The sequence below is a fragment of the Benincasa hispida genome, chromosome 3, assembly GCF_009727055.1.
Source record: "Benincasa hispida cultivar B227 chromosome 3, ASM972705v1, whole genome shotgun sequence".
NCBI classification, from domain to species: domain Eukaryota; kingdom Viridiplantae; phylum Streptophyta; class Magnoliopsida; order Cucurbitales; family Cucurbitaceae; genus Benincasa; species Benincasa hispida.
The window spans coordinates 39,618,934-39,691,022 of NC_052351.1; the positions used below are offsets into that span (position 1 = coordinate 39,618,934).

At 33.7% G+C, this 72,089-nt stretch overlaps 2 protein-coding genes across 2 annotated transcripts; one reads left to right on the forward strand and one right to left on the reverse strand.

Annotated features, from left to right (window-relative positions):
* The first annotated feature begins 19,185 nt into the window (after positions 1 to 19,185).
* LOC120073564 lies at positions 19,186 to 19,524 on the forward strand. Its single transcript, XM_039026392.1, has one exon. It carries the CDS (start codon positions 19,186 to 19,188, stop codon positions 19,522 to 19,524), a length of 339 nt encoding a protein of 112 aa, XP_038882320.1.
* A 26,236-nt stretch (positions 19,525 to 45,760) lies between these two features.
* LOC120074387 (CDPK-related kinase 5-like) lies at positions 45,761 to 51,214 on the reverse strand. The gene is made up of 11 exons (XM_039027491.1): positions 50,301 to 51,214; positions 49,498 to 49,628; positions 49,305 to 49,346; positions 49,053 to 49,161; positions 48,489 to 48,567; positions 48,093 to 48,389; positions 47,902 to 48,014; positions 47,057 to 47,164; positions 46,912 to 46,974; positions 46,660 to 46,827; positions 45,761 to 46,499 (listed from the first exon to the last, which is right to left on the reverse strand). The coding sequence occupies exons 1-11, from the start codon at positions 50,865 to 50,867 to the stop codon at positions 46,365 to 46,367; spliced, it is 1,812 nt and encodes a 603-aa protein (XP_038883419.1). The 5' UTR covers positions 50,868 to 51,214; the 3' UTR covers positions 45,761 to 46,364.
* Positions 51,215 to 72,089: the final 20,875 nt, after the last annotated feature.

Below are 72,089 nucleotides of genomic sequence, written 5' to 3' on the forward strand. Positions count from 1 at the left end.
GAAATTAAAAAAAGTAGCACATTGATGAAGCTTCATCCTTCATTGGAAATGACATTGGCATATGAAACTATATATTGGCATGTGAAATTATATAATTATGTGTAATCATGACCGGTGTTTTTTAAAGCTCAAGGCACAAAAAACACATAGCTTTTTTTTTTTTTTTTTTTTTTTTTTGAGGCACACTATACATAAAGTAATACATAAAGAAGAGAAAGTATAGCTGAGGTGAAAATATGAGGGGAAAAAAACCCCAAAATACAAGTTTTATATTTAGGCTTAATAAATTTGATTTTTTTATTTAATAAAGAATGAAAACTTTAATTATTACTATATTTTAAGAATATTGAAAAAGCCTCAAGGCCCAGGTCTTTAAGCCTTGGGGCTTCACAAAAGGAAAAAGCGTGCCTGAGGCATGCCTTATTTTGTGAACCTCGCCTTTTCATGCGAGGCGCCAGACAACCTGTATCTTGGGCCTAGGCACGTGCCTTGGTAGGCTTTTTAAAACACTGATCATGACCATAAGACTGAAAAAAAACTCAAACGGTGCTAATGTAGCTAATTCTCAAAAAAATCAAAACTTTCTCGAAATATTCTCGAAATATTTTCAAATTTGGAGGAAAAATGAAAATTTTCCCTACTAAAATTTCGAGATTTCGATGAAAAATTTTTGCCTTGATTGTTACGCTTCTATCTTAAATTTCTTTTGTCTCTAACTTATTTGGTATGAAATTATGGTACAATTTTTTTAATACCATAGATTGGGAGAATTCAAACTAGTCATATTAATGTGCTCACAAATTTTAAAGCTATGTCTTTATAGCAATATTTTTAAAGTTTAAAAACTAAAATAGATAGTTTAATGGTTTAAAAACTAAAATAGAATAAATCAAGGGGCATTTGCAAAAAGGGAAAAACGAAGTATATTAACTAGGTCAATAGCCCAAATATTTGTTATTTGCAAAAATAGCAAAAACGAAGTCTGACCCACATATAAAAGATGAAAAATGTCATAAATGCCCTCACTATTGATATACATTTCATACACTACTGATATACGCTTGATATAGTTAATTGATATACTTTATATACTTAATAATGATGCACTTAACTTATAAACTATTGATAAACCTGTCAATCATTCCCTTGTTTATATTACTAATATATTTAATACACTTGATTGGTATACTTGATTATGATACACTTCACTAATATATGGTAAATAAACTTGGTAATGATATACTCTTTTATAATGTCGATACATTTGGCTTACATATTGCTAATATACTTAATTGAGATATTGTTGGTAAACTTGATAATGGGGTGCTTATTTATGTTGATGACGTATTTGACTGAGTTGATATATTTAGTAATGATACACTTAGATTATTAAGAAAAAAAACACTTGGAGCTTCTTCTTCTTCATACACAAAAGACCTCCTCCCACCAACATATCTCTTTCACCAATTAGCACTGTTCCACACCATGTGCTGCTGCCCATTATTCTACATCCCCTACCACTTACCTCTGTCGACCATCACATGTTTGGGAGTCGGTCATTGCTTTTCTTTCTTTCTTTCTCTTTATCAATTGATTGCCTAGGGAAAATATGTAATAGAAAATAATTAGAAATCCATATTTGAAGTTTTTGCCATACTTACAAAATATCAAATATGAGTGATGTAGGGATAAAAGCCCTAAAGCAGCGAAAAAACAAAGACCCAACTCGTAATTATTTTAGATTTCAAAATACTAGTACATTGGGAAAAATACAGTATAATATAAAGACCTAAAAACCTCAACCTATTATAAAATTTAGGTTAAACATGCTGAACTATTAGGGAATTTAGTATTATAGAGAAGAAAGAAAAAAATTACCTACTTTCGTTGAGACTCAAACGAAAAGATCAATTCTCCTTGGGATTGAATGCACGAACACCATCAATTGGGAACCTCATTATTTTCTGAAAATTTGGGGTTATTGGTTTGTGAGAACCAGTCTCAAAATTGGGGGAAAAAGAGAATGTTAGAGAGCTTTTTCTTTTTACTAGAACGATTCTGTGAAAGGATCTTCTTCTAAAAAAAAATAATTCTTTATCTCTCAAGTATATGATATGAGAGCTTATTGGAGAGAGAGAAAACATTAACTGTGGATAGTAATCCACATTGCTTTTGATAACTCCAACGTATGGGAGTTATTATTATTTTATTTTTTTAGTAAATTAAAATAAAGAAATAATAAATAAATAAATAATGAAATCCAATTTAATTAATAAAATTCATTTAAATCATATTTAATGAACATCTCTCATATAATCTATAGTATTAATTCAGCTAATTAAATTAAATTAAATTAAATTAAATTAAATTAAATAATTAATTAATTCTCTAATTAATTAATTATTAAATTAAATATCAAATATTTAATTTAACCTACATTTGAATCATATTCAATTGTATTTCTCTCATAACCTATAGTTTTAATGTGCATCTAATACACATTAAATTTAACCTATAATGTTAATATGAATCCAATTCATATTAAATTAATATTTGAACTCCAAATATTTAATTCTCTCGTAAATTAATTTTGGATCATATCCAAAATGAAATTTATATTATAAAGTTTAATTAAAATATAAACTTTATATTATAATATATCATTATACATTATACTATTTCCTTAAATGATTTGAACATTTAAAACTCCATTCAACATATTTATCTCAATACCCTTTAAAAGCTAGGAACGAGACCTCATGTACCTGCAGATTAGAAACTCCAACAATATGAGATTAATTGGATAAACTTATTAACCACATTAATCAATATTCATTAATTGTGGGTACACTCTACTAAAGACCTACAACTGCACTATTCTCATTGCAGATATATTTTTGTGTCCATGGATATAGAGCAATAATAACAAGTTAGTCTTTCACGAGTGTTCGTAACATCAGTTGGGTTAAAATTGCTGTTTTACTCTTGGTTTACTTCTTTTTCCTTAAGTACTAGTGCTCCTTTAATGAACAACCTGTTTATGGTCCAACCATTAAATAGAAACTTCTCTCGGACTAGTGAAAGGGTAGAGCCCTTTGTTCAACTGCCGGAGATACCACTTAGGGGAACACTAATTTGCTTACCCTAAAGACGAGAAGAGTGAAATCCATCTTGTATTATTATGTTCCCAACTCTCTTCTCAGTCTCGACACCAAAATGGTAGGCATATTGAGTCGGCGAACTGACCACTCTTACCCATACAAATCAAAGAACAATCCCTTTGAATAGAAGTTCATAATACACTTAGGATTAAGACTAAGTTGCCTAGGTCATCCTATTGAAATAGAAACCTAACTAGTCAATGGAGTTACATCTAGTGATTACTATTTCGTAGTTCGATCTTATTCAAACTCATTGCATAGGATACCTCCACTCGCATGTCACCTACATAACGTGTTGGATTATTGCGTATCAAATACAAAATGGGTTGTCTCCATAGTATCACCAGGATAAGCTACCTAGCCTTATCCTTATACTGTAGACCCTTTAAGCTGTATCTTGAACATTGATCCTCATATGTCTCTGCATATAGTTCAATATTCATAAGATAGCCTAGGATGTTAGTTTAAGATAAAATAAATACAATACAATCAATAACACTTATTGAAATAATATCGATAACTCTTTATTGATGGCAGTCAATTATTTACATTTTCTATCTACAAGTTTTAGACCATAAAACGCAACAGGTGATGTATCTACAAAATACCATATTCAATTTTCCATCTATTGCAATTTCCCATAAAAAAGGTAATGACAGAAAATGCATCTTCAAAATTATTGGGATTGGTGTTCTAATTCTCCCGGAGTCTCGTTGTTTGTAATGATACACGTTGTTTTATGAGTACAATAATCGTTAATTCATTCTGGCATTTACTTATATCCAATAAACAAAGCTCCGTGGTTATCTTATGGAAACTTAAGCATGTATATGTGATATACAAATGGATCATGCCTTAAGTGATAACCTAAATAGGTATGTAGTATAAGGATTAAGGTGGGATACCAGATCCTGGTGACACTACGGATACGACCTGCTTTATAGAGGTTTGCAAGTGTTGTAAACTACTATAGATGGTAGATCTTGATCATTCATGTGGAGACATGTGAGCGGGGGTGTCCTATACAAAGAGTTTGTATAAGATCAAACCATGAGATGACTAGAATCTGTATACAACGTCGTTGATACTAAAGACTTACATCTCACCTAAACGACCATAGGTGACACGACCTTAATCCTGAGTGTTTTGAGAACTCCAAACATTGAGAGCGGTCCTTTAATTAGTATGGGTGAGAGTGACCAGATTGCCAACTCAATATGCCTACCTTTTTGGGGACTTGTCTGATTTAGGAGTTGGGAACTCAATACATAAGATAGAATTCACTCTTTTCCCAAAGCAGGGATAAGTAGAGAGATTGCAACCTTAAGGGCTGATTCCGGTGCTTGAACATAGTGGCCATAGCTTCTCTTTGGAAGAGCGGACTCAATCATAGTAGGAATATGACTTATGTTCACTAGAGGATTCAGTGATACTTAAGAGTTAGATGTAACTATAGGGGCATAACGATTATTGGCCGAGCTGTACTTATGAACGATCTATGAAAGGTTGTCACATTGTTGATTGGTTAAGATAGACACATAATATATCTGTGGTGAGGAAAGTTCAGCTGTCGATCTTTAATGAAGTGCCTGACAGTTAACGGATGGTGGATCCCGTGATTAAAGAGTTTAGTCAATCATTCATGCACCGTTGGAGCTTTGAGCTACAGGTCCATAAGGTCCCCTTGGTAGCTCAATGGATTCAAGTTGAGGATTAGTTCGTGGTGTTTATTTGAAATGTTCAAATTGACAAGAGGTAATTCGATTATATATGATATGATCGGTATGGTGTATGAAATATATCCAGTGGAGGATTAATGTAAATGAGATTTACATTAAGTGCCATGGAATAGAAAAAGAACTATAGTTTGTATGTTTCATGAGATGAAATATTAAAACTATAGGTTATGAATATAGTATGATAAGTTTGTTATCATTTATATTTATAATAATATTGATTATTGGATAATTATCTCTTTTTTTCTCTAACAACCAATTGAGTGTGAGATTATTGGTGGTTTCATAGTAACCGTGAAATAAAAGGAAAAATGTTTTCCTAATTTTAGTAAGTGAAAAATATTTTTGAGATTTCCAATCTCGGAAAATTTTTTACGGGAAGTTGTCAAGTAAATTGGATTTACTAAGCAACAGCTTAGAGTAAGGTAAACGATCATGGAGTGTTAGTAGACGATAGACACTCAGCTAAGCGATGAGCTAAACAATCGCATAGTTTTTACTAGACGATCACTTAGTTTTTGCTAGACGATTGAGCATCAACCTATACGATAGATTCTTCCTTCTCCCACTAGCTCAATCGTTTACATGATTGTGTTTCCTCCGGTCTTCTGCTTCAAACCAAGTGCACACAGAACCTACCCTCGAGATTCTCACACTGAGAATACTAAGGTAGCCTTCTTGGTGGTATCATACTCAACTCGACACTGTCGACATTCTGTGGGGGCTGTTCGTGATGTTCGGGGAATTGGTGACCTTGGCGATCGCTAAGTTAAAGTGCATCATGTTTGTGCAGTGTAGCGGTTGTAGCTGTGATCGAGTGTTCATGATCAAGGAGCTTTGTGATGAGTCGACAAAAGTGTGTTACTGTTTTCCTTGATCTTTTTACTGCATAACTATATGTTTTTATTTGAGATTGTAATTGTAAAGTTCATATATGATTGTAATTTGGAATGATCTTTCTACTGCTTATAAAAATCGTCATAATCGATTTTGTTCAATTGGTATTAAAGCCAGGTTGTTCTGATATTCCAAATTTCAATTATGTTTTGAACTTCTTTTATAGTCTTTGTGGGTTTTCTGCATTTGTGTTTAATTGTTAAATGCTTATATGGATGGAGTTGATAAATGTTTACGGGTTTAAGTGCCTTTTTTTAAAGCTTTCTTCAATTACAAAGTGTTAATTTGTAAGAGCCCTGTGTTTTTGGGCGTAATTAGCTTGTAATCGAGTCTGGAATTCAAAGAATTTGAGTTAGTCGAGTCGTTTTTTGATGAAGTTTCGAAGCATGGAGATGCAGTTCTCAACGAGGAAGAAGACCAACGATGAAGTTTCGAACCAAGGTAAACGATCGTTGGCATTTATCTATGCGACCGTGTAAAGTTTTCTATACGATCGTGTAGTATTTACTAAACGATCATTTAGCTATGCTAAACGATGGGGTAAGTCGTTTGCTCTATCGGATAGCGTTGATTGCCCGATCACGTAGGCGCTGGAGGTAGACAATCGTAGTGGGAGCATTTGATGCTCATTGTTTGGTAAAAGGCGTGCGCTTGACGATCATGTAGTTAGCAAGCCTCATCGCTTAGTTACTACCTACACGATTGCACCGTATACGATATGAAGGTGCTAGCTAAGCGATCATGTAGACGATGGTGTTTTGCTGCATCGTAGTCATTTAGATGTTCGCGTAAGGCGAACGTTGTACGGAGTGTGCTAAGCGATCGCGTATCGTGCTTCATCGCTTAATAAAAGGTACACGATCGTCGCTAAACGATCGTTTAGCTCTGGGAGCATTGGTAAATGACAAAGCGAAGTGTTTATTCTTTTGTGTAGACGATCGCAGGGAGTTTAGTACACGATGGTTGGAGATGCATTGCTTCGCCCGAGCGGTTCAAGACCCGGTTTGCCTGTTTGAACCGGAGACTCCTTGGTTTTGTAATAGTTAGCATTAGTTTTGTTGATTTAATGCAATTCTATCCAGTTCATCAACATTTGTTAATTATACATGTGATGTATGGTTTTTATATGGAAAAATGTTTGGCATATATTTTAAAACCCACCTTAGGTTATGCAATCATTCATGCATCATGTATTATAAATGTGATAATCTAGCACAAAGAAACTACATGAAAGCATATGCATGCATCATGAAATATAAGAGTTATATGTTGCATGCAACAAGCATTATCATGCGTCATTCTATTATTATAAGTGTTATATTCTAAAGGTGAATGAAAGCATATTGCGCTTATTTCATTGCTGTTTTGTATAAGTGTTATATAAAAGAAGTAGCAATGAATGAACAATGCATTGAACATGACACTTAGGCTGTTTATAATCGTTATGAATTACTTACATGTCTTAGCTTAGCATTGTGGTTTTGGTTGTTTCCATTTATAAGTGTTATAAAGGAAATTAGAACTAAAATCGATAAGAAAGAGTTGCATGTGGACTTAGGGTGAACTCAAGTTTTTTAAAAGAGTTTTAAAATTGGATTGAAATAGACTTAAGGCCAAATGGTTCTAAAGAGTTTAATAACTTAGATTAATCTTTCAAAATCGATTTAATAGAATTAAATTGATTGGCATAAAAGATTAAATTTATTTTAAATCTATCTATAAGGGACTTTTTGTCTAAGGCGAGTTCTGTCTGGGCTGGGGTTCTTAAGTTGACGGAAATGTAACCCCCCTACCTGGGAACCTACCTGGAAAGGTGAATTAGATAGATTTTCAACAAGCATGCGATAATTTGGTCAAAGTCTCCATTAAAGAGTTTAATGGATGATGATCAAAAGTTTTTTAACTATCCAAGGTAAAAGTTATTCTTGGGCAAACCTAAAAGTCACTTAGTTAAAATCCTTAGTCGTGTTTTTTCTAAGTAAACTAAATCCTAGGTTATAAAATACTCAGTGGGAGGAAGGGATGTATCTAATATGTTTATGATTCCACTCCCATTTCTCCCTGAATGTTCACACCGTGAGATTCATACTTGGCCTCGTGGTGCCTTGGGAGCATCACCCTTCGGATGGTGTTTGCATGAGTCAATATCAAGGTGGACGGAGAGAGTGTTTATAGTAAGTGAGTGAAGGGTGTGTGTCAACACATCCTATGGTCTCTGTCAATGGTTCACACCGTGAGACCATTCTATACTCCCTCGTGGCGCCCTAGCAGCGTCCCCCTTCGGATGGGTTTTGTACAGTTGGTCAAGATCAAGGTGAACCCTAAAAATGGAAAGGGTCGCTTTAGGTTTTTCCACAATCGAATTTTTTCCCTTTGGATTGGCTTTTTGGGGCAGATCTCTAGGGCCTAAAATGGTGGGTCACACTTACGAGAGATTGTTAAGTAAGTTAATAATCTCTTGGCCAAATAAATGATGGCAAGTCGTTATAGGAGCAAGAGTTGTTCTAGTATTGATGACTAGTTGATAACTTCTCAATTCAGAGGAGGGATAATTAACCTCCCTTTAGTGGCTTTTGTCTTAAACCTTTGAGATGTCACTGCAAAACTCATATAGGGTTCATATTAGTTTTGCAAAAACCTTATTGGATGTTGTTCGTTTTACAAAGGGTACTTGCTTAAAACCTAACATAGGTCAATGTGTTTTTCTTTTCAACAACTCGTTAGTATTTCCGTTTAGTGCTTTTAATATGATTGATACATACAGTAGAAAGAATCTTGTAAAACGTATGTCGTGGCAAACGACCTCGGTTTTGTCATGGTTGAGGAGTGTCCTCAAGTCCCGACCCTTAATGAACTGCAAAGTGTTTGCAATGTATATGAGGTGTAGATGAAGGCTAATTCATTGGTGCGACTTCACATTTTGGCTAACATACCTGATGTTTTGGCCAAAAGGGTTGAGAACATGGTCGTTGTATGCAAGATCATGGACTCGTTGCAAAATTTGTTTAAACGTCAGTTCTTACTTTTCGAGCACAAAGAGATGGATGATGAAACCAGTAGTGTCAGTTGTTCTGACACTGATCCTACTACTCTCTAAAAGAGGAGGAAAGACAGTAAATCTGATTTATTGGTGTTGAAGACGTGTTTGGTAGAGAATGATGATTCTGCCTGGATCTTAGATTCGGGTGCTACCAGTTATGTCATTTCCTCTTACCAAGGATTCAGTTCCTGGCAAACGTTGCCATAAAGAGAGATGACTCTACAGGTCGGTACTGGTGAGGTTGTTTCAACTGTTGCTGTAGGCAAGCTGAAGTTATTTATTGACAAGAAATGTTATGTGTTATTGGAAATGTTTTCGTAGTTCCTCATATTAAGAAGAACTTGATCTCGGTTTCTTGTCTCATTGAACAAGGGTATACCATCTCTTTTTCTGAGAATAAAGTGTTTATTTTCAAGAATGAAACGAAGATTGGTTATGGTTCAATGGAAAGTAACTTATGTACTAAGGCCTTAGTCATAAAAACCTTGTTTAACACTGAAATGTTAAGTATGACAATAACAGCTAAAAGACCAAAGGTTTTTCCTAAAGAAAACGCCCATCTTTGAAATCTAAGATTAGGTCACATCAACCTTAATAGGAATGAGAAGTTAGTGAAAATTGGACTTCTAAAGAGTTTAGAATAAAACTTCTTTCCAATATGTGAATCATGCCTTGAAGGAAAGATGACCAAAGGACCTTTTACTAGAAAAGGTGACAGAGCCAAATCGAAGCCTTGGAGCTTATACATTTAGACCTCTGTGGTTCGATGAATGTTAGAGCTCGAGGTGGGTATGAATATTTCATCTCTTCCATAGATAATTATTCAAGATTCGGGTATCTCTACCTAATGCAACGTAAGTCTAAAGCTCTTGAATAGTTCAAGGAGTATAAGGCTGAAGTTGAAAACTTATTAGGTAAAAAGATAAAAAGACTACGGTCTGACCGTGGTGGAGAGTATATGGACCTCCAATTCCATAACTATATGATAGAACATGAGATTGCGTCCCAAATCTCAGCCCCTGGTACACCTCAATAGAATGGTGTATTAGAAAGGAGAAATAGAATCTTGTTGGACATAGTTCGGTCTATGATGAGTTATGCTCATCTTTCGACTCGTTTTGGGGTTTTGCAGTGGAGGCTGCATGTTATATCCTGAACAACATTCCCTCAAAAAGTGTTTCTGAAACACATTTTGAGTTGTGGAGAGGTCGTAAAGGTAGTTTACACCACTTCAGGATTTAGGGCTGTCTGACATATAAGCTCGTGACTAACCCAAAGAAGTTGGAACTGTGTTTATAGGTTTGCCTCTTTGTAGGTTACCCCAAGGAAGCGAGAGGTGGATACTTCTATGATTCAAGTGAGAATAAAGTGTTTATTTTTACAAATGCTATCTTCTTCGAAGAAGACCACATCCGAGATCATAAGCCATAAGTAAGCTTGTTTTGCGTGAGATTTCTTGTGAGACTGAGACTACTGAGGATTCAACAAGAGTTGTTGAAGAGACTGACAAATTAACATGAGTTATTGAGGTCGGTACATCTAGTCAACCAGCTCAAGAGTTGAGACGACCTCAACGTAATGAGAGGGTTATGAACCTACCGGATCGTTGTATAGGTTTGACTGAAGCAAAAAACGTCATTTCGAATGATGGGTTTGAGAATCCATTGTCTTTTAAGAAAACAATGGAGGATGTTGACAAAGATGATTTGGTTAAGGCCATGAACCAGAAAATGGAGTCTATGTACTTCAATTACGTCTAGGAGCTTGTTGATCCACCTGATGGGGTAAGACCTATTGAGTGTAAGTGGATCTATAAGCGAAAGAGAGGTGTAGATTGAAAAGTGGGCTAGACTTGCGGTAAAGGGTTATACCCAAGTTGAGGGAGTTGACTTTAAGGAAACTTTCTCACCTATTGTCATACTCAAGTCTATCCGAATTCTCTTGTCTATATCCACATTTTATGGTTATGAAATATGGCAAATGGACGTCAAGACTGCCTTTCTTAATGGTAATCTTGAGGAGACCATGTATATGACTAAACTAGAGAGGTTCATCGTTCTAGATCAAGAGCAAAAAGTTTGCAAGCTTAATAGGTCCATTTATGGGCTGAAACAAGCATCTTGATCATGGAGTATCAGATTTGACACTGCGGTCATGTCCTTTGCTTTGATCAGAACGTTGATGAGCCTTGTGTCTACAAGAAGATCATCAATAACTCAGTAGTTTCCTGGTACTGTATGTGGATGATATCCTACTCATTGGAAATTATGTAGGGTATCTGACTGAGATTAAGAAATGGCTAGCTGCCCAGTTCTAAATGAAAGATTTGGGTAAGGCATAGTATGTTCTAGGGATCCAGATCTTTCGGGATCATAAGAACAAATGGTTAGCCCTATCTCAGGCATCGTACATCGTTCAAATGTTGATCAGGTATAGTATGTAGGATTCCAAGAGGGGTTTATTACCCTTCAGGCATGGAATCATTTTGTCTAAGGATCAATGTCCTAAGACACCTGAAGAGGTTGAAGAGATGAGACGAATTTCCTATGCTTCAGTTGTAGGAAGCTTAATGTATGCAATGTTGTGAACCAAACTTGACATTTTCTATGCAGTATGGATTGTCAGTTGGTATCAGTCCAATCCAGGATTTGATCACTGGACGACGGTCAAGACGATCCTCAAGTATCTTCGGAGAATGAGGGACTACATGCTCGTGTATGAATATAAGGATCTGATCCTTACTAGATACACGAACTCTGACTTTCAGACCGATCGAGATTCTCGTAAATCGACATCGGGGTCAGTTTTCACTATGAATGAAGGGAATGTAGTATGGCGAAGCATCAAGCAAGAATGCATCGCGGACTCCACTATGGAATCCGAATAGTAGCCTCTTGTGAAGCAACTAAGGAAGCTGTTTGGCTGAGGAAATTCTTTTCAGATTTGGAATTTGTTCTAGTTATGGATTTGCCTATCACTCTTTATTGTGATAATAGCGGGGCAGTGACAAATTCAAAGGAGCCTCGGAGTCTTCGTTAGGGTAAGCACATAAAGTAAAAATATCACTTGATCAGAGAGATTGTGCATCGCGGTGATGTGATTGTCATGAAGATCGCATCGGAGCACAACATTACTGAGCCCTTTACAAAGGCTCTCACGGCTAAAGTGTTCGAGGGTCACCTGGAGAGTCTTGGTCTGCAGGACATGCAACACCTTGTCTAGGGCAAGTAGGAGATGATACTGGGATATTACCTAGTTTATTTTATATTGTACACGTTTTCTATTGTATTGTACATCAGTCTCCCGAGGCATTAAAACAAGTGGGAGATTGTTGGGATTAGTGTCCTAATTCTCTCGGAGTCTCTTTGTTTGTAATGATACATATTGTTTTATTAATAAAATAACTATTATTTAATTATGACATTTACTCATATCCAATAAATAAAGCTCCGTGGTTATCTTATGTAAACTTAAGCATGTATATGTAATATACAAGTGGATCATGCCTTAAGTGATAATCTAAATAGGTCTATAGTATAAGGATTAAGGTGGGATACCTCATCTCTGTGACACTACGAATACGGCCTGCTTTGTTGAGGTTTGCAAGTGTTGTAAACTACTACGGATAGTAGATCTTGATCATTCATGTGGAGACATGCGAGCAGGAGTGTCATATACAAAGAGTTTGTATAAAATCGGACCTCGAGATGACTAGAATCTGTATATAATGCCGTTGATACTAGAGACTTACATCTCACCTAAACGAACATAGGTGACACAACCTCAATCCTGAGTGTTTTGAGAACTTCTGTCTTTGAGGGCGGTCCTTTGATTAGTATGGGTGAGTGACCAGATTGCCAACTCAACATGCCTACCTTTTTGGGGACTTGTCTGATTTGGGAGCTAGGAACTTAATACATAAGATGGAATTCACTCATTTCCCAAAGCAGGGATAAGTAGAGAGATTGCAACCTTAAGGGCTGATTCCGGGGCTTGAACATAGTGGCCATAGCTTCTCTTTGGAAGAGCGGACTCAATCATAGTAGGACTACGACTTATGTTCACTAGAGGATTCAGTGGTACTTAAGAAGTTAGATGTAACTATAGGGGCATAACGGTTATTGGCCGAGCTGTACTTACGAGCGATTTGTGAAACATTGTCACACTGTTGATTGGTTAAACTTGACACATAATATATTTGTGGTAAGGAGAGTTCAGCTATCGGTCTTTATTGAAATGCCTGGCGGTTAACGAATGGTGGATCTCGTGACTAAAAAGTTTAGTCAATTATTCATGTACCGTTGGAGCTTTGAGCTATAGGTCCATAAGGTTCCCTTGGTAGCTCAATGGATTCAAGTTGAGGATCAGTTCTTGGTGTTGATTTGAAATGTTCAATTGACAAGAGGTAATTCAATTGTATAAGATATGATCGATATGGTGTATGAGATATATCTAGTGGAGGATAATGTAAATGAGATTTATATTAAGTGCCATGGAATAGAAGAAGAGCAAACGCAATGATCTAGCGCGTTCGTGTAGATGACATGTGAGTGAGAGTATCCTATGCAATGAGTTTGCATACGACTGGATTGAGAAATAGTAACCACTAGATGAAACACTGTTGACTAGTTAGGTTTCTATTTCAATAGGATAGCCTAGACAACGTAGTCTTAATCTTGAGTGTATTATGAACTTCCTGCTCATGAGGGATTGTCCTTTGATTTGTATGGGTGAGAGTGGCCAGTTCGCTGACTCAATAAACTTACCATTTTGGAGACAAGACAGAGTAGAGAGTTGGGAACATAATAATACACGATGGATTTCACCCGTTCACGACTTTATAGTAAGTAGATGAATGTTCTCTTAAATGGTATCTCTAGTATTTGAACAAAGAGCCCTACCCTCTAATTGGCCCGAGAGGGGTTTCTATTTAATTGTTGGACCAGAATTAGGTTGTTCATTACAGGAGCACTGGTACTTAAGGATGTGGAGGTAACCTAGGAGTAAAACGGTAATTTGACCCAGTTATTGTCACGAACACTCGTGAATGACTAACTTGTTGTTATTGATCTATATCCATAGACATGAAAATACATATGTAGTGAGTAGAGTGTAGTTGTGGGTCTTTAATGGAGTGTATCTACAATTAACAAATATTAATTAATTTGGTTAATGAGTTTAGCCAATTAATCTCATAACGTTGGAGCTTATGATCTGTAGGTCTATGAGGTTCATTTCCTAGCTTGGTAAGGAAATTGAGGTAATTATGTCTTGAGTAGAGTTTGAAATGTTTAGATTCACTTTGGGAAATAATGTAATGTATAACTATACATTATAATATAAAGTTTATATTTTAATTAAACTTTACAATATAAATTTAAATTATAATATAAAATTAAATTTTGAGAGAATTAAATATTTGAAAGAATTTAAATATTAATTTAATATGAATTAGATTCATATTAAAAATACAAGTTAAAAATTAGTGTGCATTTGATGTACATTAAAACTATATATTATGAGAGAAATACAATTGAATATGATTCAAGTGTAGGATAAATTAAATATTTGATATTTAATTTGGTAACTAATTGGGGAATTAATTAATGAATTATTTAATTTAATTTAATTTAATTTAATTAATTGAATTAAAATTATAGGTTATGTGAGAGATATCTCATTTAAATATGATTTAAATGAAATCATTAATTAAATAAGATTTAATTAAATTATTACTTTATTTAATTTGAATTAAGAGTTAACTCGGAGTTGATCGAAACATGGGATGACTCCCACGTTTCACTCTCTCTCTCCCCTTTGATAAACACCTGCAAATCGTATGCAGGTGAATGAGTTTTTGAAGGAAAAAAAAAAACAGAAGAGTTATATAATTCTTGCTCTCACAATTTCTCCTTCTTCCCAAATATATTGGTTCCCATAAACCACAAACCTCAATGATTCTTAGAGGATAGGGAGGTAACTTTTTTGTAGTGTTCGTGGAATTTCAAAGCATTGGAGAATTGTATTTTCGGTTCTACAAAAGTAAGGTTTCTATCCCTTTCTCTGTAGTTTTAATTTAAAGCATGCTTAACCTAGGATTTAATTTTACAGTAAGCTGAATTTTTTTTTTAGTCTCTATAATTATTTTACAATTTTCCAATGTCCTGGTATTTCAGAATACCCGAAATTAATTACGAGTAATGGTCCTCTGTGCGTTCGTCTGCTGCATTAGGGCTTTCATCTTTACAATTGGTATCAGAGCCAGGGCTTTCATCTTTACAATTGGTATCAGAGCCATCTTGTAGTCTTAATTAAGGTTTCTGAAATTTGTACTGGGTTTATGGTGAGATTAATTACAGTGTGAATGTATTTATGTATTTATTTATTTATTTATTTTTTTTTGTGAATGAATGTTTATGGTAATTTATGGCCATAGATTTTCATGTTTTTTATTCGATAAAATATTTTTAAAGGTCTTTTCATTTTTGAGCGTTTATCATGAAATTTCGATGTCTTCTATAAGTTCGTGGCCAAAACGAAGAACAGTCGAAGAATTTACCTAGAAACGCAATTTGGTATCGCAGCATTGCAACGCTACAACAATGCCACAATAGGGTTGCGTTGTGCACGGTTCAGCGGTAGTCTAGGATGGTTTGGTCTGATTCGACTGGTTAAAATTGGTTTGGTCTGATTTAGCACTAGGTTGGCTCGGTTCATATTTTTGGGGTCTGGTTCGAAGTGGTTTGAGTCTGTTCGAGTTGGTCTAGTTCAGTTTTGGAGCAGTAGAAGCTTGTTTTAAGATAAAAATAGTATAATTATTATAATTTATTGCTTTATTTTATCCTAAGGCTCATATTACCGGTTCATTTTCTATTTAAATGCTTTATGGATGTTATTTAAATCAATCCCACCATTGGTTAAGCATGTTCATGCATTTTGTAATGTATGGTTTTATTGCATGATGTGGATATGATTTCATAAGCTATTTAAGATATTTGGATATGTTAAATATATGAAATCAGAAAAACATGATGCATGACATTACTTAGGTAAATATAAAGAGTTATATTTACTAATGTCTTATATATGTTTGATGGATTTTCATGAGTTGTTTAATACAATTGTTATATTAATAATGTTGAAAATCAATTTGCATTAAGCATGACACATTCATAGTTTAATATAATTGTTATATTAAAGTAATGAAATGCATGTATTTTGGTTTTCTTGTTAATTAGAATTTGATTCTTAATCAGGTAAACCGTAGAAAGCATGATTATAGGGCTAGTAATTAATTTTGTCATAGTTATAAAATTAATATTTAGTAACTGTCAACTTATAATAAAGAGTTGCACATAAAATTAAGATATTAGGGAATTTAATTTAATTTTAAAATGTTTAAAATTAGTCTAAACCTTAGATCATATTAATTCTAATAAGATTAGAATTACATCCTATTTTGTTTTAATAGTTTTAAAATATGACTAATAGGACAAACAAGACTTTAGGTTATAATGGAACTCTACTGGTGAAGTTCTGTCTAGGTTGGGGTTCTTAAGATGACAGTTTACGGAACACCTTCTACCTGGGAACTAACCCGAATTTGAGTTGAATTAACCTTAATCCTGTTTGCATACAATGTCATTGGGATAATTAAATGGTTTAATTCACCTAGAATACTAGAGTAAAGACCTTATTATAAGAGTTATAATAGGCATATACTTAGATTCATTATCTGAAATTTAACTAAGTATAATAAAACCCTAAAATAGTAGAATACTTTAGTGGGAGAAAAATGGTATATGACATATCTCAACTTTTAGCTCTCACGTCCATAAGAGTTCATACTGTGAGATCGATGCTCGACTTTATTTCGCCCTAGGCGTAGCCTCCATAGGAAAAATGTTCATAGTAAGTGAGAAAAGTACACATGTCAACTTATCCTGTGGTCTCCTCCTTTAGGTTGCACCGTGAGTTTCCTATGGTAAGCCCGCGTGTCATCCTAAAGCAACCATCCCTTCGGAGGGCCTGATTATAGGATTCAAAACAACGCAAACTCCATTAATGGATAGGGTTACTTTCAACGGTTGTCTTTTCTTACGGTAGCCTATTCAAGTGTATCTATGGGATCCAAAATGAGAGGGTCGCACTTACAAGATGAATTAAGCTAGTTGATGAAGCATTGACCGGAAAATGTGAGCTAAGAACTATAGGAATAAGAGTTATTCTGGTATTAGTGATTAGCTGAGTTATTCTGGTATTTGTGTAATAGGTGAAGACAAATATAACTAATACGGTCAATTGTTTGTTATTTGTTTCAGCATGTCTTCCATAATAATTTCCTTGTTTAAGAATGAAAAACTAACTGTTGAAAATTATGCAACGTGTAAATTGTTGGATTTATGCCCTAAATCTCATAGGGCCCTATAGTTTGTAATTGTATTGTACAAACATTTTATTTATGTAATAAAATATGTGATGTTTTATACTAAAAATTAGTTGCATTAACCACAAACCAAAAAACTAACATCGAATATTATCTTTGTAGCTTAAACATGTATGTAGAAAAATACAGGTGGGTCATGTTTAAGTAATAACCTAAATAGTCCATAGTAGATGGATAAGGTTGGATATCTTATCCTAGTGACACTAGGAGTATGGCTCATTTATTGTAAAGTGCTATAAATGATATGATCCTGATCATTCATTTGGAAACATGTGAGTGGGAATATTCTATATAAAAGAGTTTGTATAAGACCGGACCACGAAAACTTTAGTCTCATTATATAATATCATTCATAATAGAGACCTTCATTTCACCAGGATAACCATAGGTAACATACCTGAATCCTGAGTGAATTGTGAACTCCTACCTATGAAAGCTGTCATTTGATTTATATAGGTGAGAGTGGCTAGATCGCTAACTTAACAAGCTTACCATTTTGGGGATTCGTCTGATTGGAAAGCTGGGGACACAGCTACACAAGAAGGAATTCGCTCCTTCCCCAATGTCGGGGGAAGTAGATAAATTGCTCATTTAGTGGCTGATTCCACGGCTTGAACAATGTGGTGTCATACCTTCTCTTGGCCCGAAAGAGGTTTGATCATAGTTAGACTATGATTTATTGTTCATTAGAGGGATCAGTGGTACTTAAGGAGTTAGATGTAACTACGGGTCGCAAAATGGTAATTTTAGCTCAGTTGTACTTACGAGCAATTTGTGAAGGGTCATCGTACTGTTGACTGGTTATATCCAATGGACACAGAAATATATTTGTAGTGCGAAGAATGCAGCTGTTGGTCTTTACTGGAGTGCCATGGGGTCTCTTCTGTAGCTCAGTGGGAAATAATGAGAATCAAATTTTTGATTAATTTGAATTGTCAAATTAATTGAGGGAATTAATTATACATGATATAGTTAATTAAATTTAATTATATATATGATATAATTGCTATAATGTATTTGATACATTATAATATAAAGTTTCTTTGGGAGGAAATAAATACTTAAATATGATTCAAATATTAATTATATGAATTTGATTCATATAATTAAATTTAATATAAATGAGGTTTATTTTAAATGCCATTGATGAGAGAATAGAAACTATAGGTAATATTGTATTTAATACAATATAGAATCTATAGGTTATGCGTTATATTTGATATAAAATATAGTTTAATATATATATATATATATTATATGTTAAGGTAGTTATCATATAAATATATATTAAATTGATTTATGAAAATAAATTATTCTATTCTATTTTATTTTATTTTAGAAATATTTTTGGGAGGGGGTTGTAACTCTCTTCCTGTCTTTTCTAATTAAAATGTGGTAGTAGGGAAGTAAAAAGAAGTTGTTCTTCTTCTTACTAGTGAGTGGGTTTCACAAGAGAGAGATACACAGAAAAGTTATGTGAGAATTGCTGAATAACATCACTTCCTCTCAATACTCTAATAATCATTCTCTTCCAAAATAGCCAGAGCCTACAAAGCTCATGGATTCTCATCTAGAGAATAAAGAGTGAACATTCGTGGTGGTGTTGTCGTTGACGGTTTGAGGGTTCGAGATTGGTCATGACAAAATTCAGAGAAGGAATTTCATAAAGAAAAGTTCTTCAAGGGTAAGGTTTCTTAAACCCTTTTTCATTCATATTCTCTATTTTAAAGCATGTTGTAATTTTCTTTTAAATGCATAATCTGTATGTTTTGCTGTAAAATTTATTTTTCGTAAATTTTGGGTATTTGGTTCGATCCCATGCTTCCGCTCAAGGACCATCAATTGTTCCTTCAAAAATCTAACTTGAATACAATTCCAGTTATAGATGATCTACAGTTCGTCTTAATGGAGGAATGTCCTCTAATCCCCGCTCATAATGCATCTCAAGCAGTAAGGGATGCTTATGACCACTGGACGAAGGCCAATGACAAGACCGAAGTCTATATCTTGGCAAGTCTGTCTGACGTCTTTATCATGAAACACAAGGCCATGATCATTACATGTCAGATCATGGAGTCCCTTTTGGAGATATTTGGACAACTGTCCTCTCAGATTCGGCACGAAACCCTCAAGTACGTTTGTAATGCGTGCATAAAGGAAGGCCAATCAGTGAAAAAACATGTTCTTGACCTGATGGTTCACTTTAATGTTGCCGAGATGAACGGTACTGTCATCGACGAGTAGAATTAGGTGTTCTTTATTTTAGAATCTCTTTTAAAGAGTTTCCTCCAATTTCACAGCAATGCGGTTATGAATAAAATAGAGCACACCATGGCTATCCTCCTAAATGAGTTGCAGACTTATTAGTCTATTATGAAATGTAAAGAATTGATAGACGGAGAGGCAATTGTTTCCCATTCGAAGAAGTTCCAGAAGAGTTCATCTTTTGGAACCTTTTGGAACTATGTCTGTTTGCTCATCTTTTGATTTTAAGAAGATCTAGAAAAAGAAAGGAGGGAAGGGGTGTTGGGTTTTATGTCTTAAAACTCGTGGTTTGTAAATAGTAGAACTTATTATGAAAATTCAATAAGTTGTTATTGAATATTGTTCTTTAGAAATCCAATGAACCAAAGTCCCTTGACTATTACATGAGTACTTGAACTTTATGTGGAGACATACAAGTGGATCAGGTTCGAGTGAATAGTCAAAATGATCTATAGTATATGAATAAGGTTGGGTGCCTTATTCTAGTAACACTATTGGATGCGGCCTAATCTATAGTTGTTACAAAGAGTTGTAAAGTGCTACATACGTAGTGATCCTAATTCGTGCATGTTGGGATATGAGGAGTGGGGGTGTCCTGTGCAAATGAATTTTGTGTAAGATCGGACCACGAAACCAGTCACTCTTACTTTATAACGTTGTTTACTGTTTAAGACTGACTATTTCAAAGCGATGACCTAGGTAACTTGACCTTAATCCTGAGCTAACTATGAACTCCTGTTTGTTTGAGATTATCTTTTGATCTATAAATGATGAGAGTAGACCAATTGCCTCTGCTCAATAAGTTTCCCATTTTAGGGATAGGACTGGATGAATAGTTGGGGACATAAGGTGGAAGACAGAATTCACTCCTACCCAATTAGAGTTAGTAGAGAGGTTGTTCCCTTCAAGTGCTGATTCTAGGTCTCGAACAAGAGTTCTCACCCTCTCGAAGTAATTTTGGAGGTAAAACAGAGATTCGACCCAGTCATTATTACGAGCAACCTGTGAAGGGTTAACTTACTAATCATGATTATATCGATTGGACAAAATATATTTGCAGTGAGGGGAGTTCAACTATAGGCTTTAATGGAATCATCCATGAGTTAACGAATAGGGGTTAGATCGGTCTAATAAGTTTAGCCGATTAATCTCGAATCATTGGAGCTCATGATCTGTAGGTCCGCGAGGTCCCCCTACTAGCTCGTAAATGGATTAGCTCTAGAGTAGCATGATTAGTTAATTTGAAGTGTCCAAATTAGAATTAAATGAAATTGGAGAAATAATATTTAAATATTTGAAGATGAAATTGTGCAAAAATTAATTTAATAATTGATATTAAATTAATTATAATTATTTAAATTGTTTAAATAATTATTTATTAATTTTATTAAGAAAATAATTTATGAAATTAATTTTGTAAAATAATAATATTTTCAATTTTATTAAAAGAATTGAATTATGAAATCAATTTTGATACATTGAAAAAGAAAGGAAAATCACAAAATGGAAAAATGGCTTTTTCCATTGTCTTCTTCCAAATGGCTCACTAAAAACCCAACTTTAAGTCTTCATTAACTCCAAGCATGAGCTGCATCTCATACAGCAAATATTTTTGCATGAATATCTGCAATATACTGAAGAGATTGGAGTGTTTTAAAGGAAGGAAACCGATAGAATTTCTCTGAAAAATTCATAGAAGAAGGGCGTTCTTCACGTTGGGTTGTTGTAGTGAGTTAGTCTCGAAATTCCCTTAATTCAGGCTTATTTTGAGTCCCACTACTCAATTTAGAGCACCAAGAGGATAGTAAGGAAGATATTGGGGTGGCCTACAACAAGATTCATAGGAGATTTGCAGTTGGATGTCAAGCTTAGAGGAAGTAGTTCAAAGGTATGTCTTGAAACCCATTCATTTCTGCCGAAGCATGCTTTCATTTTTGTCAAAATTATTGAATTAGAGTGCTTATGGATCTTGGTAACTTCTGTTGCACGATGGTATGTTCCAACAAGGGGAAGACTCCTACTGTTGGGAAAGGAAAGGGCAAGGCCAAGGTAGCCGACAAGGATAAGTGTTTCCACTATAATGTGAATGGTCACTAGATACGCAATTGTCCCAAGTACCCTGCCCAGAAGAAGAAAGAGAAGGAAGGTACATATGATTTACTGGTTCAAGAAATTTGTTTAGTGAAAAATAATCATAATGTTTGAATACTTGATTCAGGAGCCACTGTTCATGTTTATTCTTTTTTACAGGGAATTAGTTCCTTTCAGCAGCTCGAGGAGGGTTAAATGATGCTCAAGGTTGGAATGAGAGATGCCATTTCAATTCATTAGTGGGAACTGCTAAGTTGTTTGATACTTAATTTTGGATAATTTATATATAGTTCCTAAAATTAAGAGGAATCTTGTATCTATTTCTTTTTAATTGAACAATCTTGTTTTTTTTTTCATCAAATGAAGCATTCATTATGAAAAATCGTGTGACTATTTGTTCAGCTAAACTAGAAAACAACTTATATGTGTTAGGACTGACTGAACCAAAAGTACTTTTAAATCGTGAGATGTTTAAAAATGCAAATACTAAAACAAAAAAACAAAGAATTTCTCCAAGTAACAATAATACATATCTTTGGCATTTGAGATTAGGTCACATAAATCTCGATAGGATCGGGAGACTGGTAAAGAAAGACTTTTAAGCGATTTAGAAGATGATTCATTACCTCCATGTGAATTTTGTCTTGAAGGAAAAATGACTAAAATACCTTTTATTGGAAAAGGTTATAGAGCCAAAGCACCCTTAAAGCTCATATATTCAGATCTTTGTGGTCCAATGTGAGGAGGGTACGAATACTTTATCTCTTTCATAGATAATTATTTGAGGTATGTTTACTTAGACCTAATGGAAAATAAGTCTGAAGCCCTTGAAAAGTTCAAGGAGTATAAGGCTGAAGTTAAAAACCTGCTAGGTAAAACGATTAAAACATTTAGATCAGATCGGGGTGGAGAGTATATGGATTTAGAATTTGAAGACTATATAATAGAACATGGAATCTAATCCCAACTTTCAACACTTAGTACACCTCATCAGAATGGTGTATCAAAAAGGAGAAATAGAACCTTGTTAAACATGGTTCGTTCTATGATGAGCTATGCTCAATTGCCTAGCTTGTTTTGGGGATATGTAGTGGAGACTGCAGTTCATATCTTGAATAATATTCATTCGAATAGTGTTTTTGAAACACCTTTAGTGTTATGGGGGCAGGGAGGAAGGGGGCGTAAACCTAGTTTAGTTATTTTAGAATTTGGGGTTGTCCTACACACGTGCTAGTGATAAATCCTAAGAAGTTGGAACTGAAGGAACTCGTATTAGAGAACCTTGAGCGGAAATGGATCGACCAAATTCCATAATTTATTGAATACAAAGTTTTACGGTAAACAAGCAATAATATATGCATTTACAATTAAATTACAGTATACTTTAAAAGGAAAGGGTTTCAAGAAACTTCATCTTTTAAGACATTTCCTCTTGTTATCCCTCGAACAAAGTCACGAACAACTTAAAAACCTTCTTCAAGATAAGCTTCGAACAAAAACTCGAACACTACCACAATGAAACCTTGGTATTCTCATGGTGAGAACCCAAGAGTGGTAGCATCTGACTATTTTGGTTAAGAGGAAAAGCTTAAGGTGGAGGAGGAAGACTCTCTATAAACTCAAGACAAAGTACAGAACTCTTATGTCTTTCTTTATCTTAATCATTTAACCAACTTCAACGTCAAGAACAAGAAGAAAACAATTTTCTTTTTATTCTCTTTTGACAAATAGTATAACCACCCCCACTAATGTGGGTGGAGAGAAAAGATGGGGAAGGGACATTTAATATACAATATAGACTATAGTTTCTTTTCTCAATAATATGACATTTAATATAAATCATATTTATATTAGATTGAACAACTATAAATCCCATTCATAGAAAATATAGTCGAATTTCATTCAAATATTTATTTCCTCCCATTAAGCTATAATATATCAAATACATTATAATAATTATATCACATATAATTGAAACAACTTAATTATATCATATATAATTAAATCCCTCCATTAATTTGAACAATTCAAATTAATCTAAAAATTGATTCTCAATTAAATCCTATTGAGCTACCAAGGGGACCTCATGGACCTGTAGTTTGAAGCTCCAACGGTTCGTGAATAATTAACTCCACTCTTCGCACTACAGATATATTTTTGTGTCCATTGGATATAACTAATCAATTATACGATGACCCTTCACAAATTGCTCGTAAGTACAGTTGAGCCAAACTACCGTTTTGCCCTTGTAGTTACATCTAACTTCTTAAGTACCACTGATCCCTCTAATGAACAATAAATCATAGTCCTACTATGACTAAACCCCTCTTGGGCCAGGAGAGAGGGTGGCACCACATTGTTCAAGACCCAGAATTAGCACTTTAGGGACCAATTTATCTACTTACCTATGCATCGAGGAAGGAGTGAATTCCATCTTGTGTGGCTGTGTTTCCAACTCCCCAATCAAACGAATCCTCACAATGGTAGACTTATTGAGTCGGCTATCTGACCACTCTCACCCATACAAATCAAAGGACCGCCCTTATAGGCAGGAGTTCGCAACTCACTCAAGATTTAAGTCATGTTACTTATGGTCATCCTGGTGAAATATAAGTCTCTATTATAAACGGTGTTATATGATGAGACAAAACATTTCGTGATCCGGTTTTGTACAAACTCCTTTGTATAGATTATCCACGCTCGCATGTCTATACATGAATGATCAGGATTAGATCATTTGTAGAACTTTACAACAATTGTAACACCTACAAAGCGGGCCATACTCGTAGTGTTACAAGGATAAGGTACCCAGCCTTATCCTGTTGGGCCATGCATATACTACAGGCCATTTAGGTTATCACTTAAACATGATCCACCCATATGTCTCTACATACATGTTTAAGTTACAAAGATAATCTTTTCTTTAGGTGGGATCATAGCATTTTGCACTGCAGCCACTATTGCGATCTTTTCTTCCTCATTTTGTTCCTCTTTCAATCTTGCAGAGTTACTGATGGTTGAACTTCTTTTGTCTCAAGATCTAGAGGCTTAAGGGTGGACGCAACTTCAGGGTCTATTTTCTCGGGCTTCTCCAAACAATAGGTCAACAGGTCATTGGTTGTCACCGCATTCAAGTTGGTCATAATGGGCTTCTCCCCTACTTCCGCAGTCATGTTGTCGCTTAGCAAAGAGACTATTAAGCATTGTTCCTTGCCGTTACCCCCAGCATTGTGAGGGAGCTCAGTTGAGCTCAGCAACGCTTCTTGTGGTCTATTTTTTAGCTCGCCTGCAATTTTTTCCATTTGAATTTCGAGATTTCTAATGGATGTAGCTTGATTCTGAAGCACTGATTCGTTTTTCTCAATGTATTGCTTCAACAAGCTCTCTAAGGACGAAGATTGCAGTGTTTGTGAGCTGCTAGCTTGGCTATGTGCTGGACCGTTGTTTTGCGGAAAAAACTCGGGTGGCCCTCCTTTTTGTGCCACAGGTTGAAAGCTTTGTTGATTATTTTTTCACGCAAAATTTGGGTGGCTTTGCCACTCGGGCTTACTGTATCAGAATAGGGATTATTTCTCATGAAGCATACCGACTGTGGGTTTGTTGGGCATTCTTCCATCGGGTGAACATCTCCGTAAATGACACAACTTGCGATCATTTGAGTAATTGCGCTGACCTGCCCTTTCTTCGCTCCCGTATTATTAATTGTGATGCCTTGTATCAAACTCATCATCGCAGTCATTTGATTTTGCCGGGATGCGATGGCCCCATTGTTTGCGTCATTATCTTTAATTGTTAATCTCTGATCGTTTTCCCTTCAATTCTCATGATTTTTGAAAATGGGATCAAGTATACTCTTTGCCTTCCCCTATGTTTTGTCGAGCAGACCACCAGCAGCTGCCGCATTGGCATACGGTCTGCGAAGAGGGATTCAGTCCTTGGTAGAAAATCTCCATTTGTAGGTTGTCGTTAAGCCATTATATGGACAGTCTCTTACCAGCCACTTGAACCTCTCCCAGGCATCGCTGAGCAATTCGTCATCTTCTGGTTCAAAATTTGTTATTAATTTCCTTCTCCTAGCATTCTCGGTTGGTGGGAAAAACTTCTTTATAAATTTTTCCACCACCTATTCCCACGAAGTTATCTCTCCCGGTTTGAGAGAATATGCCCATTTTCTCGCCTGATCACACAAAGCAAATGGAAACAGAGTTAGTTGAACTTCTTCGGTGGAGATATTTAGAAACACAAAAGTGTTGCAGATTTCTATGAAGCTCCGGAGGTGGGCGTGTGGGTCTTCACCACGCCTTCCTCCAAACTGCCCAGCAGCCTGAATCATCTACAGCTTTATCGACTTTATTTCGAACCTCGATCCATCTAACGCCGGCCTCATGATTCCTGGAGAGAAATCATAGAGGTTCGGTGATGCATAGTCCTGGATGGGTCTATTGCGGTCATTCGCTAGAAGGATGGGGTTGGCCATTATATTATTCGCGTTAGCAACCCTTGCGTCCGGTTATTCCGCCATTCTTGGTGTTCTTTCTTGTTGTTGTTGGCAGTCTCTTAATCTTCTTCTGATTGTCCTCTTAATCTACAGGTCGTAATTCACTAGAGATTGAGAGTCTGCAAAGAAATCAGAAAAATTACCATTAGCACACGGCAACGGCACCAAAAACTTGATGCTTGATTTTATGAAGTGAATTATGGATGATAAGCGATGGTGAAATTGCGTTGTGCACTCAAGTTTCCTCAGCAGAATCCAAGTATAAATTCCACTGAGTTTCCTGGTAAGTCCAGGGGTTGAACTCAGGGACTTGTGAAAACAGGTTGCATTGGTAATTTTTAGGAAAACTTTGCGGTGACCAAATAAATAAATTGTTGGTTTGTTGTTGATTGCATTAATGAAAAATAAACAAATGTGACGAATTTGAGAAAAGTCGGTTGTGTGATAGATAGACTGAGTATACGGATGAACGGGTTGAGGAGATCTTTAGCTAGCGTTACTTGGGAATGCGTCAGACTATGCGATCATGCTACAACCATGCACAGCAAGTCATTTTCCAATGCAAATGCGATGCTCCCAAGTCTAGGATGCATGTGTTGAATGAAAAAGTGTCCATAGAGCTTATTCCTAAGTCTTTACTCTTTTCCAATGCAATGATGCAAAATACATAAAGGCAAGGTGACCACATACGATCATATCCTATCTCAAGGATGCATGCGATGCGTTGATAACAAATAGTGCTTATTCCTAAGCTCCTATCTCTTGATTATGAAATTGATGTTTAATGGACGCAATTTAACATGTTTTATTAATGCAAGTCAACATTGTTTAAGAACTTAACACTATGATAACGTGCATTTTTGCTCGCTATCATCCTCCTCTAAGAATGTAGAATTTTCCGATACAAATACTTTGTCATCTTGAGGATCATAAAATAAACCACCTTTTGTTCTTTGGGGTATCCTACCAATAAGCATACTTTTGAACGACGTTTTAACCTCTTTGGGTTCTATGCCTATATATGTGTCGAGAATCCCTAAAGCCTAAAGTGATGTAAACTACCTTTATGTCCTCTCCATAACTCATAAGGTGTTTTGGAAACACTTTTTTAGGGAACCATGTTCAAAATATAAACAACAGTCTCCACTGCATGTTCCTAAAATGAATTAGGCAACTAAGCATAATGCATCATTGAACGAACCATATCCAATAGGGTTCTATTTCTCCTCTCTGCTTCACCATTCTATTGAGGTGTATTGAGTCCTAAAATTTCAAGTACTTTATACTCTTTGAACTTTGAGTTACAAACTTATGATGCATTAAGTAAATATAGTCATATCTAGAATAGTCATCAATAAAATTGATGAAATATTTATACCCACTTTGTGCCTCGACATCCATCAGACCACAGAGGTCTAAATGTATGAGCTCTAAGAGTTCTTTGGCTTTAAGATCTTTCCTCATAAAAGATCTTTTGGTCATTTTACCCTCAAGACAAGATTCATACGGAGGTAAAAAGTTGTGTTCTAACTGATTTACAAGTCCACTTTTAATCGATTTTCCAATCCTATTGAGATTTATGTGGCCAAGTTTTAAGTGCTAAAGATAGGCATTAGAAGAAAATTTTCGCCTCTTATTTTGAATTTCAGCTTTTTAAACATCTGTATATTGAAAACAGCTTTTGCCTCAGTTGGTTTTAAGACATAAGTTATTTTCAAGTTTTGTTGAACATATTTTAATACCTTTGGAAATAATGAGCATTTCATTAACTTCAAAAGAAACTTTATACTTATGTTCTAGTAAACATGAGATAGATATTAAATTCCTTCTCATAGCAGGAACATAAAATATATTTTCAAGTCAAATGAATCTATCATCAATAAACAACTTCACATCTTCCACTACTTTAGCTGAGACAACCTCCTAAATCCCTACCTTAAAGGTTGTCTCACCTTCTGAAAGTAGTCTCTAGGAACTGGTTTCCTGAGCGAAAGTGAAAACATGATTGGCAGCCCCTGATTCTAATATCCAGATTAATTTATCATATTTACTTTGTTGTGCTTTCTTAGTTTTCTCATCTATGACAGTACTTTTTACTACTTTCAACACATCTAGAACATGTTCTCTAACAGAGATTCTATCTTTTATGTTGTTGTTATAAGCATCATCGAGAGTATCGTGGCTAACGAATCCATGATCCCTTTGGTAGAGACCATGCTCTCGTTTTTCTTAATTAGAATATCAGATATGCTTGTTAAGATATAGATTCAGGCCTTGTCATTTGCCCTATTCCATCTGTCATAAGCATTCTAAATAATTTAGTTTGTAGATGAGCTGTGAGTTAAAGGACATTCCTCTGTTAAAACGAACCTAAGAACATCATCTGCTAGTATTGCATTTATGTTCAATAATTTTTATCGTTATGTTTATTGGAAGTGGGTATTTAAAAAGAAGAATTTGACATGCTGATCTATAAATAAATTCTATTAGTAATTTTTTTTTTAAAATCCAATCAAATTTTAGCAAAAGTAATAATGTACCAAACTTTCATTATTTATTTGCAACAATACTTTAGTGAGTCAGAATAGATGCTACCGAGGGGTAGTCAAATACTTCTTAATTGAAACAAGATATTCTTGATTAAATACTAATAACAAAATAACTTTTTATTCCTATAGTCATTTAGTTACCATTTTCGGTCAATAACTTATTAACACTCAGTAACTCTTGTAAATGTAACCCTCTATTTTTTAGATTTCAAAGAACGATATCAACAACCTCCCGAATTGAAGACAATGCTGAAGGAGAAACTAAGAAATCTTATTCATTTCTGAAGTTTGCGGTGTTATCCCTATGTTATAACCCTCTGAATGGGTGATCGCCTAAAAAAGACACACAGGTGGAACATAGGAATCTCACGAAGCAACCTAATGAAAAAGACTGCATGAAATGTTGACATATTTCCTTCACCCACTTACTATGAACTACTTTCCCTATTCACCATCTTATTACCCATGCAAGCACTTTCTGAATGAAGCAGTCGTGATAAAAGCGACACGAAGACGAGCATGGATCTCATTGTGTAAACTCTTAGGGACGTGAGAGCTAAAAACAATATATCATATATATTATTAATCTTCCACTAAAGTGTTCTATTTGATTAGGTATATACTTTACTTTGGTATATTTCGGCTAAAAACAACATTAGTCTAGGTTTTTATCCAAGTATAATACTTATATTTGGATTTAACTTACGATGTCTAAGTGATAAACCAATTTATTACCTCATATTGCTCACACATGCTCATAAAATTGGGTTAACAACACTCAAGAACCGGCTAAAATTCCCAAGTAGTAAGTGTTCTGTAAACCGTAAATTTAAGTACCTCTAGCCATAGATAGCATTTAACTCAAGTGAGTTTGTAACCACAGTTTTACAAGATAACAACCTATTTTAATATTTAAAACAAGTTCCCATTTGTTAACCCTATATGAATGCATGTTATCTTTGTTATAGATTTTTAAATGTCTAATTGATTTTATAACTTTTATAACTTAGACTTTCATCCATAACACACATCATGCATTTCATAATTTAATATAACAACTTATATTAAAACTCATGAAATTCTAAGCATGCAAATTATATTATAACACTTATAGCATATAACATACATTTCATATATTAATATAACAACGTATATTAATACTCATGAAATTCTAAGCATGCAAATTATGTTATAACACTTATAACATACTTCTTAATGCATGTAACATGTTATCCTATGGTGGAGTTTTAAATCTACATAGCATACTTTATACACAATCAAGATTAATATAATTAATACATACATTCATAATGTATAATTAATAAAACACACTAAAGTGGACCGATTTTAGCACCTTTGGAAAACAAACAACTAAATTATGACAATAATAATTTAGAAACAGCTCCAAACCAGTCCAAAACACTTTGAGCCAACCCGAACCAGCTTTAGAAAACCTTGAATTGGACCTCCAAAGCTTGGAAATTGGGCTGGACCAGTTGAAAAAACGAAACCGATCTACACAGTCCAAAAAGCTACGTTAAAAAGCAGCTTGCATCTTGCTCCGATTTCTTCAAATTACAACCTAATATCAATTAAAATGACTCTAGAAAAATTATAGATTCTTATTCACACAATAAAGCACATAAACATTCGGGCAATTACAATAATTACAACCAAATCGAAGTTTAAAAAATGTCAAAATAGTAATATATCCACTTTAGTCGCCACACATTCATCTCACAGAATAACACCCACCAAGCTAAAATGCATGCAAAATGGGTGCTTAAAACATGCTATGATACCGTCAGAATAAACGAGTATGTAGAAACAATTTGGATCTTAAGTACTCTAAATTTCATTAATTTTATAAAACATGCATGCAAAAAACTTTGAAATTAGGGTTTGAGTTACAACCTTTGTAGCTCCAAATTGACCATCAATTCCGCTCCAATCTCTTCACGAACCGACTGTGAGCCACCACGAAAGTCTTCCCGCCTATTCTCTGGCCTTAGAACGGGATAGTGGAATCTGATGAGTGACTTTGTAGGGACGAATTTAGTATAGAAATTGAGAGAGAATTGAGGACTTAATTTCTAAAACTCTTTTTGGATCTTTAAGTTGTCAAGAAGAAATTGTTTTTCAACTAACTTGAAATTCACCAAATGGCCAAGAAGTTTAATCTTTATCAAAACATCCTATTTATAGAGCAATTACATGCAATTCAAGCAAAATTGAGTTAACCAAACTTTGACACTTCAAAATGTACTCAATTTAGTAGGATAAGTGACATCTTGTGGAATCAATACTTTGCCAAATGAACTACTCGCTAATTCACTAAAAGTTGGACTTTTTCACTAAAAAACATTATTGGATCTTTCCACTAAGTGAAGTCAATATTTTGACTTTTGACTATTTTGATGTCAACATTTGACTTTAGTCAAATTTTAATTAAATACAACTTTAGTTTAAAATTAATTAAGAAATAATTTGGAATTTTCCACTTAGTGAAGTCAAATTTTTACCTTTGACCTTCAAAGCTTGATAACTTTGATTTATTCCATTTAATTCAGAATTAATTCAAATAATTAATTTTAAATCAAATTAATATTAAATAATTTAATTAATTTAATTTAATATTCAATTATTAAATCAAACACTAATTTCGTTGAATCCTTATTCATAGTTTTTATATTTAAATCTTATTTAAATATCTTTAACTCTCTCTTTATCATTCAGTTTCCAATTGAATGACACGTTGTTAAATATATCGCATATATTTAACACTTATTCCCTAATTCGAATATGAACACTTAAAACTCACTCGTCAAACTGTTCTAAGGTTTAGACCGATATGAGCTAGCAGGGAGACTTAATGGATCTGTAGATCATGAGCTCCAACGATCCAAGATTAATCGGCTAAATTCCTTTAATCAAATTAACCAACATTCGTTGACTACCGGGACACGCCATTAAAGTCCAGTAGCTGCACTCTTCTCACTATAGATATATTTTTGTCAACTTAATTTAACCATGATCAGTAAGTCAATCCTTCATAGATTGTTCGTATTTATAGCGGGTCAAAATTATTATTTTACCTCTGTAATACATCTTGCTCTCTAAATCTCCTCTAATCCACTAATGAACAATTGATTTATAGTCCTACCAATAAACCAAGTCCCTCTCAGTCACAGAAAAGGTGGGACCCCTTGTTCAAGACTAGGAATCAGTACATAAGGAAACAACCTATCTGTTAATCCTAAGATCGGGTAGGAGAAAATTCTATCTTGCAGGACTATGTCCTCAGCTATCTACCTGTTTTTACCCCTAAAATGGCAGACTTATTAAGCAACGATGTTGAGCCACTCTCATCCATGCAGATTAAAGAATAATCCCGAACAAACAGGAGTTCATAGTTAGCTCAGTACTAAGCTCGAGTTACCTTATATCATCGAAATGAAATAGTCAGTTTTAGTAACAAACGACATTATAAAGAAAAATGACTATTTCATGTTATGGTCTTATGCAAACATCTTTTGCGTAGGATGCCCCAACTCGCATGTCTCTACATGAACGATTTTAAGATAACATTGTTTGTATCATATATAAAATGGGTCGTATCCATAGAGTGTTAGATTAAGGAAGCATGCAATGAAAGAAAAAGGGGATCATTAAGCACTCTAATTCATTAATTTTGGCTTCAAATTTAGCATGCTCAAAACTAAAAGAAGGTTTCAACACTAACCTTTGTAGATACCTCTGAATCACGAATTCCAGCTGCAATTTTCCCTTCCTTTGGATGTGAACCACCACAAGATCTTTTCTACTGTTCTCTTGGTGCCTTAGATTGAGTTGTGGGACTCAAAATAAGATTTAGTTAGGGAAAGGGAGGAGAAAGGTTTTCTGGTTTTCAGCAGAATGAAGACTTTCTTCAAACAGATTTTTCAACAAAAATCTCTTCAATGCATCATCAATTTCCACTTCAAAACTAAAGTTTATATTGCATGACAATCAAGAAACAAACCTTCTACATGAATACCAGCTCAAGCTTGAGAATTTGAGCTGTAAAGATAGTGGAACCATGAATGAGATACTAGGTGAAAAAGTAGGAAATTCCTACTTTTTCAATTTTTCTAATTTTTCAATTTTTTATTTCAATTTTGAAACTGTTACAAAATAAAAATAAAAAATCAAGAAGTTAACTTTCAATTTTAATTCTTTAATTAAAATTGACTTTTTATTAATATTATAAAAATTAATTAAATAATTAATTTTTCTAATAAAATTAATCATTAATAATAATTAACCAATTTAATTCATTCTGGTTAATTTAATATCAAATATCAAATTAATTAATCACCAGTTCCACTATCATGAATCCCTATTCATGAATTTAATATTTAAATATCAATTCTTCAATTTTGTTTAATTCTAAAATTAAACGTGTAATTATATCACATATAATTACTAATTCTCTTAATTCTAATTTGAACGTTTCAAATCAAATTATCACGTTATTCTAAGGCTAATTCATTTGTGAGCTAGTAGGGGGACCTAATGGACCTATAGATCATAGGCTCCAACGATCCGAGATCAATCACTTAAACTCTTTACACCAAATTAACCCCCATTCGTTAACTACTTGGTCACTCTACTAAAGCCCAGAGTTGTACTCCCCTCACTGTCAATATATTGTATCCACTCGATATAATCATGATTAATAAGTTGCCCCTTCACATGTGTTTCATAATAACGACTAGGTCAAATGGCTGTTTTACTCTCGAGAATACCTCTTGTTCCTTAAGTCCCATTGATCCTCTAATGAATAATTGGTATGTGATCCAATCATCAAACTGAGTCTTTCTCAGGCCAATGAGAGGGTGGGGCCCCTTGTTCACGACTAAGAGTCAGTATTTAAGGGAACAACCTCTCTACTACCCCTGAAAGCAAGTAGAAGTGTGAAGAAAATCAAACACGATGATCTTCATGAGCAATGGAAGGGATCGTTCCAAATTCTATTCAGATTGAACACAAATTATTACAGTCTTAAATGAAAACTAACAAGCTATGCATATACCAAAATTACAGCATGCTACAATAAGAATTAAGGGATAGAGTATGCGTACCTTTGAAGAACTATTCTTTAAGAATCCCTCGATCAGTCCAAAGCGTCCAATAATGCACTCGAACGCAACAACTGGTATAGTCAATGAACACGAACACAACCAATAACTCCTCGAACCCAATCGAGTCAAACTCAATTCACGAACTGAGTAAAAATACTACCACAATGGTTACCTTGGTACTCTCAGTATGAGAATCCATAAGTTATCGCATAGACTATCGTATAGACTTTGCTTGATCGTTTAGTAAACGGAAGCCTATCGCATAGACTTTGTTACTCGATCATATAGCAACGATCAGCTGACTGACTATCATATAGTCAACTCTAAATGATTGTTTAGTCTCTGTAAATGCTATCACTTAACAAAACTCTTTTACTTGATAGCTTTTTCCGTGAGTTCTTTTCGAATGATACAACTACTAAATTTAATAAAACAAGTTTTCTTTTATCTCACGATTACCATAAAACTTCCAATAACCTCCTACTCAATCGTTTATTAGAGAAAAAGAATTATTTATCACATAATTAATATATTATAAATAAATATGATAACGAACTTATCATATTATATTTATAACCTATAGTTTTAATATTTCATCATATGAAATAAATAAACCATAGTTATTTTTTTATTTAATGGTACTTAATGTAAATCATATTTACATTAATTCCTCCATTTAAAGTATCTCATACATCACACCAATGATATCACATATAATTGAATTTTCTCTTGTTAATTTGAACACTTCGAACTAACTCCAAAGTTTGATTCTCAACTTGAAGCCATTGAGCTACCAAGGGAACCTTATGGACCTGTAGCTTGAAGCTCCAACGGTACGTGAATAACTGACTAAACTCTTTAGTCACAAGATTCACCATCCATTAACTACCTAGCACTCCACTAAAGACCGACAGCCGCACTCTTCTTACTATAGATATATTTCTGTGTCTATATTAACCAATCAATAGTGCGATAAACCTTCACAAATCAAATGTAAGTACAACTGGGCCAATTTACCGTTTTGTCCATGTAGTTACATCTAACTCCTTAAGTACCAGTGATTCCTCTAATGAAAAATAAGTCATAGTCCTACTATGTCTGAGTCCTCTCTTCCAAAGAGAGGGTGTGGTCACTATGTTCAAGACCCGGAATCAACCCTTAAGTGAGCAATTTATCTATTTACCCTTGTTTCAGGAAAGGAGTGAATTCCATCTTATGTAACTGATTTCTCAGCTCCCCAATCAAATAAATCCCCAAAAAGATAGGCTTGTTGAGTTAGCAATTTGGCCACTCTCACCCATACTAATCAAAGGATCGCTCTCATGGGAAGGAGTTCCCAAAACACTAAAGATTAAGGTCATGTCACCTATGGTCATTTAGGGAGATGTAAATCTCAATTATCAATTGCATTATATAAAGAGACCATTAGTTCAGTATTATATAAACTCTTTGTATAGGATACCGCCGCTTACATGTCTCCATATGAATGGTCAGGATCAGACCATTTGTAGCACGTTACAACACTTGTAACTATCTACAAAGCAGGTTGTATCCGTAGTGTCACAAGGATAAAGTATCACTCATTTATCCTTAGATGAAATATTAATCTATGAAAGAGATGAAATATTAATCTATGAAAGAGATGAAATATTCATACCCACCTCGAGCTCTAACATTCATTTGACCACAGAGGTCTGAATGTATAAGCTCCAAGGTTTCTTAGGCTTTGTAACCTTTTCCAGTAAAAGGTCGTTTGGTCATTTTCCTTCAAGACATGATTCATATACCGGCAAGAAGTTTTCTTCTCTTTAGAAGTCCATATTTCACTAATTTCTCAATCCTGTTGAGATTGATGTGATCCTTAGATGCCAAAGATGGACATTTTCCTTAGGAGAAACCTTTGGTCTTTTTGCAATTGTCGTTGTACTGGACATTTCATTATTAAGCAAAGCTTTTATGACTAATGACCTTAGTACATACAGGTTATTTTCCATTAAAACAAAACCAATATTCATACCATTCTTAAAAATAAACACTTTACTCTCAGAAAAGGAGACGATATAACCTTGTTCAATCAGATAGGAAACTGAGATTAAGTTCTTCTTGATATGAGGAACTACAAAAATATTATCCAATAATAGATAATGTTTCTTGTCCAAAAATAACTTCAGCGTGCCTACAGCAACAGTTGAAACAACCTCACCAATACCGACTTGAAGAGTCAACTCTTCTTCTTCCAACGCTTTCCAGGAACTGACTTTTTGGTAGGAAGAACTGACCTGGTTAGTAGCATATGAATCAAGTATCCAGGCAGAATCACCATTCTCTACCAAACACGTCTCCAAGAAAAATAAATCATATTTACTATTTTTAGACTTCTTCCTCTTCCGGAGAGTAGTGGGATCAATATCAGTACCTAAAGCTCCAAATTCCATTTCAGAGAACCATTCTCGTCCATGAACTTCATCAAAGTAATCAACAATTTATTTCTCTTCTAGTCCTTTGAGATTCAAGAAAGACTGGAGATTATCTTTGGAATTGACACTACTGGTTTCTTTGTCATCATGTGCTCAAAAGGTGAGAATTGACGTTCAAACAAATTTTACAACGAGTCCATGACTTACGTGCAATGACCATGTTCTCAACCCTTTTGGCCAATGCGTCAAGTATGTTTGCTAAAATGTGAAGTTAGGCCAATGAGTTAGTCTTCATCCACACCTCATATGCATTATGAACATTTTGTGGTGCATCAAGGGTTGAAACTTGAGGACACTCCTCAACCATGACAAACTGGAGGTCGTTTACACGAAATATGTTTTAAGAGACTATTTTCAATGTATGTAATTGGATAAAATAAAAGAGGCACCTAACGGAAAATCATACATGTTGCTAAGAAAAAAAAACACATTGATCTACATTAGATTTTAGCAAATACTCGTTAAAAAACATCCAATTTTGTTTAGCAAAAATTAAATGAACCTCGTATGACATCTAGTTTCATAATGACACTTCAGTGGTTTAGGATAAAAGCCACCGATGGGTAATCAATTTATCCCTCCTCTAAATTGAGACACTCTCAACCAGTCATTAATACCAAACAACTTTTGTTCCTATAACGACTAGCCATCATTGATTTGGTCAAGAAATCATTAACTTGTTTAACAATTTCCCGTATGTGTGACCCTTTATTTTAGGTCCTAGACTTCTGCCCCAAGCAACCAATCCGAAGGGAAAAAATCCAATTGGGGCAAAAACTAAAGCGATCCTATCCATTTATAGAGTTCATCTTGATATTGACAAACCGCACAAAAGCCATCCAAAGGGGGAAGCTCCCAAGGCACCACGAGGTAGTGCAAAAAGATCTCACGGTGTAAACCAATGAAGGAGACCGTAGGACATGTTGACACACATCCTTCACCCACTTACTATAAACACTCTCTCTGCCCACCTTGATATTGACTCATGCAAACACCATCCGAAGGGAGATGCTCCCAGGGCACCACGAGGTGAAGCATGAATCTCACGGCATGAACATTCATGGATAAATGTGAGTGGAATTGACATATCATATACATCTTTTCCTCCCATTGAGTATTTTATAACCTAGGGTTTAGTTTACTTAGAAAAACCACAGTTGACGATTTTAACTAAGTGACTTTTTAAGTTTGCCCAAAAGTAACTCTTACTTTAGAAAGTGGAACAACTTTTTGATCATCATTCATTAAACTCTTTAACGAAGTCTTTGATCAGTTGCCGCATGCTTGTAGCAAATCTATCTAATTCACCTTTCTAGGTAGGTTCCCAAGTAGGGGTGTTCCGTTTTTATCAGCTTAATTACTCCAACCTAGATAGAACCCACCTTAGACAAAAGATTAAACAAATTTAATCTTTTATGGAAATCAAGTTAATCCTATTAAACTGATTCAAAAGATTAAACTTAGGTATCAAATCTCATTAGAGCCATGAACGTAGGTCTATCTCAATCCAATTTTAACAACCTTTTAAAATAAGAGTTCACCTAAGTTCGCATGCAACTCTTTCTTATCGATTTTAGTTCTAATTTCCAATATAACTCTTATAAAAGGTACAACCAAAACCATACACAATGTGAAGTAACACATACAAGGCATTCATAACTCTTATAGAAAACCTAAGTGTCATGCTCCATGCATTGTTGTCTAAAGTGGATATATTACGTTTTTGGCATTTTAAGCTTCGATTTGGTTTAATTATTGTAATTGCCCAGTTGTTTATGGGCTTTATTGTGCGAAGAAGAGTCTGTAATTTTTCTAGAGTTATTAGAGTTGATATTAGGCTGTAATTTGATGAAATCAGAGCAAGTCACAAGCTGTTTTTTAAAAGCAGTTTTTTGGACTGTGCAGACCGGTTTGGACCGATTCAGTTTTTTCAGTCTGTTCAACACGGTTTTCAAGCTTTGGAGGTCCAATTCAGAATTTTTTAAGTTGGTTTGGGCTAGTTCGAAGTGTTCAGGAGTGGACGGGCATTTTTCTGAATAATTATTGAAATAATTTAGTTGTTTGTTTGCCAAAGATGCCAAAACCGGTCCACTTTAGTATGTTTTATTAATTATGCATTATGAATGTATGTATTAACGATATTATATTGTGCATAAAGTATGTCATGTAGATTTAAAACCCCAACGTAGGATAACATGTTGCATGCATTAAAAACTATGTTATAAGTGTTATAATATAATTTGCATACTTAGAATTTGATGAGTATTAATATAAGTTGTTATATTAATATATGGAATGCATGTTGTATGTTATAAGTGTTATAATATAATTTGCATGCTTAGAATTTCATGAGTTATATATGAAATATATGTTGTATGTTATATGTGTTATAATATCATTTGCATGCTTAGAATTTCATAAGTTTTAATATAAGTTGTTATTTTAAATATGAAATGCATGATGTATATTATGGATGAATGTCTAAGTTATAAAAGTTATAAAATCAATTAGACATTGAAAAATCTATAATAAAGATAACATGCATGCTCATCTAGGGTTAACAAATGGAAACTTGTTTTAAATAGTTAATATAGGTCATTATCTTGTAAAAATTTGGTTACAAACTCATTCGGGTTAAATCCTATCTAAAGCTAGAGGTACTTAAGTTGACGGTTTACAGCACACCTGTTACCTGGGCTTGAGTGTTGTTAACCCGATTTTATGAGCATGCATGAGCGATGTGAGGTAATAAATTGGTTTATCACTTAGACATCGTAGGTTAAATCCAAATCTAAACGTTATACTTGGATTAACACCTAAACTTAGGCTGTATTTATTAGTCAGAATATACCTAAGTAAATATTTACCCAAAACAAATAGAATAGTTTAGTGGGAGATAAATAATATATACAACATATTATTTTTAGCTCTCACGTCCCTAAGAGTTCACACCGTGAGATTTATGCTTGGCTTCGAATCACCCTGGGAGTTACTTCCATTCAAAAAGTGTTTGCCTGGGTCAATAGTAAGGTAAATAGGGCAAGTAATTCATAATAAGTGGATGAAGAACGTGTGTCAATGTATCCTACAGTCTCTTCCATTAGGTTGCACCATGAGATTACCATGTTTTGCCTACAAAGTCACCCTGGGAGTGACCACCCATTTGGAGAGTTGTTTCATGGGGAACAGAACACAGTAAACTTCAGAAATGAATAGGGTCTCTTACGTCTGTTATCAACAATTGTCTTTCAATTCGAGAGGGTTACACTTACAAGAGTTATTAAGTGTTAGTAAGTTCTTGACTAAAAACGATAACTAAATGACTATAGGAACAAAGAAGTATTTGACTGCCCCTCGGTAGCATCTATTCTGACTTACTAAAGTAGCATTGCAAATAAATAATGAAATTTGGATACATTATTACTTTTGCTAAAATTTTGATTAGGTTTGAAAGCAATTTAATAATAGAAATTGCTAATATTTTCATAATATCGAACTCTTCTATACAAATACTTGCGTTCGATAAGTTTAACGGTTATAATTTTTTAACATGGAAATCGAATATAAACGCAATACTAGCAAATAATGGTTTAAAGTTTGTTTTAACAAAGGAACTAAGGTTGGCAACGAGGCTAGCGGGGCGGGGGATGCACTCCCCATCCCCGTCCCCACCCATTCCCCATTTTGGGGAGTTGGAGTTGGGGTCGAGAAATCTTTGTTCGCGGGATCGGTCCCTAGGGAAAAATCCTATTTTATATTTTTATTTTTTAATAATTATTTATTTAAAATGAATTAAATTTTGATATTCATATTCAAATTTTAATATTTAATATAACAAGTAGTATTATTATTATTTAAATTATACTTAAAAATATTTTAGATTTAATAAAAATTTTAGATAATTATATTATAAACTAAATTAAAAAAAAGTAAAAAAAATGTTAAAAGAATAAAACAATAGCTAAGCTACTGATTTATACATATATATTTATTTATTACTATTACTATTATTAAAAAATTATTTGGACGAGGTCGGGGTCGGGAACAGGCGAGAATATCGTCCCATCTCTGCCCCATCTTCGGTTTGTGGACCCATTTTTTATTCCCGGTTTGACCACCATCCCCGATCAAACCGGGGTGGGGACCCGACCCCGTGGAGATTTTTGTCAACCCTAAAAGGAACGTCCTGTAACTCCCAAATCATACGCAAATCAAAATGTTTGGAATGCTTATGATAGATGGATTAAGGCAAATGATAAGGCCCGAATCCATAGCTTAGATAGCATGTTTGATATACTAGCTAAGAAATTTGAGAACATGGTTTCCACTAAAGAGATATAGATTCATTACAGAAGTTGTTCGATCAATCTTTCAAGAACTATATTTTCAATAATGTTTATGACTACAACATATAGGATAGAACAAAATAACGAGTTATTCTACATTTCGGATATGCTTCTGCAATAGTAATATCAACAGAATGGTTTTAAACAGTATTATAAACTAATTTCATGTCTTCTCGTGGATAAAAAAATAACAAGTTATTGATGAAAAATCATGAATCTCAACCAACTGAAATGACACCATTCCCTTAAGTGAATGCTATGAATTTTAATAGTAATCATGGTCATAGTTGTGGTCGAGGTCGAGATCGTGACCATGGAAGAGGAAGAAATAATTAATTTCTTCGTGGTGGTCATTTTAATCATTCAAATTTTAAAAGAACCACACAAAATGATGATTACAAAGAAAACGCTCCACAAGATAAACGTTCAAAAAGTGTTGAAAATAAATGCTTCAGATGCAGAATGACTAGGCATTGGTCACATACCTGTTGTATGTCAAAACACTTAGTTGATCTCTATCAAGCCTCCCTGAAGGAAAAAGAGAAAAATGTGGAAGCAATGTTTGCATACCAGACAATGACATATTTAACCCATCCCATATGACAAATTTGGATATGGCAGACTTCTTTGAATCTCCTGAAGAGAAAATTGGTAGAATTGATGGAACATCAAGTGTTTCCTTTGACTTTGAAAATATCTAGACTTAATGTTTTTTTTTATTCATCTTCATGTTTTTTTCTTTTCTTAGTAGAGGTTAACCTTTGTGTATTTCAAATGTTGCTTTTCTTATTGTAATTTTTTTCTTTTAATGAAGAAACCTAGATCATTTTCATATGTTGGGTGACTAAAAAATGAGTAAAGAATATCTATGTTTGGCAGACAGTGCAACTACATATACAATATTTACAAGTAGAAAATATGTTTCCAAACTGATAATGTTGGAAGCAAAAGTCAATACAATATCAGGTTCTGCAAACTTAATTGAAGGGTTTGGAAACGTAAATATTATTTTGCCTAGAGGAACAAAATTTACAATTGACAATGCATTGTTTTCTAGTCAATCAAAAAGAAATCTATTTAGTTTTAAAGATATATGTTGCAATGGTTATCATATTGAGAATGATAGAAAGAATAATATGGAGTATCTTTGTATCATATCTACTGTCTCATATGAAAAACATATCTTAGAAGAGGTCTGTGCTTTATCATCTGGATTATATTATACTCATATGCGAGTAATTGAAATATATGCAACAATGAAACTGAAGTTCATGAATCCAAATATATTTACAATTTGACATGACAGATTAGGCCATTCAAAAACTATAATGATGAGAAGAATTGTTGAGAATCCAAATGGTCATCCATTGAAGAGTCAGAAGATTCTTCAATCTAATGAATTATCATGTGATGCTTGCTCTCAAAGGAAATTGATAATTAAACCATCACCAGCTATAGTGGGGACTGAATCACCTACATTTTTAGAACAAATTCATGGTTATACATGTCGACCTATTAACCCAAAAAATGGACCATTTGGATATTTTATGGTATTAACAGACGCATCCAGCAGATGATTATATGTGTGCTTATTATCAAGTTGAAATCTTGCATTTGCAAGATTACTTGCTCAAATAATTAAGTTAAGAGCACAATTTCCTAATTATACAATTAAAACTATTTGTCTTGATAATGCTAGTGAATTTACATACCAAGGTTTTGATGATTATTGTATGTCAATTAGAATAAGTATTGAACATCATATAGCTCATGTTCATACATAAAATGGTTTAACAGAATCATTCATAAAACATTTGCAGTTAATTACTAGACTATTGCTTATGAGAACTAAGCTTCCTACATCAATATTGGGACATGCTATTTTGCATGCAGCGTCACTTGTACGCATTAAGCTAGTATCTTATCATAAGTACTTACTATTACAATAGTTTATGGCCGTGATCCAAATATTTTCCATCTGAGAATTTTTGGATATGCAGTATATATCCCAATTACTCCACCACAACGTACTAAGATGGGTCCTCAAAAGAGGTTAGGAATATATATTAGATATGATTCTCCATCAATTATTAAATATCTTGAACCTCTAATGGATGATGTATTTACTGCAGGATTTGTTGATTGTAATTTTAATGAGACAAATTTTCCAATATTAGGGGGAAAATTAAGAAGTTGGAAAAGAAATTACATGATGCATTGTTATTGTCTCATTTAGATCCTCTTATAGATCAATGTGAAGTTGAAGTTTAGAAGATAATTCATTTGTAAAATATAGAAAATCAATTACCATATGCATTTATAGATGCAAAGAAAGTAACTAAGTCACATATACCAATTGCAAATGTTCCTTTGAAAATCGATATCTTAGCACAGTAAGTTGTCATTAATGAGTCTAGAACACGCAAGAATCATGGTAGACTAGTGAGTTCCAAAGATAAAAATCCTCGAAAAAGAAAAATAATAAATAGTCAAGAAGACTTCGTTGAGGATATAAATACGCATGAAAAGATCCTTGATATGACTAGTGAGGAAGATGAAATACGTAAAGATAATAGTGAGATTTCAATAAACTATGTTATGACTGGAAAGAGATGGAACCGAACTCATGTAATTATTGACGATATTTTTGCGTATAATGTTATTCTTGATGTTATATCTAAAAGTGAGGATTCTGAACCGAAATCTGTTGGAGAATGTCGACTTAGAAAAGATTGGCTCCAGAAGAAAGAAGCGATCGAGACAGAAATAAACTCACTTTCAAAACGTCAGGTTTTTAGACCAGTAGCCCAAATACTAAAAGGTGTCAAATCTATAGGATACAAATGGGTATTTGTGAGGAAAAGAAATGAAAAATAATGTGGTCACAAGATATAAAGCAAGACTAGTTGCACAAGGTTTTTCACAAACATCTAGTATTGATTATGAGGAGACGTATTCTCCGGTACTGGATGTAGTTACATTAAGATATTTAATTGGTCTGACTATGTATGAAAATTTGGACATGCATCTTATGGATGTAATCACAGCATATTATATTAATCTCTTGCTAATGATATTTATATGAGAATCCCATAAGGATTTAAGGTACCTGAAACATTTAAATCAAATTCCCGGGAATTGCATTCAATAAAGTTATAGAGATCGCTATATGAATTAAAACAATCAGGATGAATGTGTTACTATCGCCTGAGTGGATATTTGTTGAAAGAAGGATAACAAAATAATCAAATATAATCGTGTGTTTTTATAAAGAAATCACAGTCAGGATTTGCTATTATAACTGTATATGTTGATGATTTAAATATAATTGGAACTTCTGAAGAGTTTTCAAAGGCAATAGAATATCTTAAAAAAGAATTTAAGATGAAAGATCTCGGAAAAACAAAATTTTGTCTTGGCTTATAAATTGAGCATTTAGCAGATGAGATATTTGTTCATTAGTCAACTTATATAGGAAAAATTTTGAAAATGTTCTATATGGACAAATCACATTCATTGAACATTCCAATGGAAGTTCGTTGACTAAATGTGAAGAAAGATATATTTCGACTTCGAGACGATAATGAAGAACTTATTGGTCCTGAAGTACCATATCTTAGTGCAATTGGTGCACTTATGTATCTTGCTAATAATACAAGACCAGATATTGCATTTTCAGTAAATTTATTAGTAAGATATAGTTCTTTTCCAACAAAAAGACATTGAAACGAAATTAAGCCTATACTCCATTAGTTCCAAGGACTGATTGATATGGGTTTGTTATATTCAAATAAATCAAATTTTGATTTAGTTGGTTATGCAGATTCTGAATATTTATCTAATCCACATAAAGCTAGATCTCAAACAGGTTACCTATTCACATATGGAGGAACTGTTGTATCATGGCTGTCAGTGAAACAAACTATAATGGCTACTTCCTCAAATCATGTTGAAATTCTTGCAATTCACGAGGCTAGCCAAGAATGTATATGGCTAAGATCAATAACTAAGAAAATTCGTGAAACATGTGGTTTGTCTTCTAATAAAAATCTTCCAACAATATTATACGAAGACAACACAACATGCATATCCCAAATCAAAGGAAGATATATTAAAGAAGATAGAACAAAACATATTTCTCCAAAGCTTTTCTAAACTCATGATCTTGATGAAAATAGAGATATTACTATACAACAAATTTGTTTGAAAGATAACCTAACAGACTTATTTACAAAGGCAATACCTACCGCAATCTTTGAAAACTGGTGCACAATATTGGAATGCGATGACTCAGAGATCTCAAGTGATGTTTCTATGAGGGGGACTAAATATACTTTCTAGAAGTATAAATTATATGAAATATGTACTCTTTTCCCTTTATTAGGATTTTTTTTTCCATTGGGTTTTTTCCCAGTAAGATTTTAACGAGACATATTTTATATATATAATGGGCATTTAAAGGAAAGTATTATAAATATAATGATGGTAAATGCCCATTAGATGCTCATGCATAGTGTCAATTGACCATGTGTCATAGTTCCATTTCTCAAAGTGTTGTTCATGTATCTTAACATTACACATTAGTGTCCATGTAATTCACCTCTTGCCAAATTGCCTATAAATAGTGGCATTTGGTGGATTTTGGAAGACACATTGGGTAAAGTCCATAAAAATTGGAGAAAGTAGAGAATTTAGAGAACTTTCTTATTTGATATTTTGTTAATCTATATATTATGTTTAATTTATTTTAAAATTTATTTATTTATTATATTATATTATATTTATTTTAATATTATATTTTATTGATATCTGTATTCTCGTTATTCTCCTCATATTCACAAAAAAAAAAAAATATATAAGTTCAAGGTATTAATTCAACTTGTTAACCATATACTATTAATAAGTTTTTTTTTTTTTTAACTTTTTTGAATCTTTTGAAAGTTTTACAAGTATTTTTCAAATAAAGTACCAATAGTTGCCGGGTAAAGATATCCTTCCACTTTTTTGACACAAACTACAAAAAGCATATTTATATCATTTAGCTTATAATTTTAAATCATTTCTAAGTTCAAGAATTCCTACAAAAGTCCACTAGATAAAAGCATATATCATCAACAATGACTACATGTTGTAGTAATCAAAATCTAGAGACATGATTTAATTTATTTAGCCTTTTCCTTTCTCACACAAACACACACATCCACTGATTCATCTTTCTTTTTTCCTTTTTTCTCTTCCAACTCTCTATTTATATACTAATAAGAATATACCAAAGGGAACTTCAATGACGAATTAGAATTATGATCCTTTTCAGCTGCTGCATTCATAGGAGGAAGCTCTAGTGAATAACCGTGTAAAGAAGAGAGAATTGAACAAGATGGTTTCTTGATGAATCGACATTTCGTCAGAACTGCTGTAATATAATCTTCTAATCACCTGAAACTTAACATATTTTACAACACCTGTACAACAGTGGAACCTATAAACGCCTAGCCTAGGCTTCACCTCCATTATCATATGGATGTGAGAGTAGTTGAGAGATTTGCAGTCTCTGCTGCTTCTGCTGCTGCTTGAAGATGAACAATCTTGCCGAGATCGGCAACGCTGGCAGCTCCGATGAAAGTTTATGGAATTGGGGGGCACACCAAATCTTTTCGCCACCTCTCATTCTGCGCTTAACCAAGGCAGAGAGTAATCAGTAGTTTTGAGATCCCTACTTTGAATACGACCTATTATCAACGTCTACCAATCCTGCTTGATGACCCATGTAATAGTTTGACAAACCCAAGGAAGCTCAGCTTCCCATCAGTAGGTCTGATCCAATCTTGAAGAACCGCGTGAACAGGGACCGAAGGGCTCAGACCAAGTTCCTGATGAAGAGTAAATAAGATCAGAAAAGCGAGTTTAAGCACATGATGATGGCTAAAACTTCTCTCTTTCTATCAATAAAATTCTACGTTCTCACATTCGAACACTTTATCTAAGCGTATGGAATTATAACAAACTAAACACATGATTGATTGAACGTACCGAAGCTAGTTCCTCAATCATGATTGCCCTGTTTCCATCTTTCTCAAAATGTTCATAGGCACTGCGAGCAAGTTGTTCCCAGTGACTGAAGTCCTCTAGTTGACGGACACTAAGTGTAGCTGCACAGAACTCCTCAAAGTCCATCCTTCTGAATTGCAATGCGTTGAGCTGCCATGAAAGAGAGGTAAAAGGATTGAGATTTTATAAAAATACAAAGACATTTTTATGCCATGAGCAGTTGAAGTAGCTAACCGATGCTAAAAAGTCCATAATTCGCGATTCCTTCATTGCCTCTGTTCCATTTTTCATCAGAGTCTGGACAGGATAAAATGATGAGATCTCAGAAAGAAATAAAAACAATGGAAAAAAGAGGAAAGACGAGAGAGATGATACAGACCTCTTTTATGTTTTCCAAGCTTATGGTACCATTTTTGTTTGGTTCCAGAAGTGCGAACTGAATTTTAAAATAGCTTTGTTCATCTATAGACAATGTCTTTGACAGTGCCTGCACAACCATAGGAAAGAAACTGTAAAAACTAGCACAAGTTCAGGGACCACATAAAAAAAGGTCAAAAGTGAATTGAAGTAACTCCAAAAAGAATGTCTATGGCTCCAAAGTTGAGGTTCATTGTTCATCTGGGTCACTGATATTTCCGGAGAAGTAAACATTTTATTTTTCATAATTTGACCCTATGAGATCAGTTTAGTGCTACTCAAGAACACAGGAGGGATTCACTGGAATTTCCCATGAGTATACTTAGCAAGAATAAATAGCCAAAATTTGGTGGCTAAAATGACAATTTACGACAATGCAATTTAATTTGTTAACTACAAAAAGTTCGAGAAATTCCTTCTTTAAAAACTTCGATCTACAAATGTTGAAAAGAGAGTTTGGAAAACCACCATTCTATTACAAAGTTCACACTGTATTGTAAGACAATATTGTGGCTAGAAGCTCGACAAATGATCAAACCTCGGGATGGCAAAATTGTCCAGAAAGCAGATACTACTTTGTGCTGTATAAATGAGATGGGTATATTTACATATTAGGGTGCTCAAAGAACATTTTCTGAAGCTCATTTCCATGGAGGTTTTAACATTTGATTGCTGAGTTTTGTTTATTATATTTTGCATCATGGCCTCAAAGACATTGTTTTCTCAACCTCAAGTAATAGCCACAGGAGGAAAGAAAACAAAAAAGAAGGAAAAAGGGTTACTAGAAGTGAATGGCACAGCGCATACCTTTAGAGCAGCTTTTCTGAGAGACGATGAACACATATAAACTCTCATAAGCTTAAGCAAACGTACATCAAGAGGAATTTTCACTTCTTTAGAATCTTTAAACCAAGGATGACCTGCATGTAAATACTTGAGTTGATAAGAAGAGGTAGAAATCAAAAGATAGAAAGAACTTCAAAGTTTAAAGTACTCACTTAGAGCTTGAGCAGCAGTCATTCTTTTCTCTGGGTCTTTATTCAGAAGGCCCTTAACAAGATCTCTAGATTCAGATGATAACGATGGCCAAGGTGGATCGTCAAAACTTGGATCAGCTTTCAAGACAGCCTTAAAAATGCCAGACTCAGTCCTAGCCCAGAATGGTCGGCTGCCACAAAGCAGAATATATGCAATAACACCGATACTCCAGACGTCAGCCTCAGTGCCATAAGATCTACGTAGAACTTCAGGAGCTACATAATAAGCACTGCCAACAATGTCATTGAGCCTCTCATCTGCAAATAAATCATAAGATCATAATTATACAACAATTTCAAGAGCCATTACAAGCAAAATCAGTTTTTTTAGTATTTGGAGGAAAAGAAAAAACAAACCTGGTTTAACAAAATCCGATAAGCCAAAATCTATAGCCTTCAATTGTGAACTTTCATCTTTTGACGTATATAGAAAGTTCTGAACGAGAAAACAGCTATATTAGGTACCAGTTTCAGTTTGTATAATATATAGATGTATATGTATATATAAATATCATGACAACTAAGGGAACAGCTGAAGAGGGAAGGAAGGGAAGTGTAACTACATAGTCTTGAGAAGCTGAGAACTATCTAAAGATGCTTTTCATATATATATGGTGTTACAGTTTCCACCAAGTCCAGCAAGGAAAGTGAGAACTTGTTCACAACTCGTATACATCAAGTACCAACAATGAAAGTGTTTTCTGATTACTCTACTTTTTTTTCCATCTCATTCATACAAACTACCGCAGGAAGGAAAGGGGAAAAGATAGGTTGCCCCAACGATTGGGGGTTTCAATTTGTCGGTCATAAAAAGGAGAGTTCATCATATAAGAAAATTGGATATTTCAAATTAGGGGTGAGTATCTTCCAAAATGGCAATGCAAGAGTATCCAAACAATGAAAAATTGGTATTTTGTTTACCTCAGGCTTAAGGTCCCGGTGCACCACCCCTTGGAGGTGGCAAAATGCAGCCACGTTGAGTATTTGTATCAAGACTGATTTTGCGTCATCCTCTGTATATTTCCCACCTCTGCCATAGTGGGGGGAAAGAAGGAAAAAGAACAAACATCATCAGCCAGTCAACCCCAAGCCCTATAAAAGACCCAGAAACCATAAAGCAGAATGACTCCTTGGTAAAAATGCGGACAAAAAGTTATGTAATTGGTAGGTTACCTGGAGAGTATTCTATCCAAGAGCTCTCCTCCCTCACATAATCTGAAAATTGCATAGAACATACATACAATCCGTCAAAATAAACTTCGTTACAAATTAGTCAGAATAAATAGAGGTGGAAAAGTAATATGCAGAGCATAATAACAGTCCCACACATGCATGTAATTATAATAAAGAAGAGTTTTGAGCTTACCCCATTACTATATAGACATTGTCATGATCTTCATATGCATCATAAAAATGTACTAAATTTTTGTGTCCACTCAGAGCTTTCAATATCTTCACTTCCCTTCTTACATCCTCAATGGCAATGGCAGTGGTCATCTGTCAACAGGTCATGAAACAGGATCAGTCAAATAGAAACAAGTAACAAAAGCCCATTGCCAGAGGATGCCACAGATTTTTAGGGATATGCATGATCATAATATTATATTATGTTCTGCTTCAAATAAGATATAAATTGAACATTAATGTAGAATACCTAAATATTTTAAATTAAAAAGAAGAAAATCGAAATAAAACTGTGAAGCGTAATGGAACTGTTACTAGTTGCCAGTCCACAAAAATGTTTCTACAATTTCAAGTTCTAGACTTCTAATAGGTCTGGTGTTGGTTGGGTAGAGTCAACATCGTGGGGCAGCACCATACTAATGTAAGCTTCAAAATTGGAAATCAAATGGATCTTAAAGTCTATGGATTGGCAACCAATTGAGATCAAGAATTGATCTATGAAGTCAACTTTTCAAAATACGTAAAATTTCCATGACATTTGAATCTTTGTAAAAGCAAGGTTTCTGATTATTAGCTATGAAGGAAAAGGCTAAACCATTCTAAAGAGGATATAACAATACTTTTTCCAGATCGCATCAGCATAGCCTCATAAATATCAAGATTAACAAGTGATCCACCCTTCTCTCAATAAACATAAAGGGCAATATATTTATGCATAGAGAGGAGCAAAAATTCAGTTTGAAACTGAGGAAAAAGGTAGCAGACCTTCGCTTTGGGGATGACTTTCACAGCAACTTGTTTCCCTTTAAGTTCCCCTTTCTTGACGGTCGCTCTGCATGTGTGGCCAAAATGCCCCTTCCCAACCTCTTCTCCAAGCTCATACTTGTTCCTAAAATGCTTGGAGAATCCGAAGCTCTTGTCTAGACCAGGTCCTTCAATCTCATTCCCCTCTGGAATCGATGCCTCATTCGGCTTCACTGAGCCGTGCCGTCTCGCCAGTACAGCCATGATATGTTTTGCAGGGGATGGTGGAGGAAATGGCTTCCTAAAGAACCGCTTGGGCGTGGAATTGGAGCTCACATTCGCCGGAGATCTCAACGGAGACTTTTTCGAGGAGAGATAGTGAGCGGGACTTGGACTGAAAAGAGGGAAGTAGGGCGACTTCTTAGGAACTTCCAACTCGAAATGAATTTTCTCTTCCTCCCTCGTCGCATTGCTACGGTTTCCGCTATCGACTGAGGGCGGAAGTGGCTCCGACAGCGGCGGAGCATCTTGAATCTCCGGAACAGCGACGACGGTCGTGGTGGAGGGTTTGGAAACACAAACACCCATGGATTTAGGGCCCTAAAACGCCGGAAATCAAACACTGGATTTGTAGCACAAAGCGTGAGATAAGATAATGCAGATTGAAAACCAAATTCGAAACTATAATCCTCACTTCCTGAAGAAACGGAAATCTAAATATAGAAATCGAAGTCTTAGTTATCTCTCTTAAGCTGCCAGAGAGATAGGAGATCCAAATCACAAACCCCAAACGACGATGCCTTTCCTTCTCCCCACCTTCACCTTTCCTATTTCCACCCAAATTCAATTGAATTAAAGGAAACAATTAAATTTAATTTAAAGTAAGATCAAACATTGAATAACGTGACATTGAATAAATCCATGGCTTTATATTCTTCTTCTCTTAAAAACTTTATACTTAGAAAGAGGAGGCCTTGTTTCGGTGGCCGATAAATTGAGAGGTCAAAAAAACACGCCCATTTTTTTATAAAACTTTCGGACACGTGGCGTGAATCTTAATGGTCTGTGTGTCTGTATATGTAATCTCATTTTTTGGGATCAATAAAAACATATCTTTATCTTTTAATTTAGTCTTGGATTGATCTGAAAATTAGTATTTTTCAACAAATTCACTCTAATATTTTTTTTTATAAAAATTGATTAAAATATATTTAAAAATTTATTTTAAAGAGGTGTTAAACACTCTAATTTCTTCCAAAATAATATATATAAAAATATAATTCAAACATGTCCGAGAAAGTGCAATGCATTAAAAAAAAATGAGAAGAGGAGGAAGCTGCAAGGTTTGGTTTAGGTTTGTTAATTTAGCAATTTATTAATATTAATAATTATAATAATTAGTTGCCAAAAAAAGGCTGCCGCTGTGTCCCCTTCCTTTTCTTATAACGACGCTTCCTTTCTTCGTTTGCTTCCTACACAAGCATACGCTTCCTTTTTCATTTTAGAATCTCATTTTTCCAAAAATTTTATTTAAAAGATTTAAGAACAATAATATGAAAAAACAAAAAACATATGAAGTGCGAAAGAAAATACATTATCTTTTTTTTAAAAAAATATCTTTTTAGTTTGATTTTGAGTCTAGTTTCTATTTAGTCCGTAAATTTTAAAATGTTACACATTTAGTTCTTAAATTTTTTGTTTGATTTCAATTTAGTCTTTTAAATTTCAAACTCTTACAATTTTATCATCGACATTTGAGTTTTACTTCAATTTAGTCTCTGTGTTTCAATATTTCATTTTTAATCTCGATTTTCTATTAAATACTCAATTTTTGTTTTTAGAACTAATTTTATGTTAATAAATTAAAAATAGTTAAAAGAATTATAATTAATTAAAATTCACTATTTTTATCACTTTTAAGATTAAATTTAAAATTTTACTTCATAATTATTTTTAATTAATAAATAAAAATTGACGTCGATGATTGAAAGTAGATATTTAATAAAATATTGAGATTAAAAATGTAAAATCTTAAAATCTAATGACTAAATTAGTTGAAACAAAATTCAAATATCAAAGGTAAAATTGTAAAATTTTAAAATTTAGGAACTAAATTAAAATAAAATTCAAAATTTATGAATTACAGAAAAAAAAAAGTAATATTTATTTATTAATTAATTTTACTTGGAAAGGAAACGGTAATACCTAACAAAATACTTGCATAGGGGAAATTGGGAAAGACCGAGTAATGGGTTTGACCAAACTTGGGGATTCAGGATCCATCTCTTTGTCGGTCCAGCTCATTCTATTATTTTTGTTTCTGTGTGGAAAAAAAGTTGAATTATCGTATAAAATAAAAATAAAAGAATAATAATGAAATTGTAAAATAATTAATAACGAAAATAAGAAAGTCAACCAGACCGACCAGGAGAATAAAAAATTATGATTATAAGGATTAATCGAGTAGAACAGAAATGAGCAAATCTAATCTAAGTCATGTGGGCCATCGTGATTCTGTTTCCCACCACATTCTTCCAACTTCAATTTTATTTTTTATATTGTTATTATTTAAAAAAAAAACAAAAAAAAACAAAACAAAATCTTCATTTGTATTTTCCATTCTAATAATGTTTCCTTTCATGGCCAAAATATTCTCCCTAGCCCTTTTTCTTATTTTTTTAGGTTAGCCATATTTCATAGAAGTCAGAGCTACAATTATATGATTTAAATTATGTTTTGGTCTTCATTTATATTTTATTTCATTTCAAAAATATTTATTTTGGTTTTTTAATTTCTAAGATTTTTTTTTTTTTTAATCTTTCAAATTTTGAAAAATCTTACTTATAATTTGTTTATTCAATACTTTTGGTCTTCTAATTTAATTGTGTGTGGCTCTTAGCCTGCACATGTCTACGTCAACATATAAATATACGTATTCAAAGTTATTTTCATGTCTTGTATGGTTTAAACCAACATAATTACCATACTAAAATAATTATTTTTTGAGTTTAATAAATAAAATAGACATTTCAAAATGGAAAATTCTTATCAATAGAAAAATCCTAAAAATATTTATACTTTATAGTTAAAAATTCCAAAAGTGCATATTCTTTTGGAATCTTTTATTATAAAGGGTAAATATTTTTTAATATCTTCTAATATTTAAAAAAATATCTTTCAAAATTTTATTTACCAAATTAAAATTAGAGCTTTTAAGGAAAAAAAGTCTTTTTTGAAATGAGAAATTCTTCACATAAAAAATATCAAATTATTAACATAAATAACAAAAAAAAAATATATATTGATAGACATTGATAGAAAAAAAATCAACGTCTATTAGTAATAGACTTCTATCAATTTCTATCACTCATAGATACTGATAAACTTCTATCAGCCTCTATTGAAGAAAATTAAAATTGTGTTATTTTGTGTAAATGGTTTTCCTTATTTTTCTATTTTTTAAAATCTCCTTTTAAAACCATAGATATCGATAGAATTACAACCAAATAAATTTCTAGAGTATTTTCAAATGTAATTAAAAAAAAGTCCAAAATATTTACATGAATAGCAAAATTTGAACCCAACTTAAAACGAATTAATAAATGGAAGAAAAGTCTAGCCCACGGTAGTGAAATACCAAAATTGTCCCCCGTCCATACAAAAACACGTGGATAATCCACAACTTGGTCGATTAATTACAATTAATCTGATTACCCATCAACCGGCCCAACATCCATGCTCGCGCCCATTTCTTCTTCTTCCTTTGCTTCTCCTTCTTCCACTGTTCATCTTCTTCTTTTGCGGCTTCATGTTCATCATCATCATCTTCTTCTTCTTCTTCCTCTGTCACTATATCTCAATCTTCTTCTCCCATTGTTGTTGAATCTTTCACTGCTTCTCCTTCAAGGTTACAATCTTTTATCAAATCGACTCTTCAAAGTTATAATCATTCTCTTTTCTTTTCATTTCATCAACTCTTCCATTTAATCATACTTATTAAATCATATTAAACCTAATTTTATTTAAATAGATGATAAGTAAAAAACAAAAAATAGTCAAAGTTGAACCATCAACAAGCAAAGGAAGCAAAGGAAAAGAAAAAAAAAGTTGAATCATCAATAAGTAGAGCAAAGGAAAACAAAATAAAATCTAAAGAGAAGAAGAAAGTAAAACCAAAGTAGTTGTGATAGATAATGATAGATAGTAATAGATAGAGAGTGATGATATTCTATCAATGTCTGTCCCAAATAGACAGTGATAGAACCACTAAACATTGTGTTGATTATTGATTGTTGTTGGTAGATAGTGTTAATGGTTTGAACTCTCTAAATATATTTTTTGTTGTTGATAGATAGTTTTATGTTTTGTTCATTGTCTATCTCCATGTATTAATAGAACTTTAACACCAATACATACTTGTCTATCTGAGATAGACAGTGATAGAATATTATCTCTGTCTATATGAGATATACAGAGAAAGAATACTATCTCCGTCTATTTGAGATATACAAAGATAGAGTTCAAACATTGTCTAGATAGACAGTGACAGACTTCAATGATAAATAGTAATATCAGTTTGTATATAGTTTGTACTATATATATATATATATATTAGTAGATAGTTTTATGTTCTGTTATTTCTTATTGTGCATCGGTGCTCATTTAATAATAATATATTTGTTGGCACATAGTCGTCTATTTGAGTGTACCTATTGATAACTTTGAATTGAAATAGACAGAGATAGAGTATTATCAGTATCTATCTAGAATAGACAATGATAGTCCTCAATCAATATGTATTTGAGATTAGACAAAGATTTCATTGCTTCTTTTCAGTATCCCAATTTGTTTGCTCCAAATTCCCTAATTTGGAGGTTAAGCATAAATAAGCAAAATCTTGAATGTTGTAATTGTAAGGAAGAGATAGAATATAAGTTTGGTTGTCAATTACAAGGTTAAATCCAAAGAGATAAACAGAGTCCATATTGGGTATTTCAATAAAAGATTGACCATTCCACGGACCGGATCGCCAATGGGGGTTACCGTTACCACTATCAGTATTATTATTCCAAATCACACCTTTGAGAATATTGACAGCTTCTAGTGTTAAAAGAAAAGTTTCCTGTGGAAGGATTAACAGGGGTGTCCCATGAAGTAAGCTTGATCTTCTCTTTTGTTATTGTGTTTGTGATGAATTTCATGGAAATCATGAATTTATCAGAAGGGTGTTTGAAACTCTCCCATATAATGTTTCCAGAAGCAGTATCTTCCAAAATAAGGTTACCTGAGTCTGAAATTCGAGCGGTTGTGTTGCTAGTGTTTTCTAGGATTTTTTTTCTGTTTTTTTTCTCCTTGTTGTTCCATATCAAAGTAATGGTGGAATATAGTTGAATGAATGCCTAAATACCCAATGCTATAATTGAACTAATTACTCGTGAGTTTGAAGTTTAACCAGTGTCTCAAAACAGTGTTGGTATATTTACAAAAGTGTGTAGATCAATTTTAAATAGGTTGTTAAGCATTACTTGAATTATGTTAAGCTCTTATGATATGTTATAATTGTCATTTTTTTTCTCCTATTTATACATGCAAAGTGTTTTGTGAATGATATGAATTTATGAATAATACTCAAAATTACTTCTCATATTTGTAAATGGTTCGGTGCCAATAGTTATTTGCCTTTTTGAAGTGGTTAGTTAAGATAAGATCTCAATCTCTCCAACATTAATTTAGAAAGTTTATGGGTTTTTAATTGTTCATAAATTAATATTGGCGTATTACATCAGTTTTTTTTTTTTTGGAGACTGTTTATTTATCATTGTAATGTTAGTAAATGACGAGATGATTTAGGTATTTTTAACAATCCATTTTCATTCAACTTTGTGCTTGATTTTTAACCAAATAGGCATAATATGATAAATTCATTTAAGCTCTTACTTCTTGATTTTATTTCTATTTTTATTTGTTTGTTTGAGATAGTAGTATAATATGAAGTTTGCCTATTCTTATGCTAAAAACAATACCAAAAGGTTGTGTTACTTATATAGAGTTGTTTAAATTGATTGAAGTTCTCACTCTTCACTTTTGTATTTCTATTTTAATTGGTTTTCTTAAGATTAATATGAAGTTGGTCTCTTATTATGCTAAAAACTACACCAAAAAGTTCGGTTACTAGAACATAAAACTTCAAATCTAATGTCATTTTTTAACAGTTCTAGGGGTTTGAGTATTATACATACGTTGTATTGCAAAGCCTTTGTATCAACTAATTATGTCTAAGGGAAGGGAAGCAGAATTTCATTTGTTATGTGTATCATGATGGAGATCTTTCATTACTAAAGTTAACCATATTAATTTAAGATATAATTTTGGTTGAACCGTCTAGGAAAAATATTTTTCTTACCTTAGTCAGATTTGTCCCATCATGCAATGTTCATTAGTCACATAATTGGGTTTCATTTCTTATGGTAAGCTATTGTAGTAATTTGTTGTGGAGATTAAATTTTTCATCCTTTTTACAGTTTCGTATGCTTTACTCTGCTTTCAACAAATAAAATTGTGGAATGTATCTTTGGAAGAAGTTTCATGTATCTTTAAGGATGTGTTTAGATTGACTTTCTATGTGTTTAATTAAGTGATTATAAGTAAAAAAAAATGTTTATAAAAACTTAAATAGTCCATCTAAACGAGCCTCAACTTCTAACTTTAAACTTATGAGTCGAAGCAAAAAGTACTAAATTTGGTAAAGTTTTTATTTTTGATTTTTTTTATTAATCTCTAGCTCTGTTTCACTATGTCTCTAGCAAGTTTGAGCTACCATCAACTGAATTATATGCCTTGTTGGTTCACCCGACTTGACCATATTGAAAATACTAACTGGTTGATGTATAAGTGAAGCAAAATATAAACTTTTGAATATTGTTATGGGCTGTAATTTAAAATTAACTTCATCAAGAAAATAATATTTTGTATGTAGGTTCATTTATTTTTCTTCCATTGCATACTTTCAATTAGTAAAATCGGAAGTTGGTTAATTTTTTCTCTAAAAATGTAATGTTTTTCTTTTTTTTTTTTTTTTTAAAAAAAATGTCCATCTATTGGTCCTACCAACAAAAATGGGTTGCTAAAAAAAAAAAAAGGTTAAAGAAAAGGCACATTAATGGTTAACTATGATATAGAGAGGTCTTAGAAAGAAATTGGATTAAAAAGCTTAAAGACATCTTTAAGAAACTTTTTGTGTGGTTTTAAGAGTCAATAGACACTTCTTATGTGATTTTAAGAGACAAATCTTACTGTTTTTATTGTTCAAACTAAATGTTATTTGCTAAAAGAAAAAAGGCCTCACTTTTACCTTCTCCTTCCATTTTTTTGAGATGAAACTATTTGGGATTTTGAGAAGAACTTTACCTAAATGAAAGTTCTTTGAAAATAGAAAAAGAAGATCATGTCTCTCTTTCTCTATCTCCCCTTCCCCCTTATTTTGGAAAATGGCTTGTTTGAATTAATTATTTTAAATTAATTTTATTTAAAATCAATTATTAGAATTAATTTTATTTAAAATTAGTTTTAAAGAAATGAATTTTATTTAAAATTAATTATTTGAATTAATTTTATTTAAAATTAAAATTTATTTAAATTGAGTTTTTTGAAATTCAAAAGATTGAATGAATTTTTCAAGTGAATGGAATTATCCCAAATTCATATTGAGTGGAATTATCCCACTTTTTCTACTTACTAAAACACCTCAAATTCCACTTAAACATAACAAAATTAAGTGTCAACTAGAGATTAAGTCTCTTTGAATATAATTATACTATAAATAGAAGAAAATTGGTGGAGGAAAAAGTTCATGCAAATTTATTTTTTGAAAGATTTTTGTTCTTTCAAATTCTCATACCAAAATCTCTTCAATCCAAAAATTTCCTTCAATTTCTTCACAATTTAGATCTCACAATCAGTTCCAAGGTCGGAGAATAGCGGGGAAAACTTTTATGGTTGTATACGAACCATTCATGATTATAAAACAAAGAGGGATTTGCTATGTATGACCTTGCATGTTTATTTATTAAAATTAATATAATTAGAGTGCTTAAGATCCAAATCTCCTCCGCATGTTGAATGTACACTCTAACAGTCTATCACTGTTTATCACTGATGGTGCTAGTTTTTTCTCTAATAATTCAACATTTGTTCACTTGTAATTTTGTACGATGCCACTGCGTCCAACTGAAGAAGAATCTCAATCAACTTTCAAATGTTTCATAGAAGTTGAGGTAGAGGAGAAGAAAGAGAAGCGAATGAACCAAAAAAAGAATGAACGAATTGAAAAAGGAGGAGCAAATAGAATAATGAAAGAAACTAGTGAACTAAGAAAAGGCCAATAGAAAATAGTAGAAGAACAAAATCTTTTGAAACAAGGCTAAGAAGAAATCAAAAGAATGTTGAGGTCAATTATGGAAAGCCTGAATGGTGGATTTCCATTAGAAAATCTTCCACAAGAACAACAACAGAAAGAAAAAGAATATGAAAAAGATGTGGAAAAAAACAAACCACCTTCTTTTAACCTTCGAATTTTGGAAGAAAGTCATGATATTGATATAATAGTTGACTATGCAATAACATATTTATATGGGGTAAGTATTTTTTTTATTATATACTAGTTTATGAGATAAAGAAGGGCACGAACTTTTTGTACGTCGTATGCCAACCTTTTTTGAAACATTTTTCCGGTTGTTTTGGTAGACAGAGATGAAATTGTTAGAGCTGATGTTCCTTTTAGAAGAGCAAAATCGAAGTATAGTGTTGAACATGTCGATGTAACTGTTTCTTGTTTAAATACAACCATACTTTTATTAACTAAAATGCTTTTCCTTGTAGATTTAGGTTAAAAATGAGACACACGTAAGATAGACGGTGATAGAGTCTTATTAGTATCTATCTCAAATATAACTATACATTTACTAACTAAAATTTTTTCCTTGTAGATTCAAGTTCAAAATGAGAGACAAAGGAAAAACAGGTTTATATGTATAATAGACAGTGATAGTCCTCTGTCACTGTCTATCTTAATATTATATTTTTTTTAAGTTTCTTACTTTCTTAGATAGAAAACAATAGATTCTTAGATAGAAAACAATAACAAATTATTTTCTTGTAGGAAACTGAGATACATATGCAACAACTTCAAACACAAGATGATTTGGATCCGATTCCAACTACAGATTGGGAAACATCCAAAACACAACTGTTTCTTGAGGTTTGATTCTTTTCTCAAGCTACTTTTTGTTCAAACACAAGAGTTGAAAGACTAGATAGACTCTATCAATACCAGATAGACACTAATAAAACTCTATTACTTTCTATCTCATATAAACAATGATAGACTACTATCAGTACATCTGAGATTGACTCTGATAAAGGTCTATCTCTATCTATCTGATATAGACACTAATAGTCCTCTATCAATGTCTATCTGAGATAGACAGTGATGGAGCACTATCAGTGTCTATCTAAGATAGACAATGATAGGGCACTATCTTTGTCTATCTGAGATAAACACTGATAGAGTTTTATGATTGTCTATCTGAGATAAACAGAGATAGAATACTTTCATTGTCTATCCGAGATAGACAAGGATAGAGGACTATCAATCACACCCTTCCTAAGCTTACCTCTTTCACCAAAAAGAAGACGTGAAGATAACAAGCATTACCCTTTTATAACACCTGTTATCCATCATCTTGCACTTACCAATCACAACTCTCTAGCTTAACTTATTTTATTACAATCAAATATAAGTTTACATAAGCCTTCAACTCAACTTAACAACTCTAGACTCTTAATTATAGAAACTCTTAATAACAAACTTAAGTCCGGAAGTGTAGTTATAGTGTGGCAGACTTTGACCTCAGCAGTACCCTGGAACTCCACTCTTACTACCTTGGGGGAGGGGGGAGGGGGTAAAATAAAACATTGAAAAACATGAGCTGGGAAAGCTCAGTGAGTGGTGTGTTTGTATAAAAATAGATTTTGCTTTTGAAAACATTTTTGGGAAAGAAATATCACAGGTAACTAACCACAGAATGCATGATCTTAGTCTAATAACTGACACGATATTGGCATGATCATATGCTCCTTCAGTTATGCAATAATTCAACCAAACACAACTCCAAGGAAACCACTCCAGTACCCAATACAACCCATCGAATATGCACATGTCGACAATATCCCGTTAGACATATTCGGGTACACTAACAATCCCAACTAGTTTATACTAAAAATATCAGCCATACGTCCATGAGATATGCTAACAATATCCCAGTACAGTTCTAGTTTCCAACTCAATTCACAGTAACATGCATCCAAATAATTTCAAGAAACAACCAAAACAACATGAAATCAATGAAGACAACATACATCCTGATCATGCCACATATTTCAAAACCATGCATATATATACATATATATAGCCATATAAGCATATCAATTCACAAAGGCAAAAAGACAGAGAAAAGAAAACCACTCACACTTTGCTAGTAGTGTTTTCACCCCTTTTTCTAAGCTTCTGGTTTCCTAGTTCATTCTCGGGTCCCAGGCCTGCACTAGCCCAATTTCAGCTTAGAACCTCATGTTTAGGGTTAGAATAACCTTAGAATACCTTCTTAACCATAAACTTAACCTAACAACCTCAACAGATATGGAACTAGGCCTTTGGACATCACCAAACAATAGTTAATACATGGTTTGCCTTCTATAGGTCAGTTAGACACCTGGTCCTTCTTCCTCAATGCCTGAACTGCTTCATGGACGCCTAAACATCATGTTGCATGCATGATTGGTCTTCTCTCAAGGCATGGTCTTCATTTCCAATACATGGGCCTTCCCTCCGAACCTTAATTCCCTTCAACTTTCCCCTTTTTGCATCCTCCTGAGAGAACTTTTGAGTTGTGAAGTGAAATGAGATTCCTCGGGTTATTTATAGGCCTTAGCAAACCATCCTTATCATCCCTTCAAGCTCCAAATGCATGACACCTCTTCCTTGCATAAAATCTAAATGTCTTCTTCATGTTGAGCCAACGCATAGCCCTTGCCACCACCTATCCCATACTTAATATGTCTTCTTCTTGAAATATCCAACACACACTTCCTTTTGAGGTGGCCATCCCACATTTTGCATGCTCAACCTTACTCCATGAACTTCCACCACCTACTTAGGTTTTCAAGGTTCCATTCGGTTAAGGCACGTTATTAAATTTGTCGTCAACTTGAGCTTGTTTCCTAAGGAATTTCACCTTCAACGCATGGTACACAAGTTGGACACATGATCCTTTCCATGCTACCAACTTGTCTCCACACTTAGATTATTTTGGACACTTGTAAGATTACTTTGGACACTTGTACCCTAGTCATGCGTCCACAAGGGTTCCCAACGCATGCTTTTGAGACTTAGTTCCTAAAGTGACTCTTTCTTGAGGTCAACAATGACTTATGCATCCAAATATGCCTTTTTCCATCTTCCATGCATCCATCTCCACCCTAACATGCGTTCCACATGTACCTTCGAAGGAACTCTAAAACTTGAGAACCAATATGTGGAAGCAGATTGTTCCAAACCCCATTGTGAAAGAACATGAACATTTACAATCCAACAGAATGGTTATACATCAAATCAAAATTACAGCATGCTTCAAGAATAAAATACAAAGTATCGAGTAAACATACCTTTGAAGAACTATTTATTCTAGTGTTTGCTCGATCAAACTCAACAATGCGACCAACAACACGAATGCAACATGAGCAAACTAGTGCATAGCACGAACTATAATATCCTCGATCACAATCGAGTTAAACTCGATACTCTACCCTCAAATACAAACTTGACAATACCACGAGGCTACCTTGGTATTCTCAGTGTAAGAATCCATGAGATATGGGCTCTGTATGGATTTGGTAGCAGGAAGGAGGAATTGGACGATCGAGTAAACGATCGAGTAAGTGCGAGAGGACAGAAGTCTATCATATAGACTTGGGTACTTGATCGTTTAGTAGCAAGTAGCTATCGTATAGGATACTCGTTCCTTGATCGTTTACTCTCTTAAAGCTATCATATAGCTTTTTCTTCTTGCACGATCGATTTTAAAAGAAATGAAAACGATTTTCATTTTATCCATCAGTTACCAAAAACGGATTACAACTTCCCACTAAGTCGGTTATTAGGAGAAAAAACCGAATTCAATTATCTTATAACACAGAAGAATTTTGGGCTTTAATGTTGGTTGAAAACGTGAAACCAGATGTATAATGTTGGTTTTAAAAAAATGGCTTTAATGTTGATTTTAAACCGACATTGAAGATAGGCTATAATGTCGGTTTAAAACCGACATTAAAGATTCACTTATTTTTTCATTTTAGTAAAATCAATTCTCTCTCCATAAAACCCCCAAACTTCCTTCTCTTTTCTTTCACACAAAACTTCTTCATCCCCAAAATCCTCCCTCTCTCCTTCCTCGAAAAAGCTCTGGTCGATCGCTCATCTTGTCTTCGATCTTTCATTTGGTTGTTTAGTCGTTGGTAGTGGGCTTCCTCGATACTCGATCCTCTAGTCAATCCTTCATCTGGTCACATCATCGGTAGTGGGTTTTCGTCCGGTCGTCTGGTCTTAGGTTTTCGTCTGGTCGTAGATCTGATACCCTCATCTGGTTGTGGGTTTTCTGGTCGCAGATCTGGTAACCTCGTCTGGTCGTGGGTTTTCTTCATCATCTTCTTTCTTTTTAATACTGTGTCAATTTGGAAATAGAAATGGCGGTGAAGAAAATGAAGTGGAGACCCATTTTCTCAAGTTGCTGCGAGTTAGAGGCGCAGTCGTCGGAGGTGATGAAGGTAGTGGCAGTGATGAATAATAAGCCCAGTTCATTCCAAAGGATTTCGAAAGTGATTTCAGTAACCCTAACTCCACCCTTTCTGAGGACCTCCCCGTCTCTCTCGCCAGATCTGACATCCACGTCTTCACTCTCGCTGAGTTGAAGCTTATCTCTCAGACTTTTTCTTTCTCGAACTTCCTTGGAGAGGGTGGTTTTGGCCCTGTCTACAAAGGCTTCCTCGATGACAACCTCAGACCATGCTTGCTCCCTTAGCTCGTCGCTTTTCTAGGGCAGCTTAAGCATGACCATCTTATGACTGATTGGATATTGTTGCAAAGACGAACATCGGATGCTTGTATATGGGTATAAGCCCAGAGGAAGCTTGGAGAATCAACTTTTCAAAAGCTGATTGGATAGGAACAAAGCTCCACTATGTTGTCTTTCCATAGCTTCCTACTTTGAATGTCATAAATTCTTTGTGTGGGGTAATTGAATTCTTATTATATGTTGTTTGCCTATTTTTCTCTGCTTGTAGGAAGTCATGTTTTCAATTTGGATCAAATCTGTGGTGGATGGTGGAGAGAACATAACGAACGAGTAATTGAAAGACTATTAATGATGAACTTTACTGTTGATGAAGTTAATTTTGTGATCGATAAGCTTGGTTAGTACACTTCTGAAATAATCAACTTGGTTGAAGTTATCGCCAAATATTTATGCAGCCATAAGGATTTCTTATAATGCATTTCAGGTGGAGGTGCTCCCATTAATGAATTGGTGGATTTTATCATTGCTGCACAGATCACTGTAAATTTGTTGAGAGGGAGAATGCTTGGGCATTATAAGGATTTAAAAGAATTGTGCCTGTTTCAAGAAAACTCTTGCTTCCTTAGTTATACTCCTACGAGTTTAGCTTTAGTTCATATTGATTGAAGTTGCCTCACATTTATGTTCTCTCAATCTCTTCCTTTACCATATACTTTAATGGTGTTGTTTATGTGTTTTTTAGTTGTATGGAAGGGGTGGGGAGGAAATGCCTTGACTGTTGGAGCAAAAAGTTTGTGCATTGAAGACAATATGGGATGGATTAAACTAAAGATGTTCATTGCCACAAAGGTGAGTAAACTATAAGTTTAAGCTATATTTATATTTCAATATCCTCAAGTTCAGTCAGTAAAAAAAAAAAAAAAGGTTTTTGTACTTAATTTGAGTTACTCTTGTTGTGGGCGTGAATGTATAATTTAGACAAGGGATTGAAAACAAATTGTTTGGATTTTAAGATGTTAGTTGTCTTGGAGTGGCTTTTGCTCTAACAACTTAAAATTCATGTTTACTTCCAATTTCATCTTCATACGTTTTTAGTTGTACCTGTTGTCAAACATGGCAAGCAACTTATATGGATGAGACATTACAAGAATTTTCTTAAGCATGAAGTAGTTACATGGCAACCAGTTTATAAGCATGAAGTAGTTTTGGAGAAATAATGGGAAGGTAACTATTAATTTTCTTAAGATTACATGCTGATGATGTGTTTAGCCTGTGGAGTTTGGTCTGGATTAGCAATTCTTAGTTAGCGGTGTTAAATTTTGCACTCTACACTTATCTCTATTTGTGCTCTTAGTAATACAAAACCATTCTCTTGCAAGCTCTTTTTGTCCTCTTCAAGCTTAGTTGTTTATGACTTCCATTGAGTGGTTTATGGTAGTGGAACTTCTTAGGCATCCTTGTTGTCGAATTTTTTTTAAAATATAAGAGTTATAAAGTTAGTTGTAGGTTAAAATATGGTAATGTTCCTTAGTTTAGCATTGAAATTTGGGATCATTACAATGACGATTGTCCAACTATGGTAGTTATTTATGGGTTGAGTTCATTTCTTTCATTATTTATAAATTGCTTATGTTCACGCAACTTATATTTGTTTGTTCATACACTTTCATATGATATCGGTCGCACGAGTACAGGGAGGTTCTAGATAGAGGGCATAACAAATTCATCCATAGAATATGATTCACAATCACAACCCCTGCGCCATTGAATCAATTTGAAGGTGTTGAGATTGGGGTGTTAAAATATTTAGGGCACACATCACTTGTTTCTAATGCTATCAATGCTAGTTTTTGGCTTTGATAGTTGTTTATTTATTATTATTTGTGTTGTGTAATATTGATAAGCTACTTGGTATGTTTGCTTATTGGAGGGGAAATATACATTCTTTTGTGGTTTTGGGAGGGGTTCATGTAAGGATTGAGTGGTAAAAAAATGATCTTATAAATACTTATATCTAGATATGCTTCATGTATAACTAATGGCATTAATTCCTAGTGTCCTTTTAGTTACATGTGCTTTTATATTTGTTGTTATGTGCAATCATTTTAAGAGTCCCTACTTTAGCTGTTACATGTGCCATAGTTTTTCGTAGTTTGGATCTTAGTAATGATGTGGTGGATAATCAAAACTTTTGGGACGTTCTTGCATATTTTATGTCTTTTCCTATCCATTTGCTCTGATCTTATGTGTAGACTTTGATCTTATGTCTTTTCCTGTCCATTTGCTTGTTTTATTTGTTGTTTTAACCTTTTTTGGTGGCATTTGAAGAAGCAATATCATTTTCTTCATTGGTGGTGTAGTTTTTTTCTTCTCATGGTTACATTTCGGTTTATGGAAGGAGGGCCAACTTAATAAAAGATTCTAATGGATAACATGCAATAACAATTCAAGCCTTTATGTTGATTGAAGTTGCCTCATATTTGTATTCTCTCAATCTCTTCCTCTATCATATACTTTTAATGGTGTTGTTTGTGTGTTTTTTAGGTGTTTGGAAGGGGTGGGGAAGAGATGGATTTCTTGCAACAACAAGGAATTCACGTAAAAATTATTCCTGGTAAGTGCATTTTTGAATGCTTGCAGTTTTAAGCACAATTTCATTTTAAGCACAATAGTTTTTGTTACAATTTTTGAGATTTGAAGTACATTGTGAGCTAATTTGCTTATTGATGTATGTGTTCTTGAATATTCATTTTTTGGGAATTCTGATAATTATAAATAAATATAATAACTAATTTATCATATTATATTTATAACCTATAGTTTTAATACCACATCATATGTAATATATAAACCATGGTTCTTTTTTTCCTTTATGGCATTTAATATAAATCATATATATATTAATTCCTCCAATTAATGTATCTAATACACCAAATCAATTATATCATATATAATTGAACTAATTTAATCATATCATATATAATCAAATTCCCTCTTGTTAATTTAAACACTTCAAATTAACCCAAAAACTGATTCTCAACTTGAATCCATTGAGCTACCAAGGGGACCTTATGGACCTGTAGCTTGAAACTCCAACAATACATGAATAATTGACTAAATCACGAAATCCACCATCCGTTAACTATCAGGCACCCCACTAAAGATCGGCAGCTGCACTCTTCTCACTACAGATATATTTCTGTGTCCATTGGATATAACCAATTAACAATATGATAACCCTTCACAAATCGCTCGTAAGTACAGTTGGGCCAATTTATCGTTTTGTCCCTGTAGTTACATCTAACTCCTTAAGTATCACGATTCCTCTAATGAACAATACATCATAGTCCTACTATGAGTGAACACCTCTCGGGCCATGAGAAAGTGTGTGGCGTCACATCGTTCAAACCTCGGAGTCAGCCCTTAAGGGATCCCTACATTGGGGAAGGAGTGAATTCCATCTTGTGTAGCTGAGTTCCCAACTTCTCAATCAGACAAATCCCCAAAGTGGTAGGTTTAAATCGGTAATCAGGCCACTCGCACCCATGCAAATCAAAGGACCGCTCTCATAGGCAGGAGTTTCCAACTCACTCAGGATTAAGGTCATGTTATCTATGGTCATCCTAATGAAATGAAAGTCTATGTCATAAACGGCGTTATATAATGAGACTAAACATTTCGTGGTTCGGTCTTATACAAACTCCTTTGTATAGGACACCCTCGTTTGAATGTCTCCACATGAATGATCAGGATCAAACCATTTGTAGCACTTTACAACACATGTAACATCTACAACGCGGGTCATATCCGTAGTGTCACCAGGATAAGGTTTCCCTCCTTTATCCATATACTACAGACCGTTTAGGTTATCACTTAAGGCATGATCCACTTGTATGTCTCCACATACATGCATAAGTTATAATGATGACCAGGGATCTTAATTTATTGGTTTTGTGGTAAATGCAACTAAAATATCTCATATTTCATAGACATCAGTGAAGAAAATATCTCATATTATTACATCACAAGTGTTTGTTCATATAGGTGTTTACAAACTACAGGACCCTATGAGATATAGGACATCAACCCCAACAATATCTACATTTAGTCAAATTTTCAGACTATGCTATGAATTCAATCTTCGCTCTAAAAGCATTGTCCTTCCTTCTCTCAAGTGTTTATGCATTCTTATTCCTCCTAAATATTCAACTACCGACTTCCATTTTTTATATTTAGCCAAATTTTTCTCCTTTTAGGCCAACTCGTGCCCTAAAAATTTTCTAGGCTCAAAGCATAGTTTGAACACTTAGCCAAATTCTTGATTTCAACACACTATGTTCCAACCACATGATCCCAACAATTAGAATTTTTTTCTAAGTACTAATGCTTCTTCCAAGGTATAGTTTTGGACACTTAACATAAATTTCACTTCTAAAGCTTCAAGTATGAGTTCATCCTTCAACTCTTAGAATCTTATGGAATTTTCGGGTGTTACAATCAGTGTCTATCTAAGATAGATGGTGAAAGTTCTCTATCACTGTCTATCTGAATATTAAGTTTTTAAAGATCTTTACTTTCTATCATACATTTACAAGTAGATGGAGTTGAAGAAGACACTGAAACTAAAACAAAAAAGGAAGAAGATGAAGTCGAAGAAGATGTTGAAACTGATAAAGAAGAATGAGAAGAAGCTGAAGTAGAAGAAGTTGAAAAAAGAAGATAATCAAAAAAAGAAAAAAAAGATCGAAACATAGAAATGAGAAAAAGGTAAATATCATTGTCTATATGCATGATGATAGACAATGATAGTATATCATTGTCTATCATTCAATGTTCTTCTTATGAACTCCAATATTTTCTTGCAGTAGATCAATGAAGAATAGCAAATTGAGAAACAGAAAGAAGATGAAAAGAAAGTAGAAGAAGAGCAAGAGAAAGTAGATGAAGAGCTAATAGAAGAAAACCAAGAGAAAGTAGATGTAGATCAAGTAGAAGAGAAGCAAAATGAGGAGGAACAAGTTTAGAAAGAGCACAATGAAGAGGAAGATACTGATAAGGAAGAGAATGAAGAGATTCTCTTTTAGAAGGAGAGACCAAAGAGAAATAGAAGTAAAAAAAAATTATTGATAAGGAAGACGAAATTGAAGAAGAAACTGATAGTGAAGATGATGCAGATGAAGAGATTCAAACAAAAGGAAAAAAGAGAAAATAGAAAGGAAAGTAGCAATAGCAGAGGAAGCATAAAAGGTTTAGAGCAAAGGTGCTAGAAGACACACACTTTCAAAAAGAGAGACCAAAGAGACAACAAAAACCAACAAAAAAAAAAGCATTAGAAAATCAAAATAGAAAAACATCTCTCCAAAAGAAAAAACCTGAAAGGAAGAAACCTGAGAAGAAGAAAGAAGTACAACCTCGAACTTCAACTCAAGAATATGCGAAATTGATGACGAACACTACTCCAAGCTTCAACTTGAACATTTTTCAAACTCGATCTCAACCTAAATCACAATCTCATCTCAGTCTCAACCGAGCGCTTCCTCGCACGCGCTTGGCCTACTCGTTGCACGATGGCTCTTCCTCACTGTATGATCACACAAGCCTCAACGCATCCCTTGCACGCGTGCACTAGGCTCTGCGCCAATGCCTAGCATGCCTTGCCTGCATGTTCACTAACCTCGTAAGCTCCTTGGCTGCCACATGCCTTGTCAATGCATCATGAAAATTCTTCAACTCATGCATTCATCCTTAGCTCTAATGCATAGTTTGTCCTTGGCTTAAACACTTAGATCTCTTAAAAACTTCACAAGCCTTGGTTGCCACACACACAACCTTATGTTTCAATGCTTCCCAACACCAACGCATGCCTTCTCTTGGCTTCTATACTTAGCCAATTTTTCACTTGTTAAACTATCTAAAACTCACTCAATACTAGGTTTTTCCAACACTTAGAATTTTCTTCCTCCATCTTCCTACTTTCTTTACTTCCTTTCACATCTTTACTTTAACATATCCTTAGTCTTTGCTTAGCATGCCCATTATACACTTAAGTAGGAAAAATGGAGTACGAGGTTTACAGATAGAGATAGAATACTATTTTTTTCTACCTGAGATAGACAGTGATAAACTTCAATGGATTAGTTTTTAAAGGATAAGTGACTTCAATGAATGATAGAGTTCTATCATTTAAGGATTTGACTTAGAAGCTGAAGGACGTAGTTGCAATGAATGTGCGGTGTACAATTAGGAAAACAATCATGGTTTATATATTTAGTGATAGACAATGTTACAACTATCAGGATTGATTTGAATCTATCCACTGATAGATTTAGATAGGCAGTGATAGCTGTCTATCTAAATCTATTTACTGATAGATTCAAATAGATATCATAATCTATATACACAGTGATAGACATAGATAGTTGTCTATCTGTGTCTATCTACTATTTTTCTTGTTGAAGTTCACCTACCTGATATCAGTAGATAGAGTCAGATAGACACTATTTGTGTCTATCACTTATAGTTTTTTTGCTTCTTTCATTTCTATTGAAAAGTGAAGATACTATAAAACATACTTACAACTCAATAATAGAATAAATCAGAAAAATATCATTCATAAACTTTTATGTCAATCCATTTTTTTATACATGTATACAATGAAAAAATAATGATTACATCATTTGATTAATTGGTTTAAGTTTGCAAGTCCTACTATTGTTGTTGGGAATGTCTTAAACTCGCAGTTTGTAAATGTTGTTAACATATTCTATTTGTCAATAAAAATGTTGTTGAGTACTTTATTCAATAAATTACTATTGATATTGTATTCTTTTACGAAAATCTAATAAACAAATCCATGGCTATAACATGTAGCCAAAATATGTAGCCAAAGGTTGTGCATTGACTGTTGGAGCCAAAATATGTAGCCAAAATGGTCTATAAGTATACGGATGAGATTGGGTACCCCATCCTAGTAACTCTATTGGATGCGACCCATTTTGTATATTAATACAAATGATGTGATCCAAAAATCATTCATGTGAAGACATGTGAGTGGAGGCATCCTATGTAATGAGTTTGCATAAAGATCGGACCTCGAAATAGTCACTTTTCTTTATAATAACTGTTTACCATGAAAATGGACTATCTCAAATTCAATGACGTAGGAATCCTGAGCTAACTATGAACTCCTGTTTATTCGTGATTATTCTTTGATCTACATAGGTGAGATTAGTCCAACAGCACTGCTCAATAAGCCTCCCGTTTTGAGGATAAGATCGGATAGATAGCTGGGGCCATAGCTTTGCAATATGGAATTCACTCCTACCCGATTTAGGGTTAGCAGATAGGTTGTTCTCTTAAGCACTGTGTCTTGCCTTGAACAATGGGACCCTACCCTCTCATGAAAGAGAGGGTCATGAGTTATAAGTTGGACTATAAATCAATTATTTAATGGAGAGCCAGTGGGAGCTTAAGGAGCGAGATGTATTTATAGAGGTAAAACGATAATCTTTGACCCAACTGTAAATATGAATTACCTGTGAAGGATTGACTTACCGATTGTGGTTAAAATGGACAGAAATATATCTACATTGAGGAAAGTACAACTATCGAGTTATAGTGGAATGTCTTGGTAGTTAACAAATAATGATTAATTCGGTTTAAAGAGCTTAACCAATTAATTACAATCGTTGAGCTCATGTTCTGTAGGTCTATAAGGTCCCTTTACTAACTCGTAATTTGGATTAGTAAATTAAGTAATCTTGATGAGATTTGAAATTAGGGTTTAGAATTTGAAATGTTCAAATTCAATTAGGATTTCTATTAATTGTATCTGATACAATTGAAATATTTAATTTCCTCGAAATTAAACGAAATTGGAGAATCAATTAATGTTTAAATTATGATTTAAATATTAATTATATGAAATTAAATTCATTGTAGTGAACTTGATATTTTATTAATTTAATAATAGATATTAAATTAATTAAATTAATTAAAAGGTTTAATTAATTAGTTTTATTTAAAATTAATTAATTGAATTAGTTTTTATAAAACTAATAAAATAAATAAATTAGTTTATTTGTAAATTTGATTTTAGAATTTTTTTTAAACAAATTTTGAAAATACAAAGTAGAAATTTCCAAAAGTTGGAAATCTTCACTATGGTGCAAGCACCTTATTCATCCAATTCTACTTAATCCATGAAGAATGAGCTAGCCTTCATGCAAGCTTTGAATTTGCATGATGAAAGCTTTATAAATTAAAGTGTTGGCCTGAATGATTAAGTTAAGCATTTAGAACTTCTTCAAGAACTCTGGGAAATCAAAACCCTCTCTCAAACCTTCTTCAATCTTCATAAAAACCAGCTCTATTTAGTGTTTCCACCATACTGTCCTTGCAAGAGAATAATAGAGATGATATTCGTGGTGGTCTACTTGTAGATTGAAGCATCTTTACGTGGAGCTCTGCTGGTTTCTGAAGAGGTTTCATCAAAGTTATTGTATTAAGCAAACCTTCTTATGTAATAGTTATTTCGAAGCATGTTTTCAACTCAAATTAAGTATAATTAGAGTGCTTATTCATTCTTATTTTCTCCACTGCATGTTAATTTACTCTAGTAATTTTGACCTTTACGATTACAACAAGTACATTTTGATGAACTTTTAAATTCACCTACAGATGG

Excerpts from the sequence above, each read along its gene's own strand:
- LOC120073564 (XM_039026392.1), top strand. The coding sequence starts at position 19,186 with ATGGAGGAATGTCCTCTAATCCCCGCTCATAATGCATCTCAAGCAGTA.
- LOC120074387 (XM_039027491.1), bottom strand. The coding sequence starts at position 50,867 with ATGGGTGTTTGTGTTTCCAAACCCTCCACCACGACCGTCGTCGCTGTT. Across the intron at positions 48,568-49,052 it reads ACCGGGACCTTAAGCCTGAG|AACTTTCTATATACGTCAAA; the intron begins GTAAACAAAATA and ends TTTCTCGTTCAG. Across the intron at positions 47,165-47,901 it reads TCAGAAAAGCTGCTCTAAAG|GCACTGTCAAAGACATTGTC; the intron begins GTATGCGCTGTG and ends ATGGTTGTGCAG.